Source organism: Carya illinoinensis, chromosome 16 (genome assembly GCF_018687715.1).
Source record: "Carya illinoinensis cultivar Pawnee chromosome 16, C.illinoinensisPawnee_v1, whole genome shotgun sequence".
Classification (NCBI taxonomy): domain Eukaryota; kingdom Viridiplantae; phylum Streptophyta; class Magnoliopsida; order Fagales; family Juglandaceae; genus Carya; species Carya illinoinensis.
The window spans coordinates 7,563,775-7,635,863 of NC_056767.1; the positions used below are offsets into that span (position 1 = coordinate 7,563,775).

Here is a 72,089-nt window from a genome sequence, read left to right on the forward strand (position 1 = left end):
GGCTCTTATGCTAGATAATTGTGAAGGCATTTTACTCTCTTTAGACTCCCACAAATCAGTTCCAGCTCCATTCCTCACAAAAACCTACCAACTAGTAGACGATCCCGCCACAGACCACATAGTTTCTTGGGGAGAAGACGATACCACTTTCGTTGTTTGGCGGCCGCCTGAGTTCGCTCGAGACCTCCTCCCCAACTACTTCAAGCACAACAACTTCAGCAGTTTTGTCCGACAGCTCAACACCTATGTGCGTATATATGTTTATATAAATATATGTATCAAGCTTAACTCTCTCAGACAGTATCATGTGTTAGAAATCAGTCTTTGATATGTGTTTTGCGTTTTTACTGAAATGGGTTGTCTCTTTGTTTTGCTTGTGTGTTCGGAAAAACTAGGGTTTTCGAAAGATCGTGCCGGACAGATGGGAGTTTGCCAACGAGTTTTTCAAGAAGGGGGAGAAGCATTTGCTGTGTGAGATCCATAGGAGGAAAACTGCTCAACCTCAAGTAGGCATAAACGGCCAGCACCATCATCATCACCACCCGCATTCTCCACTTGGCGTCAATGGCGGTCCGAGTTTCTTCCCCTTTCAAGGCCGACTGAGCATCTCCCCCTCTGACTCGGACGAGCAAGCCAATTGGTGTGACTCTCCCCCACTTTCTTCCCCGGGCGGAGGAGGCGGCGGAATCTCTGTTGTTGGAGGTAACTACAACAGCTCGGTGACGGCGCTGTCGGAGGATAATGAAAGACTCAGGCGAAGCAACTCCATGCTGATCTCTGAGCTCGCACACATGAGGAAGCTTTACAATGATATCATTTATTTCGTACAAAACCATGTAAAGCCTGTGGCACCAAGCAATTCTTACCCTTCATCTCTACTTCTCTGCAACCCACCCGCGACTGCAACTCCTCTTACTTCTAATAGTCCTATACTGCAAAAACCTTTAAACCAGATTCTCGGGTACTATCCTACTAACCCTAAGCAAGCCCCTCACACCCATTCTTTGAACTCGCCAAGCTCTACAAAGAACTCCATGACAATTCTTGAAGAATGCAATAACAATGGCTGCAAGACAAAGTTGTTTGGAGTGCCTCTTCAATCGAAGAAAAGATTGCACCCTGAGTACTGTGCTAATCCAACGAACATGGAAACTAGCAAGGCTCGTTTGGTCTTGGAAAAGAATGACTTAGGCTTCAATCTCATGCCTCCTTCAACATGTTAGTTTCCTCGAATCGATTTAAGAATCTAGGATCCTAGCTTTTTCACTTTCTTTTTCCACCCTTTATTTGTTTTTCCTATTTTTCTTGTTTCTCTTTTTCTTTTTCATCTTTTTTAGCACTCCGAAAGTCTGATGATATTAATATTCGATGATATGTGTGTGCGTGCGTGTGGGTTTTTGTGAGTGAGTCTGTGTATATATAACTTTAGTGTCGGTATTATCTTTGTTCCCCCGGCCTCAACCATGAATGCAGGTGGGTTTTGGTTAGAGTGAAGCTGATTATATAGCAAAGTTTGAAAATCACCAATGCCATGTTTTATTTTGAGCATTCTTCGATCGTTTTCACTGGTGTCATTTATTACTCTCGATTCTCGTATCTCTTCTGCTTCTCCTTCTACTTCTTTTTCTGATTTTGATCTCCAAGTGTTCAGTTCATTAATGCAGGAGAGAGAGAGAGAGTATTGATGGGTTTTGCTCTTGATCAGTTTTATTAAAATTAGAGAAAAAGCAAAAACAACGAAGTTGCAGGCTGGTTATTCATTGACAATTTTCTCTAGGGCTTTCTCTGATTAATCCATTAATGGTAGCTTGACACAGACAAAACCACTCCACCTAAAGTTTAAAGGCATGCACAAAAAATATAATAAACCCAAAAAGCAAACTGACAGCAGATGACAATTCGTTCCTCAAAATTGTATATTAGCAGAGTCATTATTGTTTTTACCATCGCCATTATTGTCAAAAAAAGAAGGTATAACATGATTTACAAAAAAGCAGGCTATCATGTCGTATAATGAAGGTTATAATCTCTATTTCTCGTTTTTATGAACTGTCAGTCACGAGAGAGAGTGATCAGAGAGAGAGAGAGAGAGAGAGAGAGATTGAAAAAACTAAAGAGTGTCGTTCGATGAAAGCGAAATGTGAAGACAACTGACTAAAAATGTGGTTTGAAATGTTTCCATCAAGGCTTCTATACTACTTCTTCTTCTTCTTCTTCTTCTTCGGACCAAAGCCTTTGCCTTTTCCTACTTTAGTAAGTACCCGATCAACGTCTTCAAGCTGGATCTCTTTGGATGCTAACCTTGAGTATATCTAGAAGGGTACAACTATAGAAATTTTATAAAAGTAAATCATAACTTCAGATCATTTTAAATTCTATTTTATAATAAGAAATAATTTAAATATTAAATAAAAATAAACTAACAAACTAATATGATTTGATTTAATATGATTTAATTGTAAAGTTATTTCTATAATACAATAAATATAACGGATTATATATATAAAATCATGTCAGTTTATACGTGAGTTTATTTTTACATAACTCGTATGTAGTACTTCTCTTTTATAATGAAAATAATCTTACAAATTTAACGCCGCATCACATCAAAATATGTCAATTTAAAAATTTTAAAATCTCTCGACTAAAGCATCTGTCTATCAAGAAACCTTTCTCTTCTTAATTCCCTGCCTCAGCTTGCTTTCCTTCTGCCAGGCAAAAACCAAAAAGAAAGAGCGCGAGTTGAATGGTAGATGAACATCATGAAAATCATTATTTTTCCCGCATACCCCATCTCTTTTACGGCTTTGCTTCTCCATTATCTTTTTTCCTGCACAGATTTGGTCTGATCATATGCCAAAAAGAAAACAAAACCCTAGATTAACAACAGGTACCCCTATGATATTCTGGCCCTACCCATGCAAGCTGCTTTTTTTGCCCTTTTGGAGATCAGTCGCACGTGATTACAGTGTGCACAGATGTGGTGAAGGAAGGAAGCAGGATATACGTTTAGCTTGGTCCAGTCGAAGGGAAGGGAGTAGAAAAGTGGGTATAATGGGCTTCAAAAGTGGATACGGATCCTGCCATAAAAGATGCGCGCTTTAAGCCTTTATATATAGGAAGAGATAGATCAAGAGCGTCTGTGTGTTGCTGAATAGCCGTATAGACTATAGAGAACCACGTACTCATGATATGAGTTTTTCGAGAGCAGAGAAAAAATAAAAAGGGGAAAGATCATGAGTTTTGATTTTCAAAAAAGAAAAACAAAAGACATGTTTGGTTCGTTCTAATCTTTTGAAATGTACTTTGTTGACGTTTTCTAATTCTTGGCATTTCTTTTGGTATATATAGGCCACTTTATTGACAATTTTATATATTTATTCATTTGTGGTAAAGGCGTATAGGTAGGAACGATTTAATTAGAAGTCTAAGGCAAAAAGTTAATAGATGTACATGACAAGATTTAGTCCATATTTGGAATTGCGATGGAAAATATAGCTTATAATTTTAAGACTTATAACTTATAACTGCTTATAACTTAAGTAATAAGTTCTACTATTAAAAAGTTATTTACGATTTGATAACCATATGTTTAAAACATTTTTAAATATGTTATGTTTGTTTGTAAACAAATTAAAAAAGTATTTTCTGAGGTAGAAATGATGATTATTTGAATTTTTTAAAAATTATGATCACATCCTTGAAAATTTGAAAGTTGTAATCATCCTAAATTTGTATGGATATTTTCGTCCATTGACAGTTTTTTTTTTTAAATTCGAATTACGTTCCGCATTATTCAAAAAAGTACGTTTGAGAAAAAGTATCAAAATATGTAACACTCAAACGACTTAATTTTTTCATTAAAGAGTTTTTAAAAATATTTAAACACTTTTTAAGACTCCTAACGCAATCCCAAATAGGTTCTTATGTTTTCAATGGTTGAGTTCTTTTCTTCCTCTGTTTTTCTTGACACATGGTAAGATAATATTAATAGAAGAGAAATGTTACATATAGATATTTTTACATACTCTTTACACACTTCACTAATATGGATAGTTATCTTATATTAAAAAAAAAAAAAAAGAGTTATGTTACATACAAATTTTGCATATTTTTTACGCACTCCACTGATTTGATTGACCAATCAATTATTTTATATTAAAAAAAGTAATACAGCCAGTCATATCAGTGGAGTGCATAATAAATATACAAGAATGACTGCACATAAAATTTTTGTTAATAGAAACTCTTAATTACATCTTGTATATTTCAATACTACATGCTCAAAAATAGAAAATGGGGATGGTGAAGAAAGATATAATTGGTATCAAAGTACCCTATTCTCCATTACCAATCTATAGGAATGTTGAACGACAATAAAAGACCACTAATTTTCTTAAAAAGAAATATTACTTTTTATCGTAGATCTTGTAATCCTAATTATATATTAATGTGGAAGTTGCTTGTTATTTAAGCAATTGATACATTAAACTATTAAATTATGACACATTAATAACTTTGATTGGAATGACAAAAATTTAAGATTAAGAGTATCGTGTATATTACTTTCTCTGCCTAGAACTACTATTGTTGAAGGCATGTTGGTTGAACAATCCAATGAAAACTCATTTGGGAAATGCTATACACAAGATTTTTGCACGTTTTGTGTATGTGTAATGGTTCGATTAATTTTGAAGAAGAAAGGGGTCGGGGTCATGACTATCTAAAGTGAGAAGTAGCTAGGTGGCATAGACTTTGGTTCCAATTAGGGTTGTTCGCCTGACCTAAAAATTTATGTTCCAACCCGACTTGATTCATGTGCATTCTGATTAGCCGATTAACAAATTACTCAATTAGAAAATAAATTCGAAATAATCAGGTGTTTTGACATTTTTTTTTATATATCATTCTTTAATAGTAGTTAGTGTAGTCAATAGTCTTTCTTAGAGATGCGGTTGAATACGTGGCCTAACAAACAACACTAGTACTTGAGTTTGCTTTAGAATAAGAAAAGTTACGTCATCGATTAATTTGCAATTCTTTAATCTTCTCTTTTTTGTCGTGTTATTGATTTTTTATTTGTATTCTCTTCTAGAATGAGTGGGTTATTTGCAAAATCTTTAAGAAGATCTTAGTTGGGAAGAAAACTCATGTTTTAGGCTTGGGTAGCCTGAGTTCCTATGCGGAGGAGTCACATCCTTTAGTGTTGCCCCGGTTGATAAATTCATCTATGTACAACAACGAAACAAGAATCTGTTTTGGCGAGACATTTCACTTGACCTACTTCTCCAATTCAATGGAGGACCACAAGATCAAAGAAGACATGGTTGAGAGCTTCGACACTCCTCTCTTAGCCGTCTCATTTTCCTCAAGCCCATCTTATATTTCTTCTACTTCCAACTCATTTGGCCACTATTCAAACACTGAAACTTTGCACTACCCAGATACCCTATTCATGCACGAGCAGTACTCCGTATTAAGGATGTTGCTTGAAAAAAATGCTCTAGACATGAAGCGGAATGCAAATGGAGAGTTCTTGCCTGAAACAAGCTTTAGTACGAAGAAGTCTTTGACGGTGTCCAACCACAAGATGGCTCAAAGGTCTTTTAAAGATCAAGAGTCTAGAGAAATCAAAGAATGAAGATGGGAGGGAAGTCATGGAGGCTGGATTCTAAAAAAATGAAGGCTAACTTTATGGGTATTGGGTAATTACCCAATCCTGAACCCATTTCAAAAGGAACAAATCAGAAGCTAAACACTTCACTTGTTTTCTATTTCAGGTCAGCTAAATAGGGTCAATTCGGTTTGAAAGATTGGCTCAAGTACATAACACGACTTAAATGTTTAGCACTAGTTCCAATCATGCATGTTAGGAAAATGATAAATACACAATCCTTTTAAATAAGGCTTTATCCAAATGTTTTAAATGAATGGTATTTTTGTAACATGACTTGTAAAAGTATTATCATTTGATAAAAATATTCTCATTTTAAAATATACACTCCGTATTTAAAAGAACCTTATTTTCAAAAAATTTATGCATATTTTGCCCTCCCATTTGGGTTAAAATTATAGGTCAAGTCACTATTAATAGCCACATGAGTTTAACTTTCCATTTTTGCCATCGAGATCGATGGTCTAATACTCTTCTATTTGGACTTAATGGTCAAGTGGCTTGACCAGTGAGTGAATTCGTCCAAAGATCGGCTCTATCATCTCAAGGAGAGTAATGACCAACAAACACATAGTCCATACTTTTACACAACAGACATAGATTTTAATATATCTTCCATTTGGTATGGTAAGATTTGCGCCTCTCCTCTCATCATTCTGCTTTCAAGCTTTTCAACATTGCGGGTCACATTTGTCACACTTTTCCCAACCTTTTTAATCATCTATAGTTATTGTGAGAAATGGCCTTGAGCATGGCCATAAGTCCATGGGCATTATCACAAAGACCATTTTCAGTTGATTGGTGTCTTGTCTCCTTGGAGGGATTTGTTGTAGTAGGAGTTTCATGTGACGCCCCCAAATCCCCACGCACGGACACGGGGAAGTCGAGACTTCCGGATGGTGACATCACGGGTCACCATCCTATCGACGAGTGCCAAGTGTGTGTATAAGCAACAAATGTGCACGAAGAAACACGCAGCGGATAGCAAAGTCATATAACTAAGTACCAGAATTTTTTTTAGTTTAATATAAAACTATTAAAAACATACATAATAAAATATTACAAAACACAAATATAGTTCAAAACCAAAAACAAGACATAAACTTCCACTCAATACTCCGGCGGAGCCGCATCCTCGGGCTTAGCCTCCTCCTCATCCTCCTCGAACTCTGCACCAAAATCTACGGTATAAAAAATGGTGCCGCGGGTAAGTAAAATCCAAACATTATTAGATAAAAACATATAAAAACTCAAACAATATACATGAAAGAAAAGCCAATGCACATGTCCAGTAAAACCATATTTTTCCAAGCACGCCAAAAACCCATTTGGCCCAAAAACATAACCTTTAAAACCCTTCCTCGCCATTATCCCAGATAATGGCCCAAAACAGAGACCACCATTTTCCCAGAAAATGGATCACAAAGCCTCAAACCAAACCTCGTCATTTTCTCAGAAAATGACTCGTAACCAAAATCATAAAACCGATACAATTATGCATGCACCATGATCTCCCCTAGGGATCATCCGCACACCCTAGCTCTGTGCCACACCATAGGTAACGTAGACACGTGTGACACCTAAACGAGCGATGCTCAGAACTCAGGCCCAGTGCATCCCTGGCTAGCCTATCCTCTAGTCCCCGCCACTCTAGGGACCACGGAGTCAACACGACAGCGTTACCGTATCGTACGATCCGGTCGTTGCCCTGCGACAACCCAGGGGATGCCACTCAGTATTATCCACTCCCCAGTGACCAGAGGAGCTCCACCGAGATAATAACCCATCCCGGCTTGGGCTCGTGAGACACACGTATCCGATATTCTATTTACGCCAACAAAACATGATTTTTCTCAATTAAAATAAAATGCACGTGCATGCACCATGTAAATGCAACCACAAGACACAAACCAACCAACCAATCACAAATCAACAAATCAAGCAACTCCGTCCTCAATCCATCCGACCCCTAAACTCCTCGGATTCAGTCCGAAATCAACTAACCAACAGTGAATATATATTGTAAGAGCAAAATGTATTTAAATCTAAAAGTAGAGTTTGAAAAATACTTACAGCGCTATACAATATTTTTCGAAAGCTCGCGGCGTTCCAAAAAGCGGAGGAAAAGCAACGTAACAGTATATTTTACACTGTGGCTGTGGGTAATAAATTACCCACTTTCGAACGGGGACAAACCAAGGCACGAAATTGATAGGAAATGGTCTTGAGATATTTATGAAGCTAAAGGAAGTGAGTTTTGGTCGTGGGTGGCAGTGGAAACGACGGTGGAAGAGCTTAAAGGGGCTAAATGGAATTGAGCTCGTGGGAGCTGCTCCGGCAACGGATCGGGGTCCGAATTGGGTGGGTTAGGTCAGCAAGAGGTAGAGGAAGAAGCTGTGAAGAGATGGTGGCCGGAGGTGGAGCGACGGCGCTGGAAAAACTCAAAAACTGTGTGGCTTGGATGAGCTTGTGGCTGCTAACGGTGGCTTGGATGGAGGTGGAACTTGGTGGGGATGTTCACCAGTGGAAGGGGAAGAAAACTGGGTGGGTGGTGTAGGCCACGCCGCCGGCAAGCGACGATTCTGGGCTGAGAAAGCAACCGGCGACAGAGAGGGAAGGGAGAGCTGGTGCAGTGACTTCCAGCCGTGCGTGGCGGCTAACGGCTGCATGGATGGCTCTGAAAATTGGTGGGGATGATCATTGGTGGGAGGGGAAGATTTTGGTGGGGGTGGTGTACTACACGGCGGCGATCCGGGTTGGTCAACGGGCGGCGACGGGAAGGGGAGAAAAGGAAGCAGCGCGCGCACGGGGAGAAGAGAAAAAGAAGAAGAAAAAGAAAGAAAGAAGAATGAAAGAAAAGGGAAAAGGAAAAAGGAAAAAGGGGAAAAGAAAAAAAAAGAAAAGGAAAGAAAAGAAATGAGGTCCAATCCTCATTCCGGAATCCAAAAACTGATCCGCCGAAAACGATTTTAAAAACATAAAACGACTAAAATAAATTAAACACCATATCAAATAAATTAAAAACCAATTTAAAATACAATAATTTAAAATAAATAAACCAATATATTAATTAAATTAAAAGTACTTTTTCAGTGAAAATACACATAAAAACGGGTCATCAAATCCTCCTCCCTTAAAAACAAATTTCGTCCTCAAAATTTGCAAGATCAAACACCAACTCGAAACAAGCCACATAAAACCACTGAGATCAAGATTAAGAAACGTACCATCATTACTCAAACAAGTAGGGGTACTGCTCCCTCATGTCCGCTACTCGCTCCCAAGAGAAATCTTAAGCTAACAGATCTCTCCATGCCACCTTAACCAAAGGTATCGTCTTGGACCTCAATTGTTACTCTTTCCAATCCATGATCTGCGACGGAACAACCTCATAAGTAAGGTCCGGTTGCAACTGAATACTCTCTGAGTCAACAAAGCTCGACTCTTGTTTTCCAAAACTCTTCTTCAAGGATGACACATGGAAGACATCGCGGATATCCCCAAAATATTTTGGCAAAGCAACTCTATAAGCGACGGACCCTATCTTCTCCAAAATCTGAAAAGGGCCGACATACATCGGATCCAGTTTCCTCTTCTTACCAAAACACTTTAACTCCTTTCATGGGAGAGACTTTGAGATAAATCCAATCACCTTCTTCAAAAGATAACTCTCTCCTCCTGGTATCAGCGTAACTTTTCTCACGACTCTGAGTTGCCGCCATTTTATCCCTGATGATCTGAATTTGACTTTGCATTTCTTGAATTATTTCGGGCCCAATTATCTTATTCTTCCCGACTTCATCCTAACACAAAGGCAATCTGCACTTCCTCCCACAGAGAGCTTCATAAGGAGCCATCTAAATGGTCGCATGAAAGCTGTTATTATATGCAAATTCTATGAGTGGCAAGTGATTTTCCCAACTCCCTTGAAATTCCATGACACATGCTCGCAACATGTCTTCAAGGGTCTGAATGGTGCGCTCTGATTGGCCATCCATCTGCTAGTGGTATGCAGTACTGAACTTCAACTTAGTACTCAATGCTGCCTGCAAACTTTTCCAAAACTGAGACATGAACCTTGGGTCCCGATCCGACACAATACTCTTCGGTATACCTTGCAACCGTACTATCTCTTTCACGTACAAGCGAGTCAACTTACCCAAGAAATCAATGTTATTAACAGGCAAGAAATGAGCACTCTTCGTTAACCGGTCGACAATCACCCAAACGGAATTTTTCCCTCTAAGAGTCCTCGGCAAGCCCACTACAAAATCCATCGTGATGTCGTCCCACTTCCACTCAGGAATAGGGAGGGGTTGGAGCATACCTGTTGATTTTTGATACTCGACCTTAACTTGACGACATGTGTGACATTTTTCGATATACAAGGCAATATCCTTCTTCATTTCATCCCACCAATAATTTTTCTTCAGGTCCCGATACATCTTTGTACTGCCAGGATGAACTGAATAAAGAGCCGCATGAGCTTCTGCCATGATCCACTCCTTAAATTCTGATTCTTTAGGGACCACCCTACGACCTCGAACCGAAAAATTCCATCTTTATCCATACTGTAATGCAACGGCCCTCAAGATTTTCTGACTCTTTTTCTGATATCCAGTAGCTTCGGATCCTTCTTTTGAAGAGTTTTCAATTCCTCAAAATCAGCCACTCGAATATTAAGAATTGAAGATAATATTTCCTCTTGCTGTGAACTCTCAACAAGGAGTCTTCTCATCCTGCAAAGCAAAGAATCCAATTCTGACGACTCGACTTCATCTTCCAAGTGCGATTTTTGGCCCAAAGCATCAGCAACTATATTAGCCTTCCCCGGATGATACTTGATCTCGCACTGGTAGTCACTGATTAACTCTAGCCATCGCCTCTGTCTCATGTTCAGATTCTTTTGGGAAAACAAGTGCTTCAAGCTCTTGTAATCGGTGTATACTTCGCAAGCTTCTCCATACAAAAAGTGCCATCAGATCTTGAGAGCAAAAACAATCGTAGCCAATTCTAAATCGTGCGTCGGATAATTCTTCTCATGATCCTTTAGCTGACAGGATGCATAAGCAACAACCCGTCCTTCTTACATAAGGACACAACCCAATCCAAATTTAGACGCATCGCTGAAGACTACGAATGGCTTGTGCGGTTTGGAAGTGCCAACACTGGTGCAGTCGTCAACCTGTTCTTGATAAGCGAGCAAATCCCTCCACAAATTTTTAGTAATATCCGGCAAGTTTTAAGAAACTCCGGATCTTACTCACTGTCGTCGGACGCTGCCATCACAAAATGGCTTCCACCTTACTAGGATCAATAGCCACTCCGTCTCGGAAAATCACATGCCCAAGAAATCTGACTTCCTCCAACCAGAATTCACACTTGCTGACCTTGGCATACAACTGGTATTCTCTCAATTTCCCAAAAACTAGACGAAGATGATAAACATACTCTTCAACATCTCGGGAATAAATTAGAATATCATCAATGAATACTACCACAAAGGAATCCAAGTAAGGCCTAAATACCCGATTCATTAAATCCATGAAAGCAGCAGGGGCATTGACTAACCCAAACGGCATCACCTTAAATTCATAATATCCATATCTTGACCTGAAAGTAGTTTTGGGCACATCCTTGTCTCTTATCCTCAACTGGTAGTATCCTGACCTCAAATCAATCTTCGAGAACACAACTGCTCCTTGAAGCTGATCAAATAAATCATCTATCCGCGGGAGAGGATATTTATTCTTGATGGTCACCTTATTTAATTCCCTGATAATCGATGCACATACGGAGGGTTCCATCTTTGTTTTTAACAAACAGCACTGGCGCACCCCACAGCGAAGTACTTGGTTGAATGAACCCCTTATCTACCAGCTCTTGCAACTGAATCTTCAATTCTTTTAACTCAGCCGGTGCCATGCGGTAAGGAGCTTTATGTACAGGAGCTGCTCCAGGTTCCAAGTCTATAACAAACTCCATTTCACGAACAGGGGGTAGCCCAGGCAAATCTTCCACAAACACATCTGGAAATTCCTCTACAATGGGAATGTCTAGCAAAGACTTCTTCTCAGACGGCGTAGATACCAGCTGGACTAAGAAGGCATCCGCTCCCCATGCAATCTCTCTTCTTACTTGAATTGCCAATATAATTACCGGATTTTCTTTTAGCTTACTCCCTGCAAATTCCAGACAATCACCATCTGGAAGCTAATTACCCGACTTCTGCAATTAATACTCGTAGAATATCGATATAGCCAATCCATCCCGAGGATGATATCAAAACCCAACAGCTTAAACACCACCAAATTAGCATCCAAGAACCTTCCATCAAAATTTAATGGGCAACCCAAAGCAACCTTGGAACACCATACTATTTCACCATTGGGTAGAGCCACTACCAATGACTTCGGCAAAGGTTCCGTGACTAAATTACACATCCAAGCGAAAGTGGAAGATACAAATGACTGTGAAGCACCCGAATCAAACAAAGTGCAAGCATAAAACTTATATAAACGGACTCTCCCTAAACCAAACACATTAACCCATGAAATCCAAAAAACAAAGAAGAAACCAAAACACACCAAAGATCAAATCCAAAATTAAATTAAATTAGATCCATACCTGTAATTACTCCAGCATCATGGGTCGCTGGTGCCTCATCATCAACATCTCCGGGTGTGACAGCATAAACTCGGGCTTGCACTGTTTGCCTTGGATTTGTTCTTCCACCGCGTCTGCCTCCACGGCTTCCTTGAACTGGCTAAGGACACTCACGAGCAAAGTGACCCTACTAGCCACAATTATAGCATCGAGTTACACCAGAAGGGCACTTACCCACATGGGCTCTATTACAAACTCCACAAACTGGCACTCGTCCTCCCATATGAACACCTGAGGACGCTTGTGGTCGAGTCCCTGTCCGCTGAACAAATTTCTTAGGCGAACCTGAACTACGTCCTTTATCAGAAAAACTCCGCCTCTTATGTCCTGAAGGGGAGCCCATACTCAAATTATTCTCTCGCTTCACAAGAGTGGCCACATCCACTAAATTCTGAAAAGTAGATATCCGGTGGCTGACTACCATTCGGCGTATATCAGGACGTAGACCCTCCTGGAAATGCTCAGCCTGCATCTCCTCCGAGGCGATGAGGTGGGGAGCAAATCGTCCAAGTTCTATAAATCTTCGGGAGTACTGTTCCACGGTCATGCTCTCTTGAACCAAGCTTGAGAACTCTCTTGCTTTTTGCCGCCTTACAGAAGCGGGAAAGAAGCGATCATTAAACACTTTCTTGAAGCACTGCCAGGTCACAACGGCAAAAGACCCCAATTCTGATTCCAGCATTACTCTCTTGGTATCCCACCACTCAGAAGCGGTGCCTTGCAACAGATAGTTGGCATAGAGTACTTGTTGGGCCTCAGTGCAAAAACACATCTCAAAAGTTCTTTCCAAGTCTTTGACCCTCTTTTCAGCTTGAAGTGGATCATCTTCTCCAATGAAGTGTGGAGTTCTATACGCCAGAAAGCTCTCATAGGTGCACGCAGCTTGCACCCCTCCACTAGGCCCTCCAGGTAGTAGCCAAGGCCCTCCTTGTTATGGCCAAAAACCTCCTTGTTGTGGCCTAAAATTCTGTTGGATGAACTCAGTCATCTGCCTTATCGCTTGGGCTATGGAATCATCTCTGGGTGTATCGTCCCGAGGCCCTTGAGTAGATTTTCTTGGTCTCACCATTTTCCTACCACAACACAACTTTTGACCCCCTTTAAGAAAAACAAATAAAACCAACAACATAAAACCAAAAACCAAAACCACATAACAAGAAACAAAAGAAACCAGCATGCAATAACATATCTAAATAAATAAAACAAGCAACAAGCATCAAACAAATAAAACAAATAAAACATGTCAAATAGTAACTTTACTTAAAATAAATTTTAAAATACAACTTTAAAAACATTTTGGTACTCCCTACGGGACATGTGGTTTTACTCAGAGCCAAACTGCTCTGATACTACCTGTGACGCTCCTAAATCTCCACGCACGGACACGAGGAAGTCGAGACGTCTGGATGGTGACATCACAGGTCACCATCCTATCGACGAGTGCCAAGTGTGTGTATAAGCAACAAATGTGCACGAAGAAACACACAGCGGATAGCAAAGTCGTATAACTAAGTACCAGAATTTTTCTTAGTTTAATACAAAGCTGTTCAAAACATACATAATAAAATATTACAAAACACAAATATAGTTCAAAGCCAAAAACAAGACATAAACTTCCAGTCAATACTCCGGCGGAGCCGTATCCTCGGGCTCAGCCTCCTTTTCCTTCTCGAACTCTGCACCAAAATTTACAGTACCAAAAATGGTACCGCAGGTAAGTAAGATCCAAACACCACTAGATAAAAATATATAAACCTCAAACAATATGTATGAAAGAAAAGCCAATGCACATGTCCCGTAAAACCATATTTTTCCAAGCACGCCAAAAACCCATTTGGCCCAAAAACATAACCTTTAAAACCCTTCCTCGCCATTATCCCAGATAATGGCCCAAAACAGAGACCACAATTTTTCCAGAAAATGGATCACAAAGCCTCAAACCAAACCTTGTCATTTTCCCAGAAAATGGCTCGTAACCAAAACCATAAAACCAATCCAATTATGCATGCACCATGATCTCTCCTAGGGATCATCCGCACACCCTGGATCTGTGCCACACTGTAGGTAACGTCTACGCGTGTGACACCTAAACGAGCGATGCCCAGAACTCACACCCAGCGCCTCCCTGGCCAGGCCATCCTCTAGTACCCGCCACTCTAGGAACCACAGAGTCGACACGACAGCGTTACCGTATCGTGCGATCCGGTCGTCGCCCTGCGACAACCCAGGGGATGTCACTCAGTATTATCCACTCCTGAGTGACCAGAGGAGCTCTACCGAGATAATAACTAATCCCGGCTTGGGCTTGTGAGACACACGCACCTAAAATTCCATTTACGCCAACAAAACATGCTTTTTCTCAATTAAAATAAAATGCACGTGCATGCACCATGTAAATGCAACCACAAGGCACAAACCAACCAACCAATCACAAATCAACAAATCAAGCAACTCCGTCCTCAATCCATTCGACCCCCGAACTCCTCAGATTCAGTCTGGAATCAACCAACCAACAACGAATATATATTGTAAGAGCAAAATATATTTACATCTAAAAGTAGAGTTTAAAAATACTTACAGCGCTATATGGTATTTTTCAAAAACTCGCGGCGTTGTAAAAGACGGAGGAAAAGCAACGTAACAGTTTATTTTACACTGTGGCCATGGGTAATAAATTACCCACTTTTGAACGGGGATAAACCAAGGCACGAAATTGATAGGGAATGGTCTTGAGATATTTATGAAGTTAAAGGAAGTGAGTTTTGGCCATGGGTGGCGGTGGAAACGGCTGTGGAATAGCTTAAAGGGGCTGAACAGAGTTGAACTCATGGGAGCTACTCCGACAACGGATCGGGGCCAGAATTGGGTGGGTTAGGTCGGCAAGAGGTAGAGGAAAAAACTGTGAAGAGATGGTGGCCGGAGGTGGAACGACGGCTCCGGAAAAGCTCAAAAATCATGTGGCTTGGAGGTGCTCGTGGCGACTAACGGTGGCTCGGATGGAGGTAAAACTTGATGGGGATGTTCATTGGTAGAAGGAGAAGAAAACTGGGTGGGTGATATAGGCCACGCAGCCGGCAAGCGGTGGTTCTGGGCTGAGAAAGCAACCGGTAACAGAGAGGAAAGGGAGAGTTGGTGCCGTGACTTTCAGCCGTGTGTGGCGGCTAACGGCTGCACGGATGGCTCTGAAAATTGGTGAGGATGATCACTGGTAAGAGGGGAAGATTTTGGTGGAGGTGGTGTACTACATGGCGGCGGTCTGGGCTGGTCAACGGGCGGTTACGGGAAGGGGAGAAAAGGAAGCAGTGCGCGCACGGGGAGAAGAGAAAAAGAAGAAGAAAAAGAAAAAAAGAAGGAAAGAAAAGGGAAAAGGAAAAATGAAAAAGGGAAAAAGAAAAAAAGAGAAAAGAAAATAAATGAGGTCCAATCCTCATTCCAGAATCCAAAAACTAATCCGTCGAAAACGATTTTAAAAACATAAAACGACTAAAATAAATTAAACACCATATCAAATAAATTAAAAATCAATTTAAAATACAATAAACCAATATATTAATTAAATTAAAAACACTCATTCAATGAAAATACACGTAAAAACGGGTCATCACATTTCATATAATTTTTCCATTCACCATATTTATCTTTGTTGAACACTATACTTATTATAATAATTTGCATTAGGGTTGAAAACTGAACTGATTGGTATAGTTTCTATATGAAACTGGCTGACAAAAGGGAGGAAAAACTAGTCGAACAAATTCCTGTCAATTTCTTGCAGGTTTGTTGGTTTGAATAATCGGTTTTGGGTTTCTCTAGGGCCTATTTTGGGTTGTTTTTCTTAAACCTATGTCTAGATTATTTTGGGGGCCAACTAAAATTCTAATTTGATGTAGTGGCACTTTGAAACCCATTTTTAATATTCAAGTTTCATTTTTATTTTTAAAAGTCATTTGTCTTGATTGAACACTGTACCTGTTATAATCACTTGGGTTAGGATTGAAACTGAATCGGTCAATTTAGTTTCTATCTAAACTGACCAACCAAACAGGCCGATAAAGGGAGAAAACTAGTCAAACCGGTTCCAGTTAGTTTATGGCCTATTCGTCGGTTTATAGGAATGGTTTTGGGCTTTTTTGGATTGTTTTTTAGGCCTATATCGTTTTTGTCGGAAATAGTCATTTTGGTCACAAAAACCCATTTCTCTTATAGTGTCTAGATTATTTTGGGGCCCAATTAAAATCTTAATTCGATGTAGTAGCATTTTAAAGGCAATTTTTAATATGCAAATTTTATTTTTATTTTTAAAGGTCAATTATAATGTCAGGTTTTAAAAAAATAAATTAGAAATAGTAAAATAGTAAGCACATACCAGTATACTAGATAACTAAAATAAATAAATAAAAACAACTCTACTAGATATTTAATACACTCTAAAAATACAGAAAAATTGTATTAAGCACCAATATAATTAGAAAACATAAGATAAATAATCTTCAACAGTTCTTGATTTGTCATTCTTGCTACATTAGCTTTCAATTTTCAATTGTTGTGACGTTTGATTGTGTGCCCAATTCTATATAGAAATACTAATAAGAATAAAATATCAAATATCAGTAAATTTAGATAATGAAAAATATTAAAATTAAATTATAAAAAAAATGAATATTGAATGGATATAAAAATATTATTCTTGGATTCTCGAATATCAATTCGTGTCAACGTATGTCTCAACTAATTTTGAGCACAATAAGAGCCTCAACAATTATCAAAGCCAATGAATTCCGAAAAGGATCAAGCATAAAACCTTCCGCACTAAATGCTGACTCGAATGCAATTGTGGAAACAAACATGACCAATAAATCTCGTGCAATCCTTGCAAGTATAGAATAGTTAGCCTCATTAAGTTTCCAAATCAAAAAGTCAAAAGATGGGGTCCAAGCCTCGCAACCATCTAGTAAATACTGATCCATCTCTGTTTTGGTAACAATATATCCCAAGGTAAATGATGCTTGATCCCACTCATCATACCATTGTGTCTGATCAACATCAGCATCACCATCATCTATGACTATAGATGTTAGAAAGGGTCTTGTGTTTTTAGCTAGTTGTGGTAAAATCAAACGTAGCATTACATTTTTCATACAAATATGCTAATAATTGTCTCGCACTCAACACCTACTCTTAAGCTAGAGTCTGATAATGGGTTTTCTTCAAGTGGAAACTAACAAACCCTAACTTGCTATGTGGATTAAACACAACTGCAATCAACATCAACAATTTCAACATATCTAATGACCCCCAATATTTATTATATTTCATTCTCATGCTTATGATTATACTTATCAAACAATGATTATCATGCTGACTCAGCCTAATTAGCTCATTTTTGAATTGAAAAATCTCCTTAAAATTGGTGTTAGTCGTAACATATAAAAACTCAAAAAATCTTGTAGTGGTATTATAAAATATTTTAAAAAAATTTACAAATATCACAAGTTCAAGACTCTAAAATCTAGATTTTAGTGCACTAACATTTCTACAATTTACATCAAAACAACTTTACAACAATGTAGTCCATGAATAACAATCTAATTTTTAAATTATTTTTCATGCAAAATGGAAAGCATTTATTATACATCAGCTTGCAACATGGCAAACTTCACAAGTCTAAAAATCTAAAATCTAGATTTTAGTTTACTCATCTTTCCACAATATACATCAAAACAACATCACAACACATTTACAACATATTCAATTACAATAACCTAATTTTTAAATTTTTTCATGCAAAAATAATACAATAAACTGAACATATACCTCACACAGATGAAAATAGCATTCGGGTTACTGTTCATGGCTCAAAAAATTTCCTCCAAAAATTTTAAAATACAGATCATAAACGAGTCAAACATCAAATAATGGAAAAATTATAGACCAAACATCAAATAACAAGTTAAACTGAGCCTTCTATATATTACCCCTTATGAGACACTGACTGGAAATCGATTTTAGGCAATGTGATCACTATTGGACCACTGGTAGAAAGGGACCAAACGGAGAAGAGAATTATAGAGTGAGAGAGCTTAGAGAGATGAGAGAGAGATGGGACAACTGAACCAAACATATCATGCTAGTGGAGGGAGAGCAACATGAGAGAGGAGAGAGATAGCGTGAGAGAGATGACGAAGAGGGGGGAACAGGGTAGTCTCTTATGCCCTAACTTAAAATGATGTCATTCGATGTATTAAACCAAATAACTTCATTTCTTATTATTATTTTTTCTTAAAACTTAGTTATAAAATGATGTTGTTTAACTCACTCAAGTTAAACCACATCGTTTTATATAAGAATAAAATAAAATATATATATATATTATATATTACTGGTTTACAAGTTTGAACGTGTTCAAATTGGGACCAAACCAACCAATATCGATTTTCAATAGTTTGGATCACCGATCGACCGATTTTGATTGAAGACGATAGGTTCTAGTTGTTCCTGTTCACCCATAATTTGGATTAAGCCTTTTGGTTGCAGAGAAAAGATTGAAAAATAGTAAAGCCTCGCCATTGCACACCTTAATTTTCTTTTCATTATTCTCCATTCTTGGCATCGCCCCACAAATGCATCAAGCCATGTCAAGACCAAAAGCCACCATACTACTGTTGTACGTTTAACTTTTGGATCTCTTCGTATTTCTGATTCTTTTACTTGTCATCCCAAACTCTCTTTCTCTCACTTTCACTTGCTATAATCTATCATGATGATATGCATTTAAAATTTTCTACTGTTTGAAATTTTTAAAAGAGTATGATAAAGTTCCTAAGATGAGAAATATGAAACAATGAGTATAGTAGAATTATTTTTTTCATAGGCTATGGCTATACTCATTGAACTTCTATAACAACACTATTGATTTAAATTCATGCTCTTTTGTTTGTTTTTCCTTTTGTAAACATTTTGTGTATCTAATCTGTTTACCGAGTTTCAACTCTTTTTAACAGCCCAATCGCATGAACTATTGATATTATTTGTTGATTTGGATTTTTATGAAAGTTGGGAATAATAGTCCTATTAGTAAAAACAGCTATTATTTTAGCATGTGTTTTTAGCATAAATTTACAAATTTCTTCATGTCTTGGGTAGCTATATGATGGATAGGGTTTGATAAAAGCTCTTTGGAGTCAGCTTTACTTGAATGGTTATTGTGCATGCATATGATTTTGGCAATATGTTGATTGCTTCATACTTATCCTTGGGATATCGATCTTTTATCCTCAAAAAATAAAGGTTGCACAACCCAATAAAAGCTATTTACATATAGAGAAGGCACAACACTAAATAGAGCATTATATGAAGGTTGCATGGCCTAAAAATAGTTATTTCCATGCAAAAGAGGTTCTACACTCAATGGAGCATTACAAGGAGGAGAAAAGACTATAGTTCTAGATTGAAAACATGGTTGTCTAGCAAAATCAAGCAAAAATATCTATGAAGATGAGTTGTTCATCTTTCCCTAAAAATATTTTATATTTATTTGATAAATTGGAGGTAGAAGTTGGTGGGCATAGAGTTCACCACCATGGTGACCATCATGGGAGGCAAAGTGCTCGCCTCCTAAGCAAGCATTACGAAGAGTAAAAGTGTTCATCACCTCCACAAGCAACCTAGATGAAGCACCTTGGCGAACATCATCAAGGAGTATGAAACTTATCACCTTGGCAAACGTCGTGAAGGGGCACGGATCTTGCTCTCCAATAGTGCTCAAGAGTGCTCAATCTTGCCCCCAAGTGAGCACTATTAGAGAGAAAAAATGCTCGTCACCTTGACTGACGAAAAACTTTATTGAAAAACAATGCTTCTCGCCTTGGCAAGCCTTTACATCATAAAGCTCGTCACCTCATCGAACATCATAAAGGATTATGAATCTTGCTCCAAGGCAAGCACTGTGAAGAGCAAAAGTGCTCATCACCACTATAAGCAACCTAGATGAAGCATAATGCTCCTTACCACGACGAGCACAGTAAATGAGCTTAAAACTTGTCACCTCGACAAACATCGAGAAGGAGCATAAAAATCGCTCCCAAGCGAGCACCAAAAAAATCAAAAGTGGTTGTCGCCTAGGCAAGCACACCATGGGTGGCGAGCACTTTCCCTCTAGTGCTGCTTACCTGGGTAGTGAGCACTTTTACTTTCTATGTTAATCACCGAGGTGGCGGACTTAATGTTCCTTCATGGTGCTTGAGGTGAGCTCTTTTGCTTTTGGAAACTCATTTGAACAGTAAAAATAATAAAAATGAATCATTGCTGAGACTAAACTTTTGAAATATTCATGGTAGTTTTATTTTTCTTCACAAAATGAGAGGTGGGGGGTGACCAGCATGGCTACCCTCCCTAGGCGTAACCATAGGAGCCCCTATCTGCTGTAGAATGTCTGATTTGAGCCATAGCTACTATTCAAAGGGTGAGTCTATCATTACAGTACCATCAAGCTGTCAACCGGTCCAAAGCTCATCCTATAGACTCTTGGTTAAGCACTACTCCCGTAAGTGGTTTTGACTTACGTCCAACTCAAACTCCTAACCTCGAGGCTATGGAATACTAACTGTGCTACCACCTTGGTAGTTATTATAACAAAAATATTTTTTTGAAAACATTAATTTTTTTTTTCCTCCAAATTTCAAATAATCTATATTGGGAAAATCACGTATGTGACTTGCCCATACCAACTTCACACCATTCAATCTTTATAATAGCATAGCAAGTTTAGGAGTTAGGTAAGTCAAAAAAAAAAAAAAAAAAAAAAGTTTAGGAGTTAGGGCATAGGATTTATGTAATGTCTTGGACCAAAATGCTAATATATAGATCCCATGTTGGGTTGAGATACCATTGTTACAATTATTGATTTGACCAAAGTGCCCCTACTTTAGTTTTGAGTTAGGTTTAAATGCCTCTGTTTCATATCCAAATAAATTAAAATACACTGACAGTAGATCAAATTAGGTAAAAATACCAATATTTTAAATTTCGTTTCGGTTATTATTTCAGTTTAAGTATTAGAACGGAATATTTTAGTATCGATATCTTTTGATATATTATTTTAGGATTAATTATATATTATATATAAAGATTTATATACATATATATATATATATATAAACTAACAATTAATGAAATAAATATATATATATACATACACAGAAAATCTTGTTTTTCCGTTAAAGTTAACACCGTTTGTTTTAACGGTTTGGCACATAAAATGAAGACATAAATGTTGAGAGAGATAGCATTCAATGTTGTTATATGATTTATTAATCTCAATAATTATAATATTAATAGTTTATATAATAATAAGTAATTAAAGATTAGTTATTATATTTTTCTCTTTCTCCTTAACATATACACGTGTATTAGGTGCATAAGACGTGAATCCCTAAATATAATATACGTGTATTATACGTTTCATTAATTCAAATTATTGAGTATTTCAAATTTAAAAATCTCATATAATATATAATATAAGTGTGTTTAATCAAAGTATTTTTTTTTCCCCATAGTAGTAGGGCATAGCTTCCGCTAAGTCATATTCCATACATGGGCTTGCTATGATAGGCACGTGACAAAGGCCGTGATCCTTGAGCTAATCAAGAAAGAGTAAATTCGGCCAACAATTTCAAAATATATTTTATGATTTATATATATGCTATATATAGAAAATATTATACCACAAATTTTATAAAAAAATTATGTTTTAACTTTATGTTGTCCCTGATCGACTCAACCAACAACAAAATAAGAATTTCAATGTTGTCTCTATTGATTGTCTACAGGATGACATAAATTGATGAAATATAATACAAACATCAAACGACATATATTTTGAACTACCGTTTGTATTAGACTTTTATTAAATTTTTTGTATACATCTTTGTTAAAATTATAGATGTTATAAACATGTATTGGATTATATGATACTTTGAACTAATTTTTTTATTTTCTCCAATATGCCTTAAATTATTAAGTGACATTAATAATTTTTATAAAATATATATTATTTTTTTACAAATAATCATTTCATAAAATTAGATAAACATGCTTTGCACGTTACTCCCACCTAGTATATATATATAAGTCTGTATCATGTATATATGTATATAAGGAAGAATTGAATATTTATAAAATAAATATACATTAAAAAATTATAAACTTGAGTTGAGACACAAAAATAAAAAAAAATAAATAAAAAAATAGATAAATTATTAAAAATGAGACATATTTAAAGTTACAAAAAAGTTCAAATTATATAAATACATTTTATATTCTAAAATTAATTGAATATCATTTAGATTTAAAATTTATAAAAATGCGATTCAATTACAAAAAGGTTATAAAATATAGTCTAAAATGGAATAGAAACCTGAATGCCAATTTTAGCGATGGAATTTGACTAGAATGATCGAAACTGATAGAGATTTGAAACAAAATAGAATAAAACGTATAGTATATCGAATATTTTAACAAGGAAAAGTATAGTTGTAAGTATAATTGTGAATTAATTTGTGTACTAATATGATGTGATTAGTCAAAAAGTAGATTTTATTAAAAATAGTGTTAATTTAAATTTTAAATATGAATAAATCAGTATTAGTATATAGATTAGTGCGCGACTATGTAACAAAATTTTTTTAACAATTCCGACTAGAAGGAACGGAATTTAAAATGATGATAAATACCAATGATCCAAATCGAACCAGCCTATCGAAATTTAACTCTACAAAATCTCCATCTCAGAGCCCAATCTATCAATTAATGAACTGCATAATATGTATTTACTAATTTATCCCACATTTTTAAAACCCTAGCAAAAATATTTGCAAAACCCTTCAGCTTCCATGACTTGCAGCGAGTAAACCGAATATAGGTGTTTCGGTGAAGCTCTCTCTCGAATCAATGGAGGTAGTGGTGGCTTCATCTTCCGTTGACGCTGGCATCGGAAGCTGGGACCTAGCAACCGGTGCGGAGCTACTCAGATACAAATCTTGCGCCTCTCCTCCTCACGGTCTCGCCTATGTCGGCCAACGATTCCTCGCCTCCTCTCAACTCCGCGACCCGTCAGCCTCCTCTGGATCCGTCCTATTCTGGTCCTGGTCCAAGGTACTCTATACTTTACTCCTAATCAGCCGTTTTTAATATTTTTTATTTTTCATATCTGTTTGAAAATATGGCTCTATCTATTAACAATGAATCAAACACACCTTTCATTTCTCGTTATATTTTTTGTATGTTAAGAACTTGGTAGTTGTGGATATTAGGATTGATAGTGGTGGATATTAGGAATGCTTGTGTGCTGTGGATGGTGGAAAGATGATTGAAATGGGGAAGTATGGTTACTGTTATGAGAATGCAGGATGCACGGCAAGTGTATGAAGAAATGCTAAGAAATGACAGTGACAATGGAAATGCTACGGGAGTAACTTCGAGGGCTCCCTATCCTCCAAAATAAAATAGCACTACAGAGAATCCTTCCAGGAATTGTTCAGATACCTTCCACTCCCCTTTCCGTGCCTTAAATACTCTCATTTCCTAACAGAATTGAGACTTAACTAAATTGACCCTGACAGTGTAAAACCCAAAATGACAGACGTACGCACCGTTTGGGATTAAATACCAACCTGCGTTTTCAGACTAATAAAAAGGACTCTATTGTAAAAACGGTGCGCAGCACCTATTTAAAACATAAGAAACGGTGCGCAGCACCCAGTTATTTAATACTGAACATTTCTTGCTTGCACGACGTCGTTGTTGCTTCTTTAACTTCATCACTTCTGCACTTCGATCTCCCCACTTCAGTTCCATCTCAGATCAGTTCTTCGGAGCCCTAACATTGTATTGGGATTTTTGGTTGTACAGCCTCAAGTAGAAGTTAAGAGCTTTCCAGCAGAACCGATTAAGCCGCTCGCTGCTAACCGTGAAGGCACTTATATTGTCGGTGGAGGTTTATCTGGAGATATTTACTTGTGGGAGGTGAGAATTCTTACATTTAAGTTGATATCTTTCGTGGGTTTTCTAAATTGGAATTGTGGCATTGGATTCAGATAATTCGAAATTTATTAACGCTATAGCATAGTTGGGGTACCTATTTGTCTTTTCTCTTTACCTAATTTTTGATGACATAGGTTGCAAGTGGTAGGCAGCTTAGAAAATGGCATGCACATTATAGGGCTGTTACTTGCTTGGTATTTTCGGATGACGACTCGTTGCTAATTTCTGGTTCAGAAGATGGATCCGTTAGAGTTTGGTCCCTTTTTATGCAAGTACTTAATTTTGTGGTTCATTCTTGGTTCATGTTATAGTGGTCGATTGTTTTATTACCAACTAGAACAACAAATAAGAAAAGCTCGTATTGTATAATGTTTCAGGATGTTTGATGATATAAGACAGCAGGAAGCTAGTCATCTATATGAGCACAATTTTTCAGAGCACACTTTGCGTGTAACTGATATTGTCACAGGATATGGAGGATGCAATGCCATTATAGTGTCAGCTTCTGAGGATCGCACTTGTAAGGTTTGGCACACTCCTCATAAGTTCTACTGTTTTTAATATTCATTATCGTAGTCTCATTATCGGCACACTCCTCGTTTGTTTTCATAACCATTCTCATCTCATTTCATCATTATAACTTTTTCCAATTCTCACACAAAATAAACTAAACAATTCAACTATTTCAAATCCCAAAACAAGAATAATATTAAAAAAATATATTCTAACAATATTATATTCAACTTTCAACTTTCATCTCAACTCATCTCATCTCATCTCATCTGCGAAAACACACATGGCTAAAATGTGAAAATAAAAAGTATAGTAGTTTAAGCTGTTACTTTAAAGTGAATGATTTGTGATTGTCAATATTGCTTATTGTCTCATACAAGTTTGTTTCTATATAACTTCCCGAATTAGTCCATGTGTTTTGTTTAGGGTGGGGCGGGGTTTAACCTGCTCTCACCCCTAAAACTGTTGGGTTCAGAGCATATTCATCATCAATCTACTGTTTATTATATGTTACGGTATGGATGCACACATTCTAGGCCATCTTTTCCATTTCTTCGGTGGCTATGATGCAAAACCTGGTTTGCATGTATCAGATCTATTGGGGCTGCCCCATTGTGCCCAATTTGGAACAAGTATTTGATGAGTGTCTTACATGATGGTTTTCATTTGCTGAAGCATCCTACAAGCTGTGGGTATTCTCCTATTTTCTGAGAAACTATATGCTTTATTTATTTTTATCAGCGATTGGGAAAAACATGAAGTTCTTCTAAACTAACCAAGGACAACCCCTGGAATATATATCACAAAAACCATCACAGCTTAACTACTGTTTTGCCACCTAAATGGTTGTTATGGTTATACTGCTTAGAAGGAAGTGTTGTTCAATAATTTGAACCATCTACTTTTTTTTTATAAGTATTGAACTACCAGCCTATGATCATGTGTAAATATCAATGATGGATTTGTAACAAAGGAAAGTTAGATTTTCATTGGGAAACAGGGAGGGACTATTAATACTGTGTTGAGGTTTAGTTAAGGCAACTATGAAAGTTTATCTTGTGTGACTTCTATTAAGAGATCCCTTGAGAAATGCAGTTTTCTGTGTGAATGAGGTCACACTGGTATGCATAGCACTTGCGTAAATCAGCGCCAAGTCTTGCTGCAGAAAGTGTTTTTCACAATTGGGGGAGCTGCTACTTTCTACTACCATTTAACAACATAGTTATAATCTAATTATTTAAGATTTTAAAATTTTGAGCCAAACTACAAAGACAAAGGTAACTCATCAGGAAAAAAAAGTAGGCAAAGTGAAAAGGGCTGGGTGCAGTGAAGAAAGGAAAATTTGAATATAATGGGGTAGATTCCCACACTCAATAATTTTGCTAGTCCTTTTACGTATGATGCCATGCATTGTGGTTTATCTTGTTATGTGTGTGAATATATTTTTGTGTAGTGTCACTTTATATTCAGTGTTCTCCCTCCTCCCCTCCTCTCCCCTCCGAATGATGCATTCTATACGGTCACATATAATGCTAGTAATTAGTTTGGTGTTTGGTTCAATAGATTATATATGCTAGGTTTCATCAAGATATACCTTTTGCCAGGTCTGGAGCTTATCAAAAGGGAAATTGTTAAGAAGTATTGTATTCCCGTCAATAATTGATGCAATTACTCTTGACCCTGGTGAACATGTCTTTTATGCTGGCAGTAGGGACAGCAAGATATACATTGCTGCAATTAATGCTGAAACCACCTCTAAGAACAGTTATGGGCTGCATATCATTAAATCATTATCAAATCACAGGTTGGTCTCTTTAATTCTCACTTCTTGTGAAGTTATGAAGGTTTTATTATAAGTGATCTCTGATTATAATTGTGAGGATTTCTTTGCTAAATTCTTCAGTATATTTGTTGCATTTTTTAGAAAAGTTTTATGTGATTTAAGATATTACGCACATGGAAGTTTCGCCATATGCATATGGTTATATGGCAGTCTAAGAAGGGTAGTATGAGGAACAAGGAATCTTTTGCAGGATGTGAAAAGGGTAGCAATCAAATTCCAACATAAATACTTTGATTGCTTTGAGCTTCCTGGACAAATAAAGTTTAGGTTGAAATATTAACGATAGAGGTGGGTTTGGGTTGTACTTGGAGGTGGATAGTTTAGTAGTTTTGTAACAACCCTGCCCCCGAAAAGTGGGATGTGCTGCAATGTTTCATCCTCTATTTTTTTTTTCTAATAAATAACAGTTTATTAAAAAAAAAAAAAAAACCTATATCCCAACTAAGAAAATTTTTGGAAAAGGGACCTTCCCATTTCTATCATATTTCAAAGTTTCAAAAACAACCTAGTTATCAAAATATGGAACAGTCCCATTAATTACAAATCTAAAAACAGTAACCATCTCCCGGGTAGAAGCATCTACCTGGTCCACAAAAGTACAATTGTATCAAAACACAAATCCCCCAAAACATTTTTGCTCCACAGTTTCTTCTTCTTCATTTCCTAGACGTTTAAAACATTAACACAAATGTGAGTCTAATACTCAGTAAGTAGTACACCAAGTAGTTAAAATATCATATCTCATCTAACCTTTTCTTTGAGAAAGCTCATACAATTTAAAAACATTTAACTAGCATAAAACATTTACAATAAACATTAAACATAAGCTTTCACTTTCCTTTGGGCAGTACACATTATTGCACCCTATATGTTAGGGTTAGTGGTCTTTTGGACTTTATCTCCGCCCGTGGCCACGGGTTAGGAAATCCCTTAATCAGGATGGCGTCATTGGGTGCACTAACAATGGGACCAATCTGGCATTGCAATCTGCCACTTTCCTTTGGTACCATTTCATTCAGTCATTAGCCATTTACATGTTTTCATACAAAAACCTCCATTTCCTTTCTTTCTTTCCTTTCCATTCATAGCATTTCATCATCTTTCTTAATCCAATGCAACATGCCTTTTCTTTCATTAAACAAAAAAGTGTTTCATGCTATACATATACAGTAAGGAAAATCACTAGCTTTTAAGAAAACATATGCATGATAAATCTCATGATCTAACCTTGAGTGTGCATGCTTTACATCATACATATATACACATTCATAATTTATAGGATGTTTAACAGGGGTGACCAAGAAGGCTTATACATATATACATTCAACTTTTCATCACATGAAGCATTTACTAGGAGAAAATGCCACAAGGAGCTTGGTCGTAGCTACTTACCTTCAGGCTTTACTATTGGGTTCTTTTGAACTTGAAAAACTCCTATTCAATGAAATGTAACAAACACATCAATATCCATCTCACTTCTAAGATTCACTAACCAACACCCTTAACTAATGTTCATTTTAATTCCAAGAAGGAATTACAGTGTTTTCCTTAACTCCTCTTCACTTAAAGAATATTAACCACATAGTGTAACCTTAACCCATTCAACTACCCACCATACATGGTACTAAGCCAAAACATTAAAATCTTCATTTAAACATTTTAAAGAAACTCATGAAAGTAACTAATAGCATGCTTGCTGTCCATTAAAGGCCATGGGTTTTCTTCATGAGAGATGGACGGGGATCATGGGTTTAAGTGTACAAATGGTAGGAATTTATTGAAGTATGGAAGATAACAAAGAAATACTACAAATCTGGAAATTTTAATAAAGAAAGTATTTGACAGATTTTAAATCATGTGGGGAGCCATTTTAAACAAGGGGTTAGGCTAAAAAATGGTTGGTTTTTATCCCTTGTTTTCAATGGTTTTTCATACAAACAATTGACTTTGGTTGAGGAAATGATGCAAGGGATTAAAGGAAATATAGAGAACTGTTTTAAGCTTCAAAACAGGGCATAGCAGAATTTTTCGGCACCTCTATAGACAGTTTGTAGCCTTAGCACATCCATGCCTTTAAACATTTTTTACTTAACCAAACTCTCAACCACATAATTAAACAATACTAGAATTAGAGAAAACTCAAGAAAAGCATCACATTTTTCTGAAAACATAGCATGACGGTAGGCATAATATTCGGCGCACTCAAAATTCTCAAGCAAGTTTACTAGTTTACTTTAAAAATTTCTAGTGGCTCACTTAGGCCTTAACTTTGGGAAAATCATGTTTAAAATAACAAATCTCAACTCCCTTAATCTACTACACAAACACAAGGATTAACATAATAAAATATAGTTTAATACAAGAATATAAGGAAAATCGCAAGACCATTACAAGCACACGGCTAAAACGCAGAGCACCACACAAGGAATATTTTTCCCTTATTCGGTTTCCACCAAAGTAGAACGATAACAAGAGAAATCAACGAAAATCAACCTAAGAATGACTACACAACATTCGGTCAACACCAAAATCAAAAAGCCCATCACATGACTCAGGTTCTAACGAGCAGAACCCACTCACACGAAAGTTTTGAGGGAATGGAGTATTACCTAACTAAATCCCCCTTTCAAGATGCGAATCCAGCAACCAGTGAAAATAGAAGGAGAAATCTCAAGGATTTCGGCTGGAACAAGCAAGAATTAATTTTGAGAAAACCCTAGGTTAACATCCATATATTCTAAATTCCCAAAATCACAAACAGAAATCAAAGGGTTTACCTGCGTGTACTTTTCTTGAAGAAATCTTTACGGCATTGTGATTAGGGATGAAGAAATTGGTTGGAGAAATGGGGGCTTGAATCAATCTTACGGAAGGAAGAAAACTGAATGTGGGGCTCTTTTGCTTTGTGTCCTTCGTATGGATTAAGGGGTACACGATGGGCTAAGTGATCAATAGGAAATGAATGGCTAAGATCAAACCAATGAAAGATATTTGTTTACCTAACAATCCAATGGCTAGAATTAAAAGGAGATTAACTAATAACATACCATGTAAAAATACAAATATATCCTCCTTCCCTTTTCTTTTTCTAAATCTCATCTAAACATAGAAAATATACATGTTAAAACCACATAAATAAAGATCCAACCCTAAAATACATAGGAAAGAATTTTATTTAAATAAATCAATAACAATATTTTTTCTAGTAGGACTCGGGTTGGATATTTATTTATGTGGTTTTAACATGTAAATTTTCTATGTTTAAATGAGATTTGGAAAGAAGAAAGGGAAGGAGGGTATATTGGTATTTTTTAGATTCTATATTAAGTTAAATCTCCTTAAATTTGAGCTACTGGGGCAGATGACACTCTAATTAAGACCAAATTATGTGTGAAGCTGATCAAGACCAAATGCGAGTTTTGAAGGCCATCCTTTTCTGTTTTGAGGCAGTATCTGGTCTGAAGGTTAATCTGGAAAAATCTGAATTGGTGCCAATTGGGGCAGTTACCAGTATTCGTCAGTTAGCTAGAACCCTGGGCTGCAAGATCACCGCCTTCCCGTTGACTTACCTGGGACTCCCGCTAGGGAGTGTCTCGAGGGCCCTTTCGGTTTGGGATACAGTCATTGAGAAATTCGAGAGGCGTTTGGCGGGGTGGAAGCGTATGTATTTGTCGAAAGGTGGAAGAATCACGTTGATAAAGAGTACTCTCAAATTTACCCACTTATTTTTTATCTCTGTTTCCCTTACCTGCGGGTGTGGCAGCCCGCATTGAGAAGGTTCAGCGAGACTTTTTATGGGGGGGTTTCGGGGATGAGTTCAAATTTCACCTGGTTAAGTGGGAGCAGGTTTGCCGTCCTATCTCGAGGGGAGGTTTGGGAGTCAGACAACTTAGAGTCTTCAATCGTGCTTTGCTAGGTAAGTGGCTATGGCGATATTCCAGGGAACCGGATTCTTTGTGGAAACTATTGGTTGAGAAGAAGTATGGGGGTCTATGGGGGGATTGGTGTACCAGAGAAGCAAGAGGGGCCTATGGCGTCGGGTTATGGAAACAGATAAGAAGAGGGTGGGGGGCGTTCAGCTCCTTCACAAAGTTCCATTTGGGAACGGGTTCTAGAGTAAAATTTTGGAGCGATGTCTGGTGTGGTGACAGGGCTTTGAAAGATCTGTTCCCTTTGCTCTTCCAGTTGGCAAGTGCCAAGAATGTTTCAGTTGAGGAAGTCATGGAGGTAGCGGAGGGTCAACTTCTTTGGAATGTCAATTTTAGTAGGAGGGCGCAAGACTGGGAAATGAGCAGTTTTGAGGATTTTTACAGCCTTATCTACTCCGCTAGACCAAATAGACAACAAGAGGATGCTTTATGGTGGACACCTGCAAGTAAAGGTATTTTTACTGTGCGATATTTTTACAAGGCCCTCACTCAAGAGCCTAATATTCAGTTTCCTTGGAGAAAGATATGGAGTCACAAGGCCCCTACCAAAGTGTCATTTTTTGTCTGGACGGCCTCCTTAGGTAAGATACTCATCACTGACAATTTAAGGAAAAGGAGGATTATTATCGCAGACTGGTGCTGTATGTGCAAAAGAGCCGGAGAGTCGGTGGATCACCTTCTTTTGCATTGTGATATAGCTAGGAGTCTCTGGAATGAAGTCTTCGGTAGACTGGATATGGCTTGGGTACTGCCAAAAACTGTGGAGGCAGCTTTGGCTTGTTGGGTAAACCTAAGAGGTCGGCAACCTATTAAAGCTATTTGGAAGATGATCCCTCTCTGCATTACGTGGGTATTGTGGCAGGAGCGCAACGAAAGGACCTTCGAAGGTCAGGTGAGATCGTTAGAGGAGTTTAAAGTTTTATTTTTTAGAACTCTTTGTAGTTGGGCTATTGCCGTTGACGTCAATGGCATGGCTCTTCGAGAGTTCCTTGTCTCTATTGTGCCTACTTAGTTTAGGCATCTTGCCTCTTGTAATACTGGCTTTTGCCATCCGTTCTTGATCAATAAAACTTGTTTATTCATCAAAAAAAAAAAAAAAATTGAGCTATTGGATTGGTAGGTGAACAAATACCTTTCCTTGGCTTGATCCTGACACTCCATTACAAGACCACTTAACCTCCATCTTATTAAGCGCCCTTTCATACAAAGAACACCAAAAACAAAAGAAAGGCCTTCGATTCTCCATCCCGTGCGTTCAAGTCTTCCATTCCCAGCTATAGACCCAGTCAAAATTTCTGAGAGTAGTACATGTAGGTAAGCCCTTTGTTTTCGCTCTCGATTGTTGGGGATTTTGATCCTATAGCTTTTAGTCAGGGTTATAAGAAAATAAATTTCCTTTACTTGTTCCAGTCAAAATCCTTCGAATTTCTTCTTCCATCTTTGATTGTGGCTGGTTTCGCATCTTGAAAGGAAGATTTGGGTCAGGTAATGCTCTATTCTCCATGATTCCGTGTGATTGATCTGTGCTTGCTAGAACCCGAGCCATGTATTTTTGGGTTCTCTAATTTGTGTTGGCTGAACGTTGTATGATCATTCTTGGGTTGATTCTTGTTGCTTCCTCTTGTGATCGTTCTGCTTTGTTATTAGCTGGATGGAGGAAAGAAAAATTTGTGTGGTGCTATGTTTTGCTCTAGCCGTGTACCTTGCAATGGCCTTGTATTTGTGATTTTTCTTGTGTTGTTGAGTTGAACTATATTTTTATTTATGTTAATCCTTGTGCTTGTGTATTAAATTAATGGAGTTGATGTTTGTGATTTTAAATATGATTTTCTCAAATTTATGGTATGAGGGAGCCACTAGAAAATTTTAAATTAAATTAGTAAGCTTGCTTTGGGAAGTTTGAGTGTGCTGAATGTTATGCCTACTGGTTTTTTAGGGTCATGTGAGCATGCTTAGGCCTGTAGAAAATATGTTTGCAATGAAAAATTTTTTAAATATGTTTTTATTGGGATCTGAAAAAATGGTGGGGTCCATTGAAAAGATTGGGGTTTTTGGGTTATTGTGAAAGTTTGGATTTTATGTTTATTTTATCATGGAAACTATGAAATGATTAGATGAAAATTATTTTTAAGATTGTTTTGGTGTATCAAAATTTTTGGATTGATACTGAAATTTTTTCTATAAATCTTAAAGATGGTTTAAATCCAATCATGGCGTAATATTTTGTTGTTTCGCCTTTTTCCCTCAGGCTTGTGTTTAAGACTGATTATGGATCTCGTTATATCTCTGATGTAAGCTACCATTATTTGATTACAAGTCAGCATGTTTACTTTGGATTCAACAAGCTTAATCAACTAGCTTGCCAAGCAAATTTCCGCATGCAAATTTTGTAGAGAAATACTATTGTTGCTGACATGTGTAACTTTGGCGGCTGAGTCTCTTGATGGTGTGATATTTAGTTCTAATCTTTGCGTCATTGATAATCATAATACTTAGAGAACAGACAATGAAGTGTCTGAAGTATTCATATTGGTGGAAGATTATTGCTTGCATGTTTTAGATGTGTCAGTGTTCTTTATTAAATTGTGAGTGTAGACGTTATGTTGTGGTAATATCAGCCTCTATAATCTCTTAATTCACAAACTTCTTTTTCTGATTTTTGTACAGCAAGGCTGTCACTTGTTTAGTATATTGTGCAAGTGGAAATCTGTTAATTTCTGGATCGGAGGACGGTATTGTACGCCTTTGGGATGCTAAAACTCACAACATTGTTCGGATATTCAAACATGCTAAAGGTTTTCCTCTAGCTATCTGAATAATTGCTTGCTTGTGTGCATAGGGTTTTGTTCATTATGAAGGAAAAAAGATAAATTAATTGGTTTCAGATTATTTATTTTTTTATTTTCATTCACTTTGTGGTATTTACATTTTTTATGTTTTATACCTTTCCCTCACGGATATCATATAACATGAAATAGACAATGTACTCTATAAATGCAAGCACCACATTATATCTGTAATTTAAAGTGAACCATATTATTCAGTTGGGCTTTGGTAGAATTGTTACAAATTTATAGGGCTAGTTTGGACACTGGGGTATTCTCAGATATATTCTTCCTAAATATCACTCAAAACACAAAACACTCTTCAATTTCAAATCTTTAACTTTTTCATCTATTCATTACCTAATCATTATTCAAATACAAAACCCAATACAACTTTCCCAAACTTACAAACAAAATACAAAAAGCAATACAACTTTTTCAAATTTCAAAATAAAAATAATATTAAAATTTTTTATTTAAACAATTCTTTAAGTTTATAATATTTTTATTCAACTTTTTCTCACATTTTTTAAAATCCAATAAAACATCTTAATTCAAATAATTTCGCTACTATTCATATATATTCTGAAATATTCTAAGTGTCCAAACGAGCCTTAGTTTTTTTTTTAATCGGTAAACAAATTATATTAATCAAAAGAGGCAAAAGCCCAAGTATACAGGACATATACAAGTGCAGCACCTATGCGTGCTAAGTTAGGGATACAAGGAAATCATGAAAAGACATGCCATGGAAATCAATTACAATTGACCAATGAAGCAAGGTATTGAAAAACAAATTTCTAAGCTCTTCCATCGATCGCTCTTGATCTTCAAAGCTTCTTGCATTCCGCTCCCTCCAAATGCACCACCATAGGCATATAGCTTCTTCCATTCCACTCCCTAGTTACCATGTCTCTCTGCGTCTGTCCCCTTTTGCCTTTTTTCCCTTGACTTTTGCTTCGTCTTCCCAAGGAACTTTGAGTTCATTCTAACATGATATGATAACTTTATCTGAGAAACCCACCAATAAATGCTTCTAATGTACTGTTGAGCCACTCCCAAGCTCCAAAATTTACCAGGCGGTTGAAGAGAGTGATTCTAATCCGGTTTGAAATGAAGCTTTTAATGTGATGCAACAATAAGAATAAAACAAAATTCATTATATGGACTGTATTTAGCTATCTAAAATTTGTATTTCATGTAAAATTTTAGGGGTCCTATGGGAGTCTATAAAAAAATTTGCATTTGGTGTTTTGTTTTGTGTACACTAATGTACCAAATTGATCAAATCCCACAGTTGGGTTGGAGAAATTTGATAGGAGTGTGCAAGTGTCATGATATTGGCTTTTTACCAGGCGGAATTGGACTTCATAATGTTTGCAAGCAGGTTCAATTGAACATTGAATTGTCATTTTAGGGGATAACCACAACTGTAATTAGTGATTTATTTAAGTCATTACGAGTGGTATTAGAGATGTATGAAGGTCCAAGTGCTGTACTAGTTCCTTGCTAATGAAACTGAGATCTTTTATAGTATAAGAGGATACATGATTACCCCTTTCTTTAGGCCGTTTTGTGTACAATATCATAATTAGTGCTAGATATCAATAACCTTTCCCTGGCTCAAACTGCTCCTTTTCTCTGATTTTGTCTCCCGAATTTGTGGTTAGCTTACTTTTGGTTTACTTTTCCCTCTTATGCTGTGCAGGTCCTGTGAACAATATTCTTATTGTCAGACAAGAACTCTGCTTTAATTCTCGGCCAATTTCGCAAGCTTCCTCAAGAAGGCGTGGGTCATTATTACCACGTGCTCTTGAAAAATATTCAAATCCAATGGATGAAGATGTAGATGTCAAGGCTATTTTGATCTCCACTCAACTTGCAGGAAATCAGTTAACGCTTCGTACTTAAGTTCTCATGTGATCGATAATCAAATCAAAGAACTTCAGGTTTGCTCAGTGAATGTTCTTGATTCACTTCATTTTCATTTTGTCTTTTTATGTGTGCATGTTTCCATTTCCAGGCACCTGTCTTACACTCTTACCCATCCTACCATGCAAAGTAGCATGATCTTCTGGGTCTGACCTTTCTATTGGTCTATCCTCAGCAACAAGGTTCTTCTGCTGCTGCTGAAATGGCGATGAAAAGGCTAAAGCTTGATTTCAGTAGATCTATGCAAACAGTTCAGCAGTGGAAGAAAATGTATGAAAACTTGCATCAATTCTATGTGAATGAGCTTTTGGATGATGATCAAGTGAGAATCTCCAATGGAAACTCTACCTGAGGCATGGCTGTGTTCTCTTTCCCAAACATCACCGGAGCTTAAAGGTACCATTAGTTGAGGGTTCTATGGAAAAAAAGGATATATTTTTTTGTAAGTTTTATTTTTTAATTTATTGATTTTTAATATAACTTCTAGTTGCATCTCTGAAATTCATTTATTGCATTCGAGTGATTGGTCTTCAATTTGACTCTCTCCCTCGCTTCTTTTGGATGAACTTTATTTTGTTTTCAAAGTCATATCAAAGTGCTACCTATAAAATAAGGCCATACTAAAGTGCTTTGATCTTGTGGCATTGGCCACACAGCCTACACTCTTAAGATGTTTGATTTGGAAAAGGGGTGGTTTAGACTTAAGTACACTTGTATTCATGGTTCACCGGCTAACCTATTTCTGATAGTAAATTTCAAATATGCAGCCCTTGCACCCATCAGAAACAGCGTGTTGGATAATTTAGAAGGAAGACTTAGGCCCCATTTGGTTGTACAAACTATCTCATCTCATCTAATCGTTACAATTTTTCCAAACTCATGCATAATACAATAAAAAATTTAAATTTTTTCAAATTTTAAAATAAAAATAATTTAAAAAAATTATATTCTAAGAATATTTTATTCAACTTTTATCTTTCATTTCATCTAATCTATGTAATTAAACGAGATCTTAGTGTGGAATTGAACGCTAGATGTCTTAAAGTGACAAGTCCAGGCTTGATAAACACCTCATAGAGGTTAAGAGTTTGAAACCCCACGCAATGCAACGATTCCCTTAGGATTGCTGCTTCTAGTTTTCTGCATGATACCGTCATTGTTAAAGGGATTAAGAGGAGACAAATAGCTTTGAATACATTTAGAAAAGAATATTATATATATATATATATTTATATATAGTTTTTGGACTCGTCTTTCATGTTGTAGTCCTACGGGGCTGGATATATATATTTATATATCCAGCCCTTTCTTTTTTTGACAAAAGCCACGGTAAACAGCATCAGTGTAGCAAACATTTCTTAAGTTTTACTTTCCAATTCAAGACCAATTTTCTATATTTTGTCAAAGAAAAGCGTTAGGTTTGTAAGGAGATTTTATAAAAGTAAAGCTCACAAGCTGATGTGGCTATATGTTAAAGTTTTACAGTGATGTACAACAAGAAGGCACGCCAGTTCTTCAGTTTTACTTCTTTGAAATCTCTTTGTGTACCATGTACCAAATATTCAACCCCAAAGAACTGGCAATAATTGATGGTTTGATTGTCTGAGCTGCACAATTAGGCTACAAGAAAACGACCCAGGCTGAGTCATGAAAATAACGTTGAGATAGAGAAGATGAAGATCAGATATAGGACCATTTCTGTTGGTGTGTGTGAATAAGTATTATTTGGTAAGGCTTTCTTCTTTTCTTCTGCTCTATTTTTCTACTCTATTTGAATGAAGAGTTGGACAAGTTGGGAGAAGCAAGAATTATTTATTACACAGTGTTTGTTGCTGTGTTTGAAGTATTATATTTTATATGTTATACTGTTAGGGGAAGAGGAGATAAGGTGGTGCAACTGTTTGTGATAATGCAAAAGTAAATAAAAACCAACCCAACAGCAAGATCTATCTCCTCTGGCTTCTTTTTATCCAATCCAACCTCTTAGCCATCAGAGAACATGTTCCTTTATTCATCACTTGTTGACAAAGATAATATACCTATTATATTGTTGATGGAAAAGAGACACAGCTCTTGTCATTGATCTGAACAGTGCTTTGGAATCAGGGCATGGGAGTTTTTTTTTTTTGGGGTAAATGTCTTAATAAAAGAAAGCTTGCCTAAACGGAGTCAACATTTATGGTGCCTAATTCATGCTCCACAACATATTCTAAGGCGCTATAAATGAAACTTAGATCAAGATTTTCTAATATTTTCAATCTAGTCTATCAGCTAAAATTCTTTAAATGCATAACGATGGATTTCAACTTAAAGTGATTGAGATTTTGATTTATCAATCTCAACCGTTTGGTTTATAAGTTATTACTAATTCATAGAATTCTTTAGAATGAATGGTTTCTTAAACTGATTTAAAATCAATTAAAAAATAAAGTCAAGAATAGAAATTCACGTAAATTGCAAAAGAAAACGATTTGTACATTCTTAAAGTGTGTAAGTTTGTCAAAGCACCACGTCCAGCGCATGAAAGCCATGCAGACCACAATGCTCACGTCCCAATACAGGCAAATGATTCAGCAGCAACAACCCATGCACTAGTAGCACCATGTCTAGACTCTGCTCAAGCCACGCTACAGAACATGATGAAATCCTCCAGGCTGCCTTCAACAAACCATTTGTTATAACAGCATGTACTTTTTCTCTTGTTTGTATTAGTTGTAATTGTTAGGGAATATCCTTCCCTCATGTGTATATATATTTACTCTACCATCAATGTAATCAGTGTGAGAAATATACAAAGAAGACACTCTTTCTAAAACTCCAGTCTTTAAATTGTAGCATGGTATCAGAGCATACCAAGGACTAATCGTCCAACAATGCCCGACTCCTCTGGCATTGTCTCCTCCACCACTCCATCGTCCCTTCCCTCCCTTCCCTTACCAAACTTCTCACACATCCTTTCTATAAAACTCACTCCCGAAAACTACTTACTATAGAAAGTGCAACTTGTCCCTTACCTCTTGGGCCAAAGATTATTTAAATATGTAGATGGATCTTGCCTAGCCCCTCCTCCTCTTCTTCCTACCAACTCCTCCAACCCTGAATACGAAACCTGGATCCAACAAGATCAACTAATTATATCCGCATTAATTTCTTCCTTATTTGAGCCTCTAATTGCCCAAGTAGTAGGGTGCAGTTTTGCCTGCAATGTCTGGCTATCACTTGAGTCCACTTTTGCATCTTCTTCTCAAGCTAGACTTGTCCAAACACAACTTAAACTGGCCTCCCTTAAGAAGGGTTCTGATTCTATAGCAGTCTATTTTGGACGTGCTAAATCTCTTGTCGATACAATGGCTGCGGCTGGGAGTTCGTTGCCTTCTTTTGAGTTTGTGCCCTACTTATTAGTTGGACTAGGTCTAGACTATGATTCTCTAGTTTCATCAGTAACCACCAGAATAGATCATGTTCCAATAGAGACACTCTTGGGTCATCTCCTTGCTCATGAGGCAAGGCTACAGCATCATGTAGTCAATAACTCAATTTTCTTAGATCTTTCAGCAAACTTTTCTGCTAGAGGATGTGGTCGTGGCACACCTCAATGTGGCAGGCAAAAATCAAATCGTGGCAATCGAGGGGGCCGTCAAGGCAATTGTGGTCGTGGCCCTACATGCTCTTCAGGTAACATTTCAACTAGTTCCTTTTCAACTGGTTCTGAATCCCACCCCATGTGCCAAGTTTGCAACAGGATAGGTCACATAGCACTCACATGCCTTTACCGCTTTAATCAAGCATATACATCTGTTGTCCCTACCCCTGCTCATTATAGTGCCTCAACCTATGCCATCGACAGTGCCTGGTATCCTGACACAGCGGCCACAAACCACATAACCAGTGAACTTGCAAACCTCAACCTTCACTCTACCGAATACCAAAGCTCTGACCAATTGCGTGTTGGAAATGGCTCATCTGTCCAAATAACTTACACTGGTTCAGCATCCTTTCCCTCAACTTCTTCTAAATTTCTTTTAACTAAACTACTTTGTGTTCTACCTTTCACTAAAAACTTAATTTCAGTCAAACAATTTTGTTATGATAATGACGTTTATTTTCAATTCTTTTTCGATCATTTATGTGTAAAGGATCGCACCACGGGGACCTTACTGCTCAAAGGGACAACATCTAATGGTCTCTACAATTTCTCCTCAGCACTGCCTTAAGCTCATTCCAATACACTTCCATCTATTCCTCTCTAGCACTCACGCCTTGGACATCCATCTTTCAAGATTGTTCGACAAGTTCTCTTGCAAGATGGTCTACCTTTTGATGATGTCTATCCTATGAGCTTTTGTAATGCTTGTGCAAGAGCAAACCATCATAGAGTACCAGCTCCTACTAAGAAAACAAAGTCCGTTGCACCTTTTAAACTTTTATTTAGTGATTTATGGGGCCTCTCACCTCACGTTTCTGAGGATGGTTTTAAATTTTACATCTCCTTTGTTGATGATTATTCTAGATTTATATGGATCTTTCCATTACAAACCAAATCTCAAGCCCTTTCAACTTTCATGAAATTCAAAGCATATGTGGAATTGCAATTCAACACTAAAATCAAACAACTCCAAACTGATTGGGGAGGTGAGTTCAAGCCTTTCAAAGAATAACTTGCCACATCTAAAATAATTCACAAGATTACATGCCCTCATACACATACTCAAAATGGAATTATAGAGAGAAAACATAAGCATATTGTCGACTTTGGATTAGCCCTCCTTGCACATGCATACATTCCTTTAACTTTCTGGCCATATGCCTTTCAACATGCAGTTCGATTATTTAACATGATTCCTTTATCATCACGAAATCAATCATCTTCTTTTTTTTGTTCTTCACCAAAAAGAACCAGATTTAAAGTCAACCTATGTCTTCAGTTCTGCTTGTTGGCCTTTCACATGAGCTTACAACAAACACAAGTTTGAGTATCGGGCTTTACAATGTGTTTACCTTGGCATTAGCCCAACCCACAAAGGGTCTATATGCTATCACATTCCAACTAAAAGAACATACACCTCTAAAGACATAAAACATGATGAAGCAACCTTTCCTTTCCAACAAACCCATTCTCAGCTCATGACCGAGCCCAACATTGTCTCTCTTCCTCTTTTTAATACTACCCAAGTCACACCAACTCAAGCCCATAGCATCCTTGGCCCAATTCCATCATCTTCTGCCTTACGACTCCCCTCCCTTGAGTCTCTGCATGAAAACACACAACCTCCTGACCAAAATACCTTACCTCGAACAGTCGTAACCCGTTTCCAAACTCAGTCCTCCCACCCATGTCAGTTTACTAATGGCACCATCAGGTGGCCACCGCCACCACCACAGGCTCATGTATCCATCCCTACGGAAATACCATACTTCATGCTTCTCTGTTGCCCAACAGTTTCTAAAATGGCATCAAGCCATGTCTAAAGAATTCAATGCCCTCTTGGCAAATGAAACTTAGACTTTAGTCCCTGAATCTGAGGCACCCAACATTGTGTCATCCAAGTGGGTTTTTCAAACAAAAATATTTGCCTATGGAACCATTGAAAGGAGAAAGGCGAGGCTGGTAGCAAAGGGGTTCCTACAAAAATCATGTTTGGACTATGATCAAACCTTTTGCCCAATTGTGAAGGCCACAACGATCAGACTCGTAATATCCCTAGTTGTAACCAATGGATGGCATGTTCAACAATATGATGTGCAAAATGCATTCTTGCACGACCCACTCTCTGAGATAGTGTACATGACATAGCCATCAAGATTTGCCCATCCTCAGTACCTCACGCATGTGTGTAAGCTCTGTAAAGCCATCTATGGCCTCAAACAATAATCACGAGCATGGTATTTTGCCTGAGTCAAAAACTAACTGATCTTGGCTTCAATGTTTCAACTACCGATTCATCACTTTTTATTTGCATTCATGGATCTTCAAGCTTGTATGTATTGGTCTATGTAGATGACTTACTTATCATTGGGTCGAGTATGGCGTGCATCACAAACTTAATAATTCATGCTCTAAGTTCAGAATTTCCCATCATAAATCTTGGTTGACTTAATTTCTTTCTAGGCATTGAGACAACCTACACAGAGCATGGGCTTATTCTCACTTAGAGGAAATATATCACTGAACTCCTCCAAAAGACCAACATGGTTTCAGCTAAGCATGTTAAAATGTTGATGGCCACTTCGTACAGATTAAGTATGCATTGTGGAAATTTGTTTGAAGACCCTTCACTCTACAAAAGTACAGTCGAATCACTTTAGTATTTATCTTTTACAAGACCAGATTTGGCATTTGCAGTGAACAAAGTCTATTAGTACATGCATTCTCCAAGAGTACCTCACTGGCAAGTTGTAAAAAGGATACTACGGTACCTTAAAAACACCTCTGAACACCTCTGACCTTCATCTGCAATTTACAAGATCATCATCAATGAATATCACTGCATTTTTGGATACAGACTGGGTTGGCTGCCCAGATGATAGGAAATCAGACTAGTGCTTTGCATATTTTTATGTTCAAACTTGGTATCTTGGTCATCCAAGAAGCAACTAACCATTGCAAGGTCTTCAACAGAGGCTGAGTTTAAGTCACTAGCCACTGCCAATGCCGAAAATTGTGCGGGTTCAACACCTATGTAGAGATCTTGGGATCAATCTCACTGTTCCACTGATATTATACTGTGACAACTTAGAAGCTACGTATCTTTCATCCAATCCTGTTTTCCATGCTAGAACTAAGCATGTGGAAATAAACTTTCACTTTGTTCGAACAAGAGTGCTAAATAAATCCCTATATGTGGTCTTCATCTCAAGAAAATATCAATTAGCAGATGCCCTAACCAAGCCACTGTCTGCTTCAAGATTCCAAGCTGTGTTCAAGTCTGCGCTTAAGGACCCTATTGTTTGACTTGAGGGGGTCTGTCAAAGCACCACGTCCAGCGCATGAAAGCCATGTAGACAACAACGCTCACGTCCCAATACATGCAAACCACTCAGCAACAACAACCCATGCACTAGCAGCACCATGTCCAAACTCTACTCAAGTCACATTATAGAATACGATGAAATCCTCTAGCCTGCCTTCAACAAATCATTTGTTATAACAACACGTCATTTTTCTCATCTGTATTAGCTGTAATTGTCAGGAAATATCCTTCCCTTGTGTATATATATTTATTCTACCGTCAATGTAATCTATGTGAGAAATATACAAAGAAAGACAATTCTTTCTAAAACTCCAATCTCTTTAAATTCTAGCAAAGTTCTACGCATTTAAAACAAAAAATTGAAAAATATAAAATTCGTATAAAAAATTTATTTTTAATAATATCTTTTACTTTTTTTTTTTTTAATAAGAATACGCGTGAATTACCGCACTATTATATTCACCAGTAAATTACAAGTTGCTGGGTTCGGGGACAATGGTACCTCATATTCTCCAAAGCAGTCAAATCTGACGCATTCTTTATTAATGTTACACGCAATACGTGCATGCATATCATGTGATCATGAATTCGTGACTAGCCCTAAAAATTCACTGTTACAGAAGAGAGAGAGAGAAGAGTGGAGGTAGAAACTAGAAATTCTTCATCAAAGAAGCTAGCTGCCAGGCCCTATCTAGATAGGAAGACTGCAGGCACGTACATAGCCTAATTGTGGAAAATGGAGACTGACGGCTTCTACACGCTACTTTGACTCGGTTTGCCTGCACGGCTAATCATATTTTTCTTGACAAATTTAATTGAGGAATAGAATATAATTTTTATTTAATAATTTCAAAAAAATAAATTATTTTTTATATTTTATTTACAAATTTAAAAAAATTATAATAATTAAGTAATATTAAATAAAAAAATTTAAAATTAAAAAATATTTATATTTATAATATTTAGATAAGATTTGACAAAATAAAATAATTTAAAAAATTTATGAAATCAAACCAGGCCTAAATATATTTCATCCAATGGTTATTTAGTTATTTATAAATAATTTAGTATGCAATACTTAGGATTTAATTCGAATACATATTTATCTTAGATTATTAATATTAGCCATCTAAAGTTTTATTGAATTATTTAGTGGACTTAGAATTTAAGTTATCATTCAAATTCGACTTTAGAGATCACCTGAAATTTCTTATCATCTAGGTTTTTCATACTCAATTTTAATTGGTATGATATTATTATAGTCACGCTTAGATAGAGAAGTCACCTGGTCACACTCTCGTACCCATTTTATACATATAAAAAAGATTGATGATGATCACATATTAATTCTCCAAAGTATATGATAGAAAATCGTGTGGTGGCAAGTTTTAATAAACTTTATCATGTGTCACTTATCTAAATAACAACTAATTAAAATATAAATAATTTGATCAAGGATCATGATAAAAAGTTAGCACATGTTCTGCTCCCTATTACGTACAACTATTGCAGCAGAATCTACACCACCAGGCTCCAGAAAAGTAGTCTCATTTAAAGGAGTCTGGTGAGATTTCTGACATGTGTCATGTGAGTGTAGGGCTTTCTGCTTTTTAAAAGAAAGTGACCATTTTAGACTCTAACCGTTGCACTGACTTTCCACATTTTCATTATATATATATATATATATACACACACACTAGATCAGTAACATGGACAAAACATATTTTTCTAGTTAGGTTAAACAAAATCAGATCTATTTTTTATAAAAATAATATAATTTTTTTAAAAAAATTTTATTAATGAATAATTTAATATATAGAGATAAAAAAAAGTAAACTTTAACAAATATTTTTGGATAATAATAAATCAATAAATATAATAATTACATATTTAGATACATTATAAAACAAAAAAAGTTAATTCAAAATTAAAATTAAGATATATTAAAATAACATAAATAAATAAAAATAACATCATTGCCACCACAATAAATACTATTATCACACTCAAAAAACGCATAAGATTTGAGATGTTAGACGATAAATCCAAATCATAAGTTTTGATATAATTTTTTTTAATTTCAACATATCAGATATGAGTGTTTTTCTTTGTAGGTTTTTTTTGTACTTTTTTTTTATTTATTGCCATTTTTTTCTCTATAAATTTGCACATTTCTACTCAGATTAAGATCTGAGTGTTTTAGAGAACGTGTGAGGGGGTGGGTTTGGGGGAAGTAAGTAGAGAGGTAGACATCGAAGAGTGAGAGAGAGCTTCGAGATAAGAGACGAGAGGGAATCGATAATAAAAGAGATAGAAAAAGACAATTGTATTCCTAAATCAAGAAAGAAACGGACTTCACAAAAAAATAAGAAAAGTTACTGTATCAGTTAGATAGTCATTTATTATAATAGAATAGATATATATAAATAATTATACGAGAAGTGCGGCACTTATGCCAATCTGGTGCTCTTAGGTGTCCAACAACCACTACGCACCCCATCACGGGATTTCCAAGGCATCGTTCTTTCATATGGGTGAAGAAGTTTGCTGAATGGAGTAAAGCATGAGCTACATGCGCGGTCCAAAGTTGGTGCGTGAATCCCACACGCCTCCTCTATGGGTGGTCTTCTGTAGCTACGGGCGACTTTTCTGGGTCCAAGACCACCGGCTACTCCAGATTAGACCATCTGTCATACTCCAACGGTGACGCGTGTCCCTCACGAGGCACATTAGTTTTTGTTTTGTGCTTTATTTGTCTTTTTTCATGTATTTTTCCATTATTTGTGTTTTCTATTTTTTTTTACTTTGTTATAGGTTGTATTAGAAAAAAAATACAAAAAAAAAAAAAAAATAAATCAAAAAATGAAAAACATTATCTTTAGGATTAGGGTCTATAGAGTATATCCTCCACTTTATAGGAGTGTGAGGTTTATTGTTGTCTTAGACGATGTTTTAAGACAAAGTGTTATCTCTCAGACTGTTAGTCTGGAGAGGTTATCACAACACTGGATGAGACCATATTAATAACAAAAAAATTTATGTATTGGAGAGTTCGAAATATTAGTAACTGGCTTGAATTTCTCATGTCAGAGTTGTAACGTCCATTTATGAATAAATGAATAATGTTTTACTATATTAAAAAAAGAGAAGTGCTGCACTAATCAAAATATTTTATAAAAATAAATTAATATAATATATTAAATTTATTTTATAATAAAAATAATTTTATAATGTAAGTATCACCTTTAACTAAATACATAAATTAATTTAATTTATATGATGATATGTTAAATTTATTTTAAAATAAAAATAATTTTACAACTTAACGATATCAAGTCACATTTGTTTGTTAATTTAATTTTATCAAATCTCTTTTGTGATTAAAATATTTTTTTAATTATATATTAACTATAATTATATATAATTCCTAATGCACCATCCTGACACGGTTGGTGGATCCGAACCTTTCCTTTTGGTGGGCCGCAAACTCTGAATGTGTAAAATCTTTCACACTCTGAATAATATTATAATAAAAAAGGAAAAAAAGGTAGTTGTTTGGCTTTTTTTAGTGTATAAATAAATAAAGATTGAATTAAATTTAACATTCCCAAATCAAAACTCAAGCTCAATGATCATATTTCTATTTCTTCAAAAAAATAAAAAGAAATATGATCATATTTCTATACCAGCTAGGCTCTGGGTAGACCTAATTATTGATCTGCTCATAAGAACTTGTCCCACAATTTGAATGATATAGGTATTCAATAATTTTTGTAACAGTGCTTTCTCTAAAAAATATTTTATAAAAATAAATTTATAAATTAATATGAAAAGATCGGTTAAATGTAATTATTTTTATATATTTTATTAATATGATTAGTTAAAATAATTATTTTATATTAAAAAAATACAGTCAATTATATTAATAAAATATATAAAAAATACGTAAAGTAATTGTATATAAAATTTTTAATATTCTACATGTTTATATATGCAATAATGATAAAAAAATAAACCATTATTTAGTCATCTTCATTATTTTAACAATATTTTTTATGTCATTAAATAATCGGATATTTATTTATTTATTTATTTTAAATTCTTTTAAATAAATGAATAATTATTTATTACATTTTATATTAATATTGCAGAGAAGGAAAGGATGATTAAATTAATGATGGGAAGCATTTTTTAGACTATATAATATATATAGAGGAAATATTCAAGCACCTGCTATATATATAGCCATGCCTGCCAACAGAATGATGGTCAGTTCCCAATATCACTATTCTATTATTTCCCCTTCATTTCTTCGATCTTTCCCACCCTTGTATTTCTTTCCTTTACTCAACATTCCGATCAAACTCCGACTCTATCACTCTTTTTCTTTTTATCTTCCCCATTTTCCTCTGCTCTTCTGGATATCAGTTGATCTGTCAGACACTTGATCATTTGTCTTAGAAAGTACTGCGAACCCAAGGGTTATATATTATTATATATGGAGCCGTTAAAGTCGGAGGACCAGATGGAGATGATGATGGAGATGATGATGATGGACATGGATAGGTTTCCCGTGTTCTCCGAGGCCTACAAAGGTAGTGTTCCTGAATTTCCGCCGGCGGAGTCTTCCGGCGCGAGCAGCGGCAACGAGATTTGTGCCATGCCACAGTACATAGATCATATCGACCCAAAAATGGCCATCTCATTTTCCAGCACTTCCCGGCCAGTACTTCAAGAGTCTTCAGCGCTACCTTTCAGCTTCTCCAACGGTACCACCAGATCAGGTGCAGGCGTTCCATTTTCCAGGCAGTCACAGAAGAAGAATTCTATGGCGGAAATGAGAGAGATGATGTTTCGGATAGCGGCGATGCAGCCCATTCACATAGACCCGGAATCGGTGAAGCCACCAAAGCGGAAAAACGTGAAGATATCGAAGGATCCTCAGAGCGTGGCGGCGCGCCATCGGAGAGAGAGAATAAGCGAGAGAATAAGAATACTGCAGAGACTCGTCCCAGGAGGTACGAAAATGGACACAGCTTCTATGCTGGATGAAGCAATTCACTATGTGAAATTCTTGAAGACCCAGGTGCAATCCCTGCAGGAACGAGCTGCGGCAAATCCGGGGCCATTATCTGGGATAGGCTTATTCCCTGTGACCATGTGCAGTGGGAGTTACCTTCCAATTATGGAAAAAGCTCTTCAGTCGTCTCCTCCTCGAAGTGTTCAGCTTTACGAAGATATTGCTAATTGTTAGCTGAAAGAAGAGAATTTAGTTCCAGTATATATACATATAAAATGCATCTGTTGAATGATGCTGATCATTTGGTTGTAAATCAGAGACATGCATGCAGTACTATTATGTTCATTTTCTCTCCATAGATCTTTTCGTTGAAGATAGCCCAATAAATCTCTGTTTTCTATCAAATATCCAACTGATGATCATACCCATCATGAAGATGATCCACAGTATATTAAATACAGCAAAAATCTGGGCAATAACAGAAACCTGCAGGCTATTTATGTTTAGGAAAAATGCAATTCAAAGTTGAAAATAGTGACCATGCATGACAATTGAACATCACCAGTCCAAAACTTCTGATTCATTGCAATCAAGAAGATGATATATATCAATGTTTGTGGGCAGACAGACAACGTGCAAACCATCTAATGCCTGCTGTGAAACATCTAGAGACAGTACTGAGAGACCATGGCAACTGACATTGCAGTTCGAGTTGGGACCAGCGTTTAGATTATAAACCAAAATAATGGATTTGAGCTCTACAGTATTTTATTTTGTAACTGGTCGGTTATTCACTCTTGCTGATATTTTCTATTGATAAATATACAAGAGACAACAATTTTTGTTTAAATAGTGATTCAACCTCACTCTCGTAAAAAGAGATGACTCAATCTCTATAAACAAAAGTCTGAAAGATAAACTTTTTTTTTCAATTAATAATAAAGAAACCAAAAATGAAAATAATAAGATAGATACGAAAAATAATAGATTATAGTTTAGACCAACTCTAATAGACTTTAAATCTGTGACGGCCTATAAAAACAATACACTTTTCTCTTTTTAACTCAAATGTCATATTTGAAAGGTCTGGTGGTGTCCAGTCCGGTAATCTAGTGCGAATGTCGAGAAGAGCTACCAAAATAGGTGATGCTTGAGTTTCACGTGCAGATGTGGGAGGCATATGAGAACCACTTGTAGTAATTTTTACAAAACCGTTACTTTCTTCCAAACGAATTTCAACCTGTGAATTTACTTATACCACACATGTATCTAAGAAGTTGCTGGAAAATCATAGATATATCTTTTTCGACCTTGAATAAAGTAAAATAAATCTTGATAGATAAGGTGAGTACTGAATGGAGGAAAGAGACGGCGGGGGAGAAGGAAGTTGATGCCTCCTCTTCCGGTGAAAATCAGATCTGGAGTCCTAATTTTTTTAAGAGGGTTTTTTTTGGGAGAGGGGGGGGGGGGGAGGACTTTCAACTAGGTAATTGAACGTACATAGCCAAGTATGTTGATATAGTACTGTATTTAATGTATCAAGAGAAAATAAAAATATATTATATGATTCATTTTATGCAAGTCTCGAAAAATTAAAATCGGATAAGAACGATTCATGATAATTTTGAAATGATTATTATCATGTTAAAAAAATTATTAAAAATTATATATAATACAATTCAAGTATTTAATATCATATATAAAAGAGTATAAAATATAAACTCATTGACAAGCTTTAATAAAATTATGATATGAATTTAAATAGTTTCAATAAATATGTAATTTATGTATTAACATCAATTGTGAACATAATTCTTTTGCCTTGAAAAAAAAATAAAAACTATTAAGTTAATACAAAATATTCATTCATTTTCAATTTTTTTTGTTCAACTAAAAAATAAAGAGTTACACGTTTTATCTTTTAATTCTTTTGTGATTTTTATTTAATACAATAATGAAAAAGTTAATATACGTTTAATTCTAACATATTTTGTACAATAAAAAAAAATTCAATTGTAGACAACTTGAAATAAATACAGTTTGGAATGGTTTCAAATTAGTCTAAAATGACCTAAATTGATTGATTGAAGCGGTTTAATAAACGATTTAAAAAATTCACTAAAATCGATTCGGTTTTTGCGGATTGAATCAAACTGAATCAAGCTGTTTTTTTAATCTTTGAATTCTGTAGTTATATATGTAATCACTGCATTGAGATTAAGGACCTGTTTAGAATTTGAATTGAATTGATATTAATCCAGTTCAGCCTAATTTTAATCTGAGTCTAATATTTAAATACTCAAATCTCAAATTACTAAACTCGTCTTAACTTAAATTTTTTTACATGTAAAATTTATAACTTTTTTCAATTCAACACATTCTTACACGCAAAACTCAGAACATATTTTAATTTTTTATAAATATATCTAAATTTATTTTAATATTTAAATATATCTAAATTTATTTTAAATAGAACTTATAAAATTTATTTCATCATTTTTACTCATTAATATTTATAAAAAAAATTAAGTCATATAAACTGATTTCATCATTTCTGCTCATTAATATTTACAAAAAAATTTAAGTCATATAAACTGATTTCATCATTTTTGCTCATTAATATTTACAAAAAAATTTAGAGTTTTGCTATATATAAGGATAGTTACGTATTAATCTGTGCATTAATACTGATTTATTTATACTTAAAATTTAAATTAATATTATTTTCAATAAAATTTATTTTTTGACCAATCATAATATACTAATACATAAATTAGTATATAATTATACTTATAACTATATAATTATATATAATTTAAAATATATAAAAATAACTATAAATAGTATTACTCTTTTTCAAAAATCTAAATCATATCAACTGGGCTGACATAGAGCGTGAAAAGAAACGAGGTGTGCACGAGAATTATGCATTAATTTTTAATGAATGCAGTGTTGGGTGAGCTTAGAATCAGCTATATATGTGTCATTGAATTGGTTAAGGATCGGGAAGGAGGCAGAAAATCGTCGCCTAAGGAGAATGCATGGGAAATACGCGATGATATATGAAATCGATCTGACAGTATTTGCGGTGTTGCTTTTATGATTGGGCACGTATGACGATGATGCGTCGTTTACTCATCCTAACACGTGATCCCAATCTACTTACTCAACCTATTTCGACGAGGAGTTTTACTGCTTTCAAGTAAACATATTAATCTACGTATAAATATTAATTTTTTTATATTTAAAATTTAAATTAATATTATTTTTAATAAATATAATTTTTAATTAATTATATTAAATTAATATATATATTAATATACAATTATATTTATAATTATTTTTTTTTCAACGTACCAATCCGATTTACGAGTACGTAACAAACATATCAAAACCAGTAATTTGGACAAATTAAAAATAAATTTATAAATTAATATAGTTATTAAATATATTTTATAATAAACAAATTTTACAACCTACTTTATCATATTAAATTATTTTAATTTATCAATTTACTTTTATAGATATTTTTTATAGTTAAAATATTGTTCAAATAAAAAATAAAAATAGAGCATAGTTTTAATGTACATTATTTAAGTTAATTATTCACGCTAATGATTTTCCCACGAGGGAACATAGTTTTCTTTTATTTATTTATTTATTTATTTATTTATTATTATTTATTATTTTCGTGCGTGAACACAGAAGGGTGATGCCCTCGTGACCAAAGCTATCTGCTCCTCCCAACCATGTCTAAAAATTCAGTCCGGGAGATCCAAACAAAAGTCAAAAGGAAAAGGAAAGCACAGAGAAAGGTCAAGCAAGCAATCAAAATAAACATGCATGTGCAACGAACCCTAGAATCCCAACATCCACATCTGCATTGTTTTCAGCATTTGATTGTACGTGTGCATACCACGTATTTGAGTAAGGCGGTAATATATCATACGACTTGTGCATATAATATAAAATTAATAGATTTAGATTTGATATAAATGAATTCGGTTAAAAGGAATTGATTTTATAAGATATGACTAATAAATAAGTTAATTATGGATCAACTCACGAAACTTGTAATCAAACTATATAACACGAGTACTAAATTCTCTTTTGTTTTTCTTTTTAATTTATAAATATTTAGTTTTAAATGCATTTTTGTTGTTGTTTGGATATAATATTAATATCATTATTTGACTACTTAATATTTCAAAGTATTGATTTTTTTAATTAATATGTAATTTTAGTTTATGAAAAATTTTAATTTTCTTCTATATTATTGGTTTGGATATTGATAATGAAATAGAGTAGTCAAATATGGAGGAGAAAAGAAGTCTGATATGAGAGAGATGAAATTGGAAGTCTGTATATTCATCTAGTTAGTCGTTTTACAGAAGAATAAATCTATATTTATAACTTGTAATACAGACGTGTAAAAGAAACTATAATAACTAACTCTCTATGTAAACCAATGAAAACATTACATGTATTTACTCTAATAGTCCCCCTCAAGATGATGTGTATATATTATACACATTCATCTTGGACAATAGAGCATCAAACGATTTGGAACCAAGAGGCTTAGTCATCAAATCTGCAATTTGATGAATAGAGGCAATATGTAGAACAGTTAATGATCCTTCTTCTATTTTCTCACGCACCAAATGACAATCCAGCTTTATATGTTTAGTCCATTCATGATGAACTAGATTGACTACTATATGAAGAGCAGTTTGGTTATCACAAAACAATAAAATTGACTGTGTATGTGATTGATGCAGATCTTTTAGTAATGACCGAATCCATGTTATTTCACAAATTGTAAATGCCATTGATCTATACTCAGCTTTGGCTGATGATCTAGAAATCGTATATTGCTTCTTTGATTTCCAAGATACCAGAGAATCTCCAATGAAAACACAATACCCATTGACTGACCTACAACTATCTATGCAACTTGCCCAATCTAGTCTGAAAATGCATTTATATGCACTTTGGAATGACTTGGAAATAAAAGACCTTGTCCAGGAGCTAATTTCAAGTATCTAAGAATCCTCATTGTAGCTTGAAGATGAGGTATTCAAGAACTATCTAAATATTGACTCAAATGATGAACTGCAAAAATAATATCTGGTCTGGTATGAGTGAGGTAAATTAATCTGCTAATCAATCTTCGATAACCAGAAATATCATCAACCAAGTCACCTTCATCTTTTGACAATTTAACATGAGTATCCATTGGAAACAAAACAGGTTTAGTAACTAATTAACCAAAATCTGCTATTAGCTCTAGAGTATATTTTATTTGAGATAAAGAAATACCTCTTTGTGATCTTGCAATCTCCATCCCGAGAAAAGACTTGGCTGGTCCCAAATCTTTCAATTTAAATTGAAGAATTAAGGTTGCTTTGACATATTCAATTGCCTCTAAATCACTTCTAGAAAGTAGGATATCATCCACATAAAGCAATGAAGCCACAAATGAACTTCCTTCATTCTTAGTAAACAAAGAATAATCTGTCGTTGACTGTGTAAATCTAATATCAAATAACACAGATTTTGTTGAATCTAAGATTTCAAGTTTCATGTAATTATATATCTACACATGAATTTTGATGATAACAAACGAATCAAAGAATAAAGGAGTCTCAAGTTCAAGTTGTCTATACAATAGAGTCAAGCACATCAAAGAACCAAGCATGAGCAAGAAGGGAACAAATTCACATTAAATCTTATAGAGTAATTTTGTACATCTCTTGAAAAATTTGAAATTATGATTAAGGATCAAAATTAATATTTTATCATAAATCATTAAAATACATTTTCTCCATGTGCATGAATATTTTAAAAATAAAATTTGAAAATTTTGAAAGATGATTGATTGTCATCTTTCATATGTGCATGACATGATTAAATGTTTGAATTTTGAAAATATTTAAAATATTTGATTGTCATCTTTCACATGTGCATGACATGATTAAAGGTTTGAATTTTGAAAATATTTAAAATGATTGATTGTCATATTTCATATGTGCATGTTTTATTTGAATATTTTCAAAAGTGATTAATGCTCTTTTTGACTTATGCTAAAAATAGATTATTTTGTTTGAAATATTTAAAAAGTAAATAGTACTCATTTTGTCATATGCGAAAAGTAAAAAGATTAGGTTTAAAATTTTTGAAAAATGAATGATATTGTCTTTGACAATTTAAAAAGAAGAAACTTTTATTTGAATTTTTTGAAAAAGTGAATGATGTTATCTTTGACATGTGAATCTTTTTAAATTTGAATATGAAGTCTCATATGCCTATAAATAGATCGTTTAAGAATTTCAAATTTACAACACTAAGAGTATACAACATTCATTCAAAGTTTTCATTCTCTTTTCTCTAAGTATTGAGCCTTAATCCATGTTCATTTTGAGAGAGATATAGTTTGTGTTGTATTGTTCTTATTTCACTCATTGAGAGGTGTTCTCTGATAACTTACACACTATCAGCTCTTGTATCAGTAAAATGGTGTGTATAACCCTTGTGTGTGTATCAAGTGTTCTACACAGGGAATAGTTGATCACCACGTGTAAGGTGATTGCAAGTGTAGAGGGTGTTCTACACAGATCTTTTGTAGCGGTGTTGTTCAAATGTGTAATAGGTTTCTATTTCCACCTGAAGGAGGTTGAATAGTGAATTTAGGGATCCTTAAGAGGTAACTTGAAGTGAGAATGTAAGTAGTGGGGCTGAACCTCGTTAACATACTGAATTTGTTTTTCTCTTACCCTTATTCTTTATATTTATTGCTACTTCATATTTTATTTATATTTTATATTGTGTATTTGATTTAGAACTGTTAATTTTTAAATACAATCCAATTCAGCCCCCTCTTGTGTTAGTCATTTGGCCAACATATTTAAATTTCAAATTTCATTGTCTGGATACTTGCTTCAAACCATATAAAGATCTTTGCAATTTGCATACCCGAGAGTCCCCCTTAGGTAGATAACTAGGAGGTGCTTTCATGAAAACTTTTTCATCTAAGTCTCTATATAAAAAGGCATTATTGACATATAGATGAAAAAGATGCCAATTATGCATTATAGCTAGTGATAATACACATCTAATAGTGACCATCTTTGCAACATGTGAGAAAGTTTCAAAAAAATCTAGGCCTATCCTTTGAATGTAACCTTTAGCTATAAGTCTTGCCTTATGTCTCTTAACAGAACCATCTGACTTGTATTTAGTTTTATACACCTATTTACAACCTATGGATTTTTTTATTTGGAGGAAGTCATATAAGAACCCAAATGTTATTTGATTCAAGTGTAGACAATTATGCAGCCATGGCATCTCTCCCATGAGTATGCCTAACAGCTTGGTGATAAAAACTTAGTTCAATTTCAGTAGATATGGCAATAGAAAACGCTTTATGTGATTGAGACAATTTGGAGTATGATAAGACATTAGAAATGCTATCTTTAGTACTTGTATTAAAGACAGGATCTATGAAAGATGATTGAGAAGTCGAATCAGCCAGATTGCAGTGATAAGATTGCAGGTAACCAAGTGCTTTGTGTTGTCAAGTTGATCTTCTCAAAATAGGAAATTGAGTCTCGTCATTCAAATTTAGTGAATCTATGTGTTCTGGAGTAAGATGATTACTGGATTGTTCTTGAAGGGTAGAAGGGATAGAAAATTTGTATTCTCATTAGAATCAGAAATTGGTTTTGGAAAGATTATGTTATCTGATATGTATAAGGAATATCATCCAGATTTGAATTGATGGTTGAAGAATCATTCTTTGACATAAAAGGGAAAACAGATTCATGAAAAATCACATCCCTAGAAACAAAGAAAGTCTTAGTTTCTAAATCATACAATTTATATCCTTTTATACAACAAGGATAACCTACGAAAGCACATTTTCTAGCTCTTGGTGAAAATTTATTTCTGTTTTGAATAAGTGTGGATGCAAAAGCCAAACAACCAAATATTTTCAAATGATTATAAGATGGATTTGAATTATAAAGAACTTCATTTAAAGACTTGTCATTTAAAACTAAAGATGGAATGCGATTTATGAGATAACATGCAGTTAGTATGCATTTTCCCCACAGAACTAAAGGAATATTTGACTGAAATTTTAAAGCTCATGCTACATTTAGCAAATGTTCATGTTTTCTCTCAACTATAGAATTTTATTGAGGTGTTTCTACACATGACATTTGATGTACTATTCCTTTTAATAGATAAAAATCTGTCATTTGTAATTATAAATAATTTTATAATTTTATCATGAATCCAATTGTAATTATAAATAATTTTAAATAGTCATCATTATATTATATATGAGAGTATATTAATTGAGTTAAAAAATAAATATATGGGTTAGCTAGCTTATATGAAACGAGTTGAATGGGTTGAAACAGACTATATGTGTCATGTCCATAATTATTAAACGGGTTAAGCGGGTCATGTCCCATTATCCGTTATTTAAATAGATCGCGTTAGGATTTTAGAGTGTGATTCATTTAATTAAACTGATCATATTCGGGTTGATCCATATTGTCTAACACTCATGACGTCTAAACACAATTTGCCACCCCTCTATTTGAGAACACAATGAATGATCTTATGATTTCATTAGATAAAAGGCATTTAAGGCTACATGTTGATAGGAATTCTCTTGCATATTAGAGGGTTGTTGAGAATGGATAAATTCAGGTTGCCGGTTTTACGTTATTGATGGTCAACTTTTTCCGGTAGTTCTGATTGGTTGGGTATTTTCGTTCATTTGTAGGTTGTAAATAATAAATATGGTTTTCTTCACCAAAAGTGAGGTTAATAATCAATAAAGTATCGGCTTAGCCGTTTGAAAAAAAAAAAAAAAGGCTACATGTTGAGGAAAATGCAGAAGTACTGCTAAAAGTAAGTGTAGAGAATTTAACTCTCGCACAATCTATGTTTTTTTTTTTCATTTTTTTTTAAACGTAGAACCTGCATAAAAATAAAAAATAAAAGATTTTTTCAGGTAGATCCCAACTTTTTCTGAAACCCTGCACGAAACTTGTATGTCTTAGGTCTATAAAAATCATTTTCTAATATATATATATATGGGCTTTGCTAGATGCAGTCGGCATGCAGTCGGCTGGACGGAATTAATAAAAAAAAATTATAAAAAGTAATTTTTTATAAAAAAAAATTATAAAAAAAAAGTAATTTTTTTTTCATAGTTGTATGGAATGAATAAAAAAAAGTTATAAAAATATTTTTTTTTTCATATAGGTCCCATATTAATTCATTTTTTTCAAAACGACTGCACGCCAACTGCATTTGCCGACTGCAAAAATCATTTCTCTATATATATATATATAAGAGTGATTTTGGAAAAAATAAAAATAAAGTGAAGTTAAGCACACCCAAAAGTTGCACTTCATTAATATTGCTATATAATACAATATTGGCAAACAAACAAGAAGAACCAAGGCAATTATACTCCTTGGGGTCATGGTTGCCTTAAACCTAGGGGTATCGATCCCTCCAAGGGACCACGGCCAGGAGTTGAACGGGTGTCATGGCCCCTCTGGTCCCTGGTTCAAACTGACTAATTTACAACACACGCGCATATATATAGACACACACACATATATTACAGATAAAAAGATGTATTTTATTACATTTTACCATTGGTAACATCAGCATGTATATATAGATCGAACAAAGAAATGATTGGATTTGATTTTGTACGGTGTGGACACAATCTAATCTTTTTGGGTCAATCTTCCTACATGCTCTGTCCTTTTGGATAGAAGGGATGCATGCCAACACAGTCATTTTCAACATGTGTAAGCTGTCTGAATTCATTTACCTGTGAAAAACATAAAAATTCAATCTCTGGACACAATCTAATCTTTTTTTGGGTCAATATTCCTCCATACTTTTGTCCTTTTTTGGGAGATGGCCGGATGCATGCATGCGCCTGCCAATACATTCATTTTCAACAACGCCCTCAAGTTGCTTAATTTCTCAATCCATTTATCAACAACTAATGCATAAACTTCAATAACAAGATCAACTCCTTTTTTGGTTTCAATTACAAGCAATGATCTACTAATGCAGACAAAAAAGGCATGGACAGACGTATATCTACAAAGACTGGCATTCATTTTCTTTTCCCACACTATAGACAGTAGTCTATTCAGTTGTGCCCTCTTTTGGTGGGCATGAGCATAAAATCATGATATTCAGCAACTTTGAAGACTAACTTGTTTAGATTTAAAAAGCATCTCAACTTATTAAATCTTATCTAATCAATACAACCTTTTTAAATTCATAAATAAAATATAATAAATAATTTTATTTTTTTTAATTTAAAAATAAAAATAATATTTTATTAAATTTTTATTTTATCTCGTCTTATTTTAAGTTGCTGTTTAAAGCTCCCATTAAAGATCAAGAAATCTTGGAATAGAAAGATAGTAGCCAGTGTGCAGCATAACATTTATAACATGGCTGTGTCCCCTAGAAGCCCCTACCTAGTGCTAGAGGGAGTAATGTGACACCCGTGAGGCCTTCCTGTTTCTTGGGTTTTAGTTTTTACCATGGTGGAATCAATGCCGCCTCCCACAATAGTAAAAAATAAAAAATAAAATGTATGCTACATTCATATAGGGGTTGTTGGAGCTTTATTGCCAAGGATATTTAGTCTATGGGAAATGATCTGATTGTACTATGACATAAGTAAAATTTCTTACTGAATAAATCTTTCTACCATTGACATAAGTGCACCATTTCCATGTTTTAGTCTGTACATCTAACACTACTCTTTATATACTGCAAAAGGTTTGAAACACCCTCCGGAGGGTCATGTTCGGTTGTGTTTACAGGCAAATGCAGTGACACAAATTGTTTTAATGTTTTTTAAGCCAACAAAACAATAATAAAACGTGTTTAATAATTTAAATGTACCACATGTTTATCAAATAATTTTTATAAGCTTTTAGATAACATTTTTCAAACTTGCATGTACATACAAATGTTTAGTTGGTCTCAAAAAACTTATAAAATGTTTAGGAGATAGGCCTTGTGCGCTGAAGGCTTTTAAGTTGGGCCACAACAACAAGAAGTCTAGCTATCAACAGTAGATTGGCCTAAATGGACTGAGGTGATCAGCCTAAAACTCAATATGGAGATTTATTTTCTTCTTTGAATATAGAAGAACTTGAAGCAAAAATTTAGGAGATTTATTCTAGGACAAAATTAGATCACTTTAGCCAATAATATTAAGTTAGGAATGAATTTCAATATATTAAGCAGTTGTGATCCCCCTTAGAGCACTAGGCAAATGTCAATGCCTAGTAAAATTTGGCCTAACTTGAGCAAAAGTGATCTGTCAAAACTCCACTACAGTAGTTTCATTTCTTTATCCAAATTTGACCAGCTACTATTCATTTTCAAAACAATATTTTACTCTAACAATATTTTCAAATGTGTTTGTTGGATAATTAGGTCGAAAAAAATAGTTGAAAAATAATAATTTTAATTAAAAATTAAATTATTAATTAATATATGGAGTGTATTTGCAAGATATAAAAAAAAATTTAAAAAAATTATTATTAAAATATATAATATTATATTATTATTTTGACTTTAAAATGGATAGTCTAATATAGATTAATATCTCTATTAGGAGCCAAAACCAAGTTTTAGTCAAATTTTAGACCTAGACCATTGCCAATATTGCTCTTAGAGTATATGTCGTGTCACATAATATTTTTTAATAGTTTAAAAGGTAGTTTCTAAAATTGATAGTTTAGAAATTGGGTAAAAGTTTGATAGGAGTTAGTGTATTCTTTCCCAAGAGTTCAATAATATACTTCTTGAAGTATGCCATACAACATTTGTATTCTTTCCCAAGAGTTCAATAATTTTTCATTCACAATTGTATCGCAAATGTGACGCATGAAGTGATTTTTTATATCAACCACTTAAATAAAAGGTCATTTAAAATGTATCTCATGAATCAATATGGAATAGAATAAAAAACACAATTTCTTTTTCACTCTAGACCCTATAAAATTTGGAAAATAAGAGTTCAGAGTAGTAAGGGTTTGTTTGGACATACACGACATAATTCTCAAAACTTCTCGTAATTTCATTTCCAAATAAATCTCACAGACAAAACAACTTTTAATTTCAGATTTTTAACTTTTTTATCTAATCATTACCTAATCATTATTTAAATACAAAAATCATTACAATTTTTATAAATTTTAAAACAATACACAAAAATCAATACAACTTTTACAAACTAATTCAAAACAAAAATAACATTCAAACAATTATATTCAAATAGTTTTTTAACTTTAATTAAAAACTCTCATTACCTAAAACCAAACAAAACATCTTCATTAAACTATTTCACTCCTATTAATAAAATTCTAAAATCAAACATGACCTAAGATTTTTGTTTATTTAAATTAAGGAATTGCCTTAAACAAATTAGATGTTGGCCGCAAGGTACTCTTGGAGCAAAAATATGTAATATTGCTATTTTCTCAAGTTATTTGTTAAAAGTAAAGGGAGAGAAAGAAGGAAAAAGGAAAATTTCAAACATTAACGTTTTGTGGACATATATATATGCTAGATCAAGAACATGTGCAAATCACGTTTGTCTAGTTGGGTTAAACAGGTTTTTCACAAAAGTAATAAGGGTTTTTTAAAAACTTGATTGATGAATAATTTAATGCATAGACAAAAAAGTAAACTTTAACAAATATCTTTGAATAATGATAGGTCGGTAAGTATAATAATTACATATTTAAATATATTAGAAAATAGAAAAAATTAGTTTAAAATTAAAGTCAAGATACATTATAATAACATAGACAAATAAAAATAGCATCATTGCCACCACAATAAATATTACCACCACACTCAAAGAATATATAAGATTTGAGATTCTTTTGAGATGTTGGACGATAAATCCAAATCATGCGTTTAATATAATTTTTTTTAGTCTCGACATATTTGAATAAATCTTGTTTAAATCTAAGTGTTTTTCTTTGTTTGGTTTTTTTTTTTTTTTTTTTTTTTTTTTTTTTTTTTTTTTTCCGTTTTGTACTTGTTATTCTTTATTGCCTTTTTTTCCTATATATCTAGATATTTATACTCAAATTAAAATCCAAGTGTTTTAGGAAAACATGTGAGAGGTTGGGTTTGAAAGGGGTAGGTAGAGAGGCAAACACTGAAGAGTGGGAGAGAAGTAAAAAAGACAATTGTATCACAAAACAAGAAAGACACGGACTTAACGAAAAAACAAGAAAAGTTATTGTAGCAGTTAGATAGTCACTTATTATAATAGAATAGACATATATTATATGTATATAATATATATATATATATCTATTATACGATAAGAAGTGTCTATCGCTTATGAACAGTGATGAAAACTAATTTTTATTCATCCATTTTTTCTTTCTATTTTTTTGGATGTTATATCATTTTTTTCCTTTTGTTAAGCATCTATTGTGTGTTTTGGTAGTGTATTTTGTGTCCCTAATGGTCTTTTATTGTTTGGGGGCGGAAAAGAGATGGTTTCAATTTGGGGAAAGGGATCAACTGATGTGTTTGTGTTTCAGTATGTCAAGTTGAGGGGATGAATTAAGTGTTTGGGTCTATGTGTTTCAATCGGTTGGAGTCTTTTTTTTTTTTTTTTCTTTGTTTTTCTCCTTCTTATTTGTTGAGTGCTTGTGTCAATGCAAGTTTATTTTTTATTTTTTTATTTTTTTATTTTTTTTTTCTTCTCTTGTTTCCATTATTATCCTTCTGTTTTCAAGTGAGGGGATGTTTTCTCCATCGAGTGCATTGATATTATCCAAGAATTTGAGACCATGCGCAAATCTCTCTCTCTCTCTCTCTCTCTCTCTCTCTCTCTCTCTCTCTCTCTCTCTCTCTCTCTCTCTCTCTCATGACCTTGCTATTGTCAGCAGCCACAGAGCACGGCAGCCCCTAGCAACGCCATGCGTTGCCTCCAACCGCCATATGCAACCCCCTCATCCCATAGCTCTCTCACTCTCTTGATTTCTCTCCTTTTCACTCATGGTATCCTCTAGCGATGTCATGCGTCACCTTCAACCACCAACTTAGCCACCCACAACAACAGTGCAGCTAGACGTAACCCCCCAAACCGTCGAAGCCGTGAGACCCAACTCCAACATCTCTCTCTCCCTTTGTGTAATGCCCCAATTCTCACATACGAACACATAAAAATTGAGGCGTCGGAATCATAACAGCTCGGGTCACACACCCCAATGACAAGTGCTAAGTTTGTGCACATGCAACATGTGTAAAGTAAAATACGCAACGAATAAGTCAAAGTCAATTAACTAAGTACTAGAATTTGTTAAATACAGAATTCCAAAATAAAATGTCTTTAAAAGTTATACAATTATCCAATATAAATATAATACAAACCAAATACAATAACCAATAGCAGGAAATAAATCCCGACCCACAAGAAAGTAATCCCCAATCACTCCTCCAGCGAAGTCGCATCCTCAGGTTCTACATCCTCATCTACATTAAAATCTATGGCACTAAGAAACGGTATTGCAGATAAGTAATAATCCAAACAACTAATAAGATAAAAATACATTCATGCAACCAACAAAATGTGTGCATATGATGAAATGTACGCCAAAATCCCATTTTGGCCCAAAAATATATCCATTAAAACATATCTGTCATTTTCCCATAAAATAGCCCAACATAAATTTCACTATTTTCCCAGAAAATTGTCTGCATATCCTTTAACCAAATCTCACCATTTTTTCAGAAAATGGTCCGCATAAATCCATTTATCAAAACTTGCCATTTTTTCATAAAATGACCCATTATCCATTTTACTTTATACATCATGATCTTCCATAGGAATCATCCGTACACTCTGGCTCTTATCTCCACACCGCAAGTAATGACCACGCATATGACTTCGTAACGAGCGATACCCAGCGCGTACCATGACCAAGCATCCTCTAGCCTCTGCCAGCAGACGGGCCACAGAGTCGGCACGATAATGTTACTGTATCATTCGAGCCTGTTGTCGCTCAGCGACATCCAAGGGGACGTCACTCAGTATATTTCGCTCCCGAATGACCAGAAGAGCTCCACCGAGATAATGCCCTATCTCAATTTAGGGTTATGATACACACACACCCAAAAATCATTTTATATATGAAAATCCAGTTTTCATTTTCAAACATGAATATGCGTGCACTTATGTAATGTACATGTCACCATATAATTATCCAACAATCAACAAATCCCAACATCAACCATTCACACAAACCACTCCATTCTCCAATCCAACTGACCCTCGACTCCTCGGACTCAATATCCTGTAAAACCAACCAGATCACAAAGTATTTGTTAATGAAAAATATATTTAAATCTCAAAAGTTATTTGGAAAATACTTACAATGTTTAAAGGCAAATCTAGAAGATAAAAGGTCACACCCAAGTGGCGAAGCAGCAACAAACAATGCTTTCAAAGCAATAGCCGTGGGTTTCAAAATATCCAAATTTGAACGGGAACAAACGAAGAATAGGGAATGCTTGGGTAGGGCTTAGGAGTGTTGGTAAAGTTAGTGGTAATGGTGGTTGGCCGTGAGTGGCGGTGTGGGCGGTGGTTGAAGGTCCAAAAGGTCAAATCGGAGAATGTAATGGATAAGCTTCACTAGTGACAGATTGGAGCTAGGTAAGGGTGGTTTCAGTTTTTGGGAAGCCGGTGATGAAGTGGTGGCCGATGGTGGGGCGATGGTGGTGATCGAGCTCAAGAGCCGTGAGGCTTGCAGCTATACGTGGAGGAGTTTGGCAGTGCGAGAGGGATTGAAAAATAGAGGGGTGAGGTCGCTGGCTGATGGGGAAGAGAATGGCAGCAGAGACGACAGCAATGGATGATGCATGGCGGCGCAACAACCCACAACCCGAATGGGTTTCGCACGGCCAACGGGAGAAGAGAGAGAGCATGGGGAAGGGAGGTTGGGGTGGGGGAGGTCACCAGAGTGTGGGAGAGCTGGTGGGTTGGGCGGTGTAGCGGGACGGCACACGGTGGCTAGAGAGAGATGCACAGAGAGAAATGATGGGGTTGGTTGTGCACGGGCTGGGGGGTAGGGGAGGAAAAAACGAAGGAAAAAAAGAAAGAAGAAAAAAAAAAGAAAATGGGAAAAAAAAAAGAAGAAAAGAAAAATGAATGAAAATAAATAAGATCCAACATTTTCATCTTGGGTCTAAAAATTGATCCAGCAAAAATGATTTTAAAACAACAATTTAAATAAAGTTAATTTAAACACAATGACTAAGTAAAATAAAATAATAAAATCCAACAATAACATAATTTAAAACAAAGAGCATTTTAAATAATAAAAAATATTTTAATAACAATAAAACACATCGAATTAAATTTACAGTTAAAATTCGTAAAATAATACCTAGTAAATCATCTAAAATTTAAAACAAGAAAGCTCATAATCTTAACAAACGCAATAATTAGTTAGTCAAAATACATGTAAATACGAGGTATCACATTTTGTATCTCTCATCTTGGTAACAACCTCGGCAATTTCCAATACCACCACCGCATGTGTCGCCTCATGCCAATAAGCTCTTTGCTATAGATCTCTCTCCAAGAGCCTTGCCCTTCTCATATCTCACTCTTTGTTTGTCTCTTCCTCTGTCTCAGCTCTCAGCAATGTCACATGCCTCTATGTTATAGTAGCGGCTCCACTGTACCAAGCCACGTACGCTCCCTTCCACCTTGATCTAGCCCCTGCTCAACCCCTTTTTCCTTCCTCTCCATGTACAATTAAAACATTGGACAACAATTGGTTTTCTCTAATATGTTTATGTTCTTTTTTTCCAAATTAACATACGGTTATTGCTTTTTGCAGGAGATTTCAACTATTTGGTTCAAAGTTTATTCTGCTTTGAGGTTGTATATCATGGTAGAAGTTCTTGGTACGAAGAAAAAACTTGATTTTTAATTTTCTTTTGTTGGATTAAAATAAGTTGCTATGTTATATTTCTTTTATATATTTTGTTGGATTTGTATATTTTGTTCAAGATGCTTCCATTTAAAAGTGTGTTTTCCAACTTGCCATAATTGCTGCAAAATAAAGATTAAAAAAAAAAAAAAAAAGTATCTTCAAACTGTACTTTTAATGGTAGAGAAAGTATAAAGGAGATAATAAGTGACAAAAGATAGCTTTTAAGAGTGAAAAGGGCTGCTATCATGGAATGGCAATAATGGATGTTAGAGATCAGCTGCTGAAAGAAATATCTAGCCTGGACAGTTACAAGAAGAAAAAAAATATTAACTACAGAAATAATTATAAAGATAATTGCATTAATTAAGGGAAAGTGATAGAAAGAGTTTATAAAGACAGCTTTTAAGAGTGAAAAGGGATGCTATCATGGAATGGCAACAATGGAGGTTAGAGATCAGCAGCCGAAAGAAATATCTAGCCTGGACGGTTAAAAGAAGAAAAAAAATTAAATTAAATACTAAAATAGTTATAAAGATAATTGCATTAATTAAGGAAAAGTGATTGAAAGAGTTTATATATATATATATATATACACACAACAAAGAGAGAGATTATTGGAGTGGAAAAGAGATAATGACTTTTTACTTCACCTTCGCTCATATATATATATATATATTTTTTTTGAAAACAATGTATGCCTTTTAGTTTTTATTTTTTGTTTGCATGTAACGTTAACGGTAGATGGCTTTTACTTTTTTTTTTTTTTTTTTTCCTTCCATTAATAGAAGTTGTTATGTTTTGTTTTTAAATTCGTGGTCCTTTGGTTTTTCTCTTTGATTTACTTGGCGACTTTCTATGGTTTGAATTTTAAATTTATGGTTTTTTTTTTTTGTTTTTAAACTTGTTGGTTTGGTTTTTGTAGGGAATCTGCTTTAATTTGTTTGGCTTGAAGTTTATGCTGATTCAAGGTTTATGTTTGTCTGATTTAATTTTTTGTTTTGTTTTTGGCATTAATCATTTGGGTTTATTGGTTTGGTTTGTCTTTTTTGTTATTACGATGTTGGATGTGTCAATCGAGTTCTATTTTTTATTTTTTTGGTCGTTTGATGTGATTATAGGTATCTTTGTTTTATATATTTTATTTTGTATATTTTGTCATTGATTTTGTTTCTTGGTTCTGTTTATCTTTTCTATTATCGGGTCATCTGCAGTTTTTTTAAAATGAGTAAACCGATTTTATGCTATCTAGATTAATGAGTTTGTAATTTTTATTTATCTTTTAAAAATGTTTAAGGGATTTAAAAAATGTTTGAAGAAAAACAAAAAAATCACTAAACCATTCTATATTGTTTGGATTAATGAGTTTTTGATTTTTATTTATGTGCATTTTCTATTGTTGGGCTCTCCCATGTGCATTTTTTTTTTAAATGAGTAAACCAATTTATGCTATTTGGATTAATGAGTTTTTTTTTTTTTTTTTTTAAAGAATTAGACTTCATTCATTTATGAAGCGAAATTATAACTATAAGCTGATATAATTATAAGCCAACTACTCACAATTGGAGCACCTCCAGTACACAAATTCCTTTATGACTAGTATGGTTTTAACTTCTATAACTCTCTATAGACAAACCATTTGAGAGATAACAATCTATCTAAAGTAGAGATTTCATCCCCCATCCTCTAGAGGAGAAGAGAGCTTTCAAACCCACCATCTAGAGGAGGAGAGGACTTTCACTCTATGGAAAAAATGTCAAAGAAGCTATTTCTTTTTTTATTTTTACCTAAACAAAAGCAAATAACAAAAATAAGAAAGATAGATGTGAAAATGATGAATTACAACTTAAAAAAATGTAAATCCACATTTTCAGCCTTGTAGGAAAAAATACAAAAGCAAAGCCCTCACGCGCCACCCTAGAAGTGTAGCAAATGGTCGGGTTTAAAGAAACCGAGGGCCCTGGTCCTAGATATGCCGCGCATGGCTGCAATAGGAGCTTCCCCATGTGAGGCGGCGTGTGGAACTCGTGCGCACTTTGGCCTACGCGTGTGACTTACACTTCACTCCGTTCGACGAATTTTTTACCAAAATTAAGGATCGATGGCTTAGGAATCTTGTGGTGGGACGCGTACTGGTCACTGGGCTCTAGGGAATAGCAAATTGGCATTTCGCCACACTTTGGACTGACATATAACAAAAAACTGGAAAAAAAAAATCACTATACACTATCTGGTCCAAACAAATGGGAGGAGGAGAGGGTGGAGCTTTGGAAGGAGAGAGGAGTCGAAGCTCCACCCTCCCCCCCTTCTCTCTCTTGGGGCCTAGTTTTTGTTAGAGGCAAGACTCTAGAGAGAAAAGGGAGAGAGAGCTTTTGGCTGAATCCAAAATTTTTGTATTAATGAGTTGGAATTAATGAAATATCACTAAATGGATTTATACCATTTGGATTAACAAGTTTATATGGTCTGTGGCATGCCTACTAGATCATCTTTGTCAGAAATGTTTTGGTTCCTTTTACATAGGTTTCTCAAGCCGATGTCAAACTCTTTTTCAAATCAGTCTATAGAGAAGTCTATGATCATCTCTATGATATAATTCTAAAATATTATTTCTTGTTGATGCTTGGATAGTTAGATTAGCATTTGCAAGAAATGCACTAATGGGGATAACCCTTTTCTTTCCAAATGCAAGTTTATCATGGAGGCTCCTAGGAGACTACAAGCATTACACTCGTTATCACTTTTGTTGAGCTTGTAATACTCCTTTTTTTTTATGTTAAGAAATAAATCTCACATTGTCTGCGAACAAGATTTCGGATATGTTTATAAGCAATAAGCAACCATCTCTTATTGAACCGGTTTTATAAGATGAGTTAGGCCCATGAATTTTTTTCATCGTATTAAAGCCTATCACAAGACTAAAGGAAGCCCACACTATTTATCCCGTGACAAGAACCCGAAAAAATATTGGTCTGTACCTGAGGGGGGGTGTTGAAGGATAAATCTCACATTGCCTGTAGACAAGATCTTGTACATATTTATAAGCAATAAGTAATCCTCTCTTATTGAACAGGTTTTATGAGATAAGTTAGGTCCATAAATTTCTTCATTCTTTATTAATGTATACTCAATCTTTTTTGTTTTTCATGCATAGTTTTGCTCCTTCAAAGCATCAAGATTTGTAAGAAATGAAGGGTTATGACCAGCACTTGGAAAGAAAGCTATGATGAATTTTCTAGATCCTAGGCCAAATCCTATAACGTCGAGAAAATTTTTTTGGTGGACAGTAAGGATTTATTGAGTAATGTGGTTGAGAAATCTGTATGGGCTACTTTGATAACAGAGATTGCTACTCCCTTATGCGTATTATGTTAGATTTGAATGAGATATATAGTTCAAACTATGTTCATGGACCTTTTTGTTTTTGTATATTTCTATTTAACTTTTGCTGGTTTTGAGGCTGGTGTTTATATTTTAATGATAATAATCTTTGAGCAATTTGAGAGTGAATTGATGAATTCTTCTATATGGATTTATACCTTTCTTTAATTATAGCTGGCTTAGAATAAGGTTTGTCAACACTACCATGGTGATATTAGAAAAAATTCATAATCCTAACTTAACTCATAAAATCGGTTCAAAGATAGAGATTTGTTCCAATCTTATAAACATACCCAAAACCTTATCTATAGACAATATAAGATTTATTTCTCAACAATATTATCCAACATTAGATAACTAAACAGGATACTAATCTTAACTCTTATGATCATATGCTAATTAGGTACTAACAGTTGAAGGATCATGCGTTGATTGAACTCCTAGAGCTAGGACAATGAGGATATGCTCTTTTTTCAATAGATATTTTCAATTGTATTGTATTGTTACTAATAATTTACTTATTGCATATTACTCATAAAAAAAAAAAATTATATTCGACACACATGATGGGTAAAACTATGGATTTGATTAGATGAATAAGTCATTCTGAGTGGGTCATAGATATGAGATATGTTTTATACCATAAGCAATTCTACATATAGTCATAAAGAGTGTAACCGTCGTATAATTGCTTTGAAAAAAAATGAGATCTATTATTAAAAAATTAATTTTTTATGTGAATCTCATATTTTATTCTTTTTTTTTAAACAATTACGTAGCGGTTACACAATTCACGATTACAAATATCTTCTCTCTTGTGGCATTTACCAGCTTTGTATGATCAATTTGCTAAACTTTCATTAAAACAATATATGGTATGCGTAATGAATTAATCTTTTTGGTAATGAACTAATCTTTTTTATTTCTAAGTTATTAAACATGTAATTATTATACTTCACTAAATTATTATTATTTAATTAAGTAAACGTATTTTGCACTAATATATTATATATATATATATATATATATATATATATATATGTAGGTATTTGCGTGTAAGTTTTTCATAGATATGAAGCACGTTTTACTTTTAAAGCACCAGCCACCTAACAATTTAAGGTTAATCAATTCATTTCAGTTGAATTTTTGGATGGTTAATTTTCTCGACAACGATTTCTGCTTTCAGAAAGTCAAAACCAAACCCACATCTGATTGGTCATGAGACTCACCAACGGACTCAATGAAAAAAGAGTGCTCAATTGATCTGGTTCGTAACTTTCTTAAAAATGTTTGATCTCTTTCATTGCCTCGTTTGGTTATAAGTATGTATAAAATAAAATATTTTATTAAAAGTTAAATAAAATATTATAATATAATTTTTTAATATTAATTTTATTTTAAAATTTAAAGAAGTTAAATTATTTATTATATTTTATGAAGAAATTTTAAAAAATATATAAATATTATATGAGATTAGATGAGATAGTTTGATTTTTGTTAATCAAACTTAGCGGCCGTCTGTCAATTCTTTAATCCTAGGTGATTATAGGAAATGTTGAAGGACAAATTTAAGATTGAAATTTATGGAATTTTGTTGAATTAACAAATGGATGGTAGACCTTGGTTGTTTGACAACCAACTGTTTGCACTCCAAGAGTTTGATCTTTCTACACAGCCAAATGAGTGGAAGTTTGAGAGTGAGCCATTTTGGATTCAAATCCATAATTTACCAATGGCGTGTATGACTAAGGAGAAAGGGAGATTGATTGGTGAGACTCTTGGCAGGGTGAGGGGGGTGGATGTGCCAGTAGATGGGATAGGATGGGAAAAATACTTGAGAGTTAGAGTGGAAATTGCTCTGAAGAAGGCTGTCGTGAGAGGGAAATGGATTAAAGTGAAGGGCCAAAATGTATGGGTAAATCTTAAGTACAAGAAAATGCCTAGGCTATGTTTTCATTGTGGATGGTTGATTCATGGTGAGGAAAGTTGTGTAAATGGTACTAAGGGGAATGGTAGTGGTAAGAATGTGATGGAGCAGTATGGATCGTGGTTGAGGGCTGAAGGGGGACCAAAATAGAAAGGTTATAGGAGTGCTGGGATAGAGAGTAATGGGAGAAGAAAAGAGAGTAGTGATGGTGATAAAAAGGGAGAGGAGAGTGATTATTCTATGGGAGGTGGGTCGAGAATTGAAAAAATGGATGAGAAAGGAGAGGATGAAATCGTGAGGGAAGATGGGAGTAAGAACAATGGTGAGGAAGTTTCTGAGGGAGGGGGTGGGGAAATGAAGGGGGGAGGGGACAATAATATGGTGCTGAAGGTAATAGAGGTGGGGGAAAGTGTAGGGGAAAAAATAAAAGGGTTGATAGGGGAGGTATGTTTAGACAATGAAGGGGAAGAGGAGAAGGTGGAGGAAAGTGGAAATGAAGATAAAAAAAATATGATGGAAAGGGAGGACTTAGTATCGACACAAAATCTGAGTCTTGAAGGGGTAGAGAATGAAAAGAATCAAGAGCAAAGGAAGACATGGAAGAGGAGAGCAAGGGGAGTTGGAAAATTAGATGGGGAAGGGGTGTTGGTTGAAAGAACAAAGAGAAAGGTTGGGAAAATAGAGGAAGAGAGTGGTGATGTGGAAGAGGTCACAAAAAAGCAAAGAAAGGGGGGTGAGGTTCCATTGTTAATGGCAAGTGCTATGAAGCAGCCCTGCCAGGACCAATGAAGGTCCTAACTGGAACTGTCGAGGGCTTGGCAACCTTCAGACAGTTCAAATCCTTTGCAAACTTGTATAGGAAAAGAGGCCAGATGTTGTTTTCATTATGGAAATAAAAGTGAGATCAAATAAGTTGGAATTTGTGCAAAAAAAGTTGGGTTTTGAGGGTTGTTTGGTGGTGGAACCGAGAGGGTTGAGTGGAGGGTTGGTAATGTTGTGGAAGGATGTGAAAATGTTTAAACTGTGGTCATATTCTCAATGGCATATTAGTCTATGGGTGAAGGATAGAAGAGGGGGGGCCTAAGTGGCTCCTGACTGGATTTTATGGTAATCCAGAAACTGCTAAGAGGGGGGTTTCTTGGGATCTATTACAAGCCATTAAGCCTTCAATTGAGGTTGGATGGTGTGTATTAGGGGATTTTAATGAAATTGTGTCTCAAGGGGAGAATTTTTTTTTTTTTGGGGGTGGGGGGGGGGGGGAAGAAAGAAGGGAGGGTCAAATAAAAGATTTTAAAGTTGCTCTAATGAATGGGGGGTTGAGTGATCTTGGTTGGAAGGGTCTAAAATATACATGGTGTAATGGCCATGAAGATGACTCTTTTGTGAAAGAAAGGCTGGACAGAGCAGTTGCTAATCAAGTGTGGAGAAGGAATTTTATAAGGGTAGGTGTGGAGACTGTGATTGCTTGGGGTTCTGATCATCTTCCTCTTCTGCTTACTTGCTTTAGGGAAGGGTCCTATATTGAGAGAAGGAAAAAAATGTTTCGATATGAAATGAGTTGGGATTTAGATGGGGAGTGTAAGGAAACTATGTGTGGAGTATGGAAAGGAAATAACAGGGTGGAAGGAAAGCTATGCAATGTTCAAAAGTATCTTAATTCTTGTAGACAGGCTCTATGCTTGTGGTCAAAAGAAAGGGATGCTAAGAGAGGTGACAATATTAAGAAACTTTCTGAGAGACTCAAATTTCTTAAAGAAGTGGAAGGGCCTGGCTATGTATCTGAAATTAATATGGTCAGTGGGGAGTTAGAAAAATTGTTGGAACAAGAGAATATATGGTGGAAACAAAGAGCTAAGGCTCATTGGCTGCAGAATGGAGATCGTAATTCAAAATTCTTCCATGCTTGTGCAAGCCAGAGGAAGAGGAAAAATTTGATTTGTGAAATTGCCACAATGGTGTAATCTAAGGAAACCACCAGAAATTGAAGGGGTTTTTAGAGATTATTTTTTGGAAGTCTATACTTAAAGTGAGCCTTCCATTGGTGATATTGAAAGCTATGTTGCTAAGATAGAGCCAAAGATAAGTAGGGAAATGAGGAAGGATCTTGAAGAGACTTTCAGGATGGGGGAGGTAGAAAGAGCCTTAAAACAAATGTCCCCATGGAAGGCCCCAGGGGCAGATGGGTTTGGGCAGGATTTTATAAAAAGCATTGGGGTGTGGTAAGAAAGGAAGTGAGTGGTACAGTCTTGGAATTCCTCAATGGGGGATCTATAAGTGAAGATTTAAATCATACCCTTATTGCTTTGGTGCCAAAGGTGAAGGAGCTGAAGAAT

At 35.0% G+C, this 72,089-nt stretch overlaps 3 protein-coding genes and 1 pseudogene across 3 annotated transcripts in view; all 4 read left to right on the top strand.

The window, feature by feature from the left end:
- Positions 1–1,548, top strand: part of LOC122298509 (heat stress transcription factor B-4) — a 1,691-nt gene extending 143 nt beyond the window's left edge. The window contains exons 1-2 of the mRNA XM_043108279.1: positions 1–247; positions 396–1,548. The exon at positions 1–247 is cut by the window's left edge and continues 143 nt beyond it. Of these exons, the coding sequence (XP_042964213.1) occupies positions 1–247; positions 396–1,223 (1,075 nt within the window). The 3' untranslated portion in view covers positions 1,224–1,548. The remainder of the gene's footprint in view (positions 248–395) is intronic.
- Positions 1,549–4,296: 2,748 nt separating this feature from the next.
- Positions 4,297–5,641, top strand: LOC122298772 (NAC domain-containing protein 100-like). The gene is made up of 2 exons (XM_043108631.1): positions 4,297–4,332; positions 5,096–5,641. Exons 1-2 carry the CDS (start codon positions 4,297–4,299, stop codon positions 5,639–5,641), a joined length of 582 nt encoding a protein of 193 aa, XP_042964565.1.
- A 17,465-nt stretch (positions 5,642–23,106) lies between these two features.
- LOC122299486 lies at positions 23,107–35,955 on the top strand (annotated as a pseudogene).
- A 10,713-nt stretch (positions 35,956–46,668) lies between these two features.
- On the top strand, positions 46,669–47,757 carry LOC122299609 (transcription factor HEC2-like). The gene has a single exon (XM_043109994.1). It carries the CDS (start codon positions 46,891–46,893, stop codon positions 47,644–47,646), a length of 756 nt encoding a protein of 251 aa, XP_042965928.1. The 5' UTR covers positions 46,669–46,890; the 3' UTR covers positions 47,647–47,757.
- The last annotated feature ends 24,332 nt before the right edge of the window (positions 47,758–72,089 follow it).

What these genes read in the sequence shown, in the direction of transcription:
- LOC122299609 (XM_043109994.1), top strand. Translation starts at nt 46,891, where the DNA reads ATGGAGCCGTTAAAGTCGGAGGACCAGATGGAGATGATGATGGAGATG.
- LOC122298772 (XM_043108631.1), top strand. Translation starts at nt 4,297, where the DNA reads ATGGGGATGGTGAAGAAAGATATAATTGGTATCAAA. An exon ending in AAGATATAATTGGTATCAAA is followed by an intron (nt 4,333 to 5,095) that starts GTACCCTATTCT and finishes ATTCTCTTCTAG; the next exon opens with AATGAGTGGGTTATTTGCAA.